This window comes from Rattus norvegicus, chromosome 9 (assembly GCF_021556685.1).
Source record: "Rattus norvegicus strain SHRSP/BbbUtx chromosome 9, alternate assembly SHRSP_T2T, whole genome shotgun sequence".
Classification (NCBI taxonomy): Eukaryota; Metazoa; Chordata; class Mammalia; order Rodentia; family Muridae; genus Rattus; species Rattus norvegicus.
The window spans coordinates 48,120,561-48,192,649 of NC_141542.1; the positions used below are offsets into that span (position 1 = coordinate 48,120,561).

Genomic DNA, 72,089 nt, shown 5'->3' on the forward strand with positions numbered 1-72,089 from the left:
TAGCAGATGGACATCTTGAACTTCATATAGGTCCCCCAACACCTGGATCAGGACCCTGTTGCCTTCCTGCCTGTGAATCCTGTACCGCTAACTGGACTGCACTGCCTGGCATCAGTAGGAGAGGATTGCCTAGTGGAATCTCTCAAAAGAGAAGGAAAAGGTGAAATGGGCAGAGGACATGCATGAGGGGCTGTGAGGAAAGAGAAAGAGCTAACATTGGGTTGTAAAGTGAATAAACAAATTTTTACTTTTTAAGATAAGGCTGGAAATTTAAGTCTGGCATGGGAGCTCATACCCATAATCCCAACACTTACGTGGAGTCCGGAAGAAATGCCATGTTTGTGTATTGAGTTTGAAGCCAACCTCACTTACATGAGACTCTGTCTCCACAAAACAAAACAAAACAAAACAAAACATTAAATTAAAAGAACCAGGGTAAAAATGATGTAGTTGGAGTCACCTGAGGTGCCAAGGTGATGGTGACCAAGTGAGGGTACAGTGTTATGGGACCAGAAGATGATAGAGAAGTGTCCCAGGACATCAAGATGGCAATATATATACACATGGTCAGCTGATTCCTTCTCTAGTAAGCACAAAATTAAGAAGAACAATGGTCACCAAAATCATAGGGGAAAAGTCTGAATATCTTAGAAAAGACATTGAACATGTATAGAATTTTATTCTTTAGGACTTTTTGGCAAGATCCAACATGAAGCTTTGAGGACCTATGTATACTCTCTCATTTCTGCCTGCCATCATGATTCACAAGACCTTTGAACCTGACACTTTGCATTCAGGTAACATAAACAAGGAAAACTGTGTTCTGGGGAGTTCACTGGTTGGCTTAGTATTATGGTGTTTTATGCACCAGAACTTTGGCTGTTGTTGATTGGTTCTAATGCTACTTTCGTTTAATTCAGCTCCCAAAATCCCATGCATTCAAGATGGTGAGGATCCCTGCCCCAGTTAGCTTTGATTGGTAAATAAAGTGGTCAGTAGCCAATAGCTGGACAGAGAGACAGAGGAGGGACTTTTAGGATCCTGGGTAAGGAATGCAGGAGAGGAAGGAAAATTGTTGCTGCTCTTTCAGGGTAAGGAATAAGATGCAGGCTTGAGGACAGCAGAAGAAAGAATACCAGCCATGTAAGAGCTAGCGAAGAGCAGCCCCAGCTCCCAACCCCCAACTGGGTCTAGGGTAGCAAAGACGGGATGTAGATTTAAGTAACAACTCAAAGTATCTATGGGAGGAGAGGCTTAAGCAATGTGGAAGTTAGGGAGTGGCCCAGACATTGTGCTGTCTAAGGCATACTAAAATAGAAGACTGACTGATTGACTGACTGACTGACTGACTGACTGACTGACTGACTGACTGACTGACTGACTTTGTGTGTGTGTGTGTGTGTGTGTGTGTGTGTGTGTGTGTGTGTGTGTGTGTGTGTGTGTGTGCATTGGGGCAGCTAGCTGGAGAGATAGAGCAGATGAATCGAATACCGCAACCTTTGGCTTTTTACAAAACTGTACATTTGGAAGTTGGATATCATATTGTTTCACTGCCACCATCAAAAGGAAGATCAACCTCCATTGGTTACTTCTTTGTCAAACTGGGATGAAAGCAATGGGCATCTCCTCTTCTGTTTCAAACAGCATTTGGAATTTTTCATGTCTGGTACCATTATGTGCAAATCTGTGCCTGAAGATTAGCCAAAGAATCAGCCAAATGGACTCTTTTTTTTTTTTTAATCATAAAGATTCAGGCAATGGTGAAAAGTAACTATGCTCCTTTAGGCTGGTATATGGCAGATAGTCTATAAATATAAATATATTGAAAAGACACAGTTCATGAGTGGTGACTAGCCTCATACTCCTGGGTTTAGATTTTCTTTAGCTCCCTTGTAGCTGTTACCTCAGCACTGCAAATACAGGAGTACAGTGTACAGTAAGGAGAAGACTCCAAAAGTGCTACTACAGCATTGTGCAACCAAAAACTCCCCTTCACCATGACCTGTACACACTGACTGACTGTGTGTGCTTGGGGGTTTCCAAAGTCAGGTTGGTGTACTCCATTACATTTCAGGAAGGGAAACTAGTATTTTTTCCAACTCCAACATTCTCTACGTTTTATATTTTATGATATATCATAAAATAGAATATGGTAGTCTGAGTATCGGCATGTGATTTGTATTTTTTAGAATTAGAAATAACTGTATGGTCTTCTCCACCCTCCCAAGCTAGGACTAGTGTCTGGTAGCTCTCCCCAAGCCTAACTCAGCCCCTTCTTCCCAATGGATGAAATTGAAGGAGGTCTAGTGTGGGATGATAAAACCCTTATTGGATTTCCACTAGCTTTTTTCTACTATAAGGAAAGCGCTAATTTGGGACAAGAGTTCAGAGACAATGTCAAAAAAAGTCCTCTTTGGTTTGCCAACAGTGTGTGTTTCTCCCCTTGTCCTTTTGCTATAATTTATTAGTAAAATATATGTGTATCATGATTAGTGAGTCTGAATTTCCCCCTTTTCCTTAGGTAGAAATTTCTTTCTGATTTTATGTTTGCCCCCAATAAAACTATATGAAAATCTCATTTGAAAAATGAAACTAATTTGAAATCAAATCACGACAGGTAACCTTGGCATTTCATTCTGTATTTTACTTCCATGATTCCAAATTGTGTTCTTGTTCTCCTTTTCAAAAAGAATAACTGATAGTTTTCTCCCTTTTGCTTTTTTCCTTGAATTTGTATTTCATTGAAAAGGAGATCACTTAAAATCATATTGCTCCTTTTTCTCAGCTCAGGCATTTCTCTGGTATCTTTGACTTTGTAATTCTTCCTTCTCAGAAGTACCAGCTGTTTTCTATCAGTAGCTATGGTGATTTTTCCTCTCCATTCTTTGAGGAGCCACAGCCTACATCTTGCTAATTGTTATATTAGTCAGAGACTAGATAGGTTCAAGAAGTGATACAAATGCCTGGCAGTCTCTCCATAACTATCTGCTTGCCAGAGTCTACTATGAAAAACAAAGAAAATGTCCATCCAGGTCTTAGTTCCTGTGACTGGCCAGCTGAATAAAATCAGAATTCATCAAAATATTAATGTTTTCTAGTGGACTTGGATATAATGCTTTAGACTATTTTCTGACTTTTATATATCTCTATTTTGTCATTTATCAGTTTTATTTATTCAAACATTTATCTTCCAAAAATATTTGTATTATGAGATAGATTTAAAAATGGTTGTTATGTAACAGAAATGGGGTACATTTAACGTTCCTCCATGTACAGACAAGGATAGGTTACCTGGAATAATACTACTATGAAATCAACATAGTAATTAAATTAAATGCCACATGAAGTACATTGGGATAAAGATAAAGAACAGACTTGAGAGATCACTGGGAATTTATAAATGGAACCTCCAAGTGAAAATACAGCCATGGTACACTTCTGGAATTGTGCTGACAGTTCTACATTAAATGTGAGGAGGGGGGAAGAAGCTTACATGAAATGTTAAAGAAAATGATATTCTTAGGTAAATCAGTGTCTTTTATATACTGAGGTAAATGCCAAATCTAAAAGTATGGTTTCCATTTCATATTGGGTTTTTCTTCAATTTTGAATCTGGGTCTGTTTGTTTTTGTTTGTTTGTTTTTGTTTTTGTTTTTACTGAGAGGCAGATGAAAAACATTTTGTCTCTGCTATTTATGAATTTCACCAATGCCCAAGGTACGTTTTGACTACTGCTGATGCAGTGTCGTTTTGTATTATGAACAGCACCTTTCCAGTCCATCTATAGTTCTACTATCTACATTAACAGCCTACCCAAAGGAAGATCTTAAGTGAGAGGCTGGAGAGGATTTTTCTAAACAGAGTAAAACGTAACAGCAGCCAAACTCAACAAGAACACTTGAAGAAGATGGCTGGACTCTTCAAAGCAGGTCTTTTTTTTTAAGTTGGATATTTCTTTATTTACATTTCAAATGTTATTCCCTTTCCCAGTCTCCTGTCCATTAGTCCCCTATCCCCTCCCCATCCACCCCCCCCCTTACTGCTCCCTGGACATTCCCTTGCTCTGGGGGTCCAACCTTGGCAGAACCAAGGGCTTCTCCTTCCATTAGAGCCCAACAAGGTCATCCTCTGCTACATATGCAGCTGGAGCCATGGGTCTCTTCATGTGTACTCTTTGGATGGTGGTTTAGTCTCTGACAACCCTGGGTGGTTGGTATTGTTGTTCTTATGAGGTTTCAAACCCCTTCAGCTCCTTCAATCCTTTCTCTAACTCTTGCAATGGGGACCCCGTTCTCAGTTCAATGGTTGGCTGCCAGTATCCGCCTCTTTATTTGTCATGCTCTGGCAGAGCCTCTCAGCAGACAGCTCTATCAGGCTCCTGTCAGCACACACTACTTGACCTCAGCAATAGTGTCTGGGTTTGGTGGCTGTATGTACATGGGCTGGATCCTCAGGTGGGGCAGGCTCTGGCTGGCCTTTCCTTCAACCTCTACTCCAACCTTTGTCTCCATATTTCCTCCTATGAATATTTTTGTTCCCCCTTCTAAGAAGGACTGAAGCATCCACACTTTGGTTGGTCTTCTTGACCTTCATGTGGTCTGTGGATTGTATCTTGGGTAATCTGAGTTTTGGGGCTAATATCCACTTATCACTGAGTGTATACCATGTATGTGGGGTTTTTTTATTTTGGTTTTTTTGTTTTGTTTTGTTTTGTTTTGTATGTGTGTGTGTGATTGGGTTACGTCACACAGGATGGTATTTTCTAGTTCCATCCATTTGCCCATGAATTTCATGAAGTCATTGTTTTTAATAGCTGAGTGGTACTCCATTGTGTAAACATGCCATATTTTCTGTGTCCATTCCTCTCTTGAGGGACATCTTGGTTCTTTCCAGCTTCTGGCTATTATAAACCTATTCTATTTCAGCACATTTTGAACAGGCATGTGTATCTCTAAAGCAAGTGCAAAGTTTGCTAAAACTGCACCCAACAAAGGTGCTATTTTTCTGATGTACACAGTTTCAGGTTCTACCTGAGGGGAATTTTCTTCATTGCTTCTATTGATTTCATAGTACTAAAAGAAAATTATTCCAAATTTTTACCAGGAAATGCTGGTGTTTTTAGGTTCTTGGTGTCTTATTCAAATAATTGAAATCAACATGCATGCAGATTGCAAATTACCAAGGAAATGTTATTTAAAAGCAAAGCATTAATAAAGATGCCATCTGCTTCTGATGTATGTCATAAGGGTCCCTGTTACTTTTATAGGTTTCTGGAGTCTGGAGGAAAGAGAGGCTGGTTCTAAGGGGTGTCATTGTTGTTTAATTTTGTTTTTAATATGTATAGTATTGAAAATACTTTTTTCCTACACTACAGAGAGAAACTTTTGTGCAATGCATGGAAGCATCGCCTGTTAATAAAAAGAACCAGAGCTCCCAGGGACTAACCCACCATCCAAAGACTACACATGGACTGACCATGGCTCCAGCTGCACATGTAACAGAGGATGGCCTTGTTGGGCACCAATGAAAAGAGAAGCCCTTAGTGCTGCCAAGGCTGGACCCCCCAGTGTAGGGTAATGTCAGGGGTGGGAAGGGGGTGGATGGGGAAGGGAACACCCTTATAGAAGAAGGGGAGAAGGATGGGATAGGGGGCTTATGTCCGGGAAACCAGGAAAGGGAATAACATTTGAAATGTAAATAAAAAAATCCAATAAGAGGAAAAAAAGAAAAGAAAACTACAGCTTAACAACATCTACACTTTAAAAAAAAGTGATACCCTATGAGCTGAGGCAGAAAACAGGAAGTAGGAGTTCTGGCAGGAAGAGAGAGACCGTGGGATAGTCAGGCATAGGAAGGAGATTTCACCCCAGCGGATGCTGATAGAGATGAAACTCAGGAGAGATAATCAACCACGTGGCAGGACTTAGAACAGTAGAAATAGGAAGATTAAGTTGCAGGCTAGTGGAAATGAGCCAAAGCTTTAGGTCTAAGCATTTATTCATAAGCAACTCAGTCTCCAAGTCGTTATTTCATGTGCTCGGATGTGGGTAGTAAAGTACATGGTTAGCATACGATATATTCTTTTTTTTTTTTTTTCATACGATATATTCTGATCAGGTTCCTCCCCGATGTTCTCCTGGGAACTTCCCAGCATTGCATCCACCCAACCCCGTACCTTTCTTTCTCTCTCTTTAAAGAACAAGCAGGCAAACCAACCAGAATAAGAAAGAAACAAGGAACAAGCACAAGACAAGTGCCCGAATAAATCCATATGAACCGAAACGTCTACCAGAATACCATAGAGTTCATTATGTGTCAGCCATTAACTGCTGGACATAGGGCCCACCCTTCAGTGTGGCTAATATGCACAATGAGGTTCCATTGAAGGACACTAAATGTTAATTCGCTAATGGATGTCAATCAGAGATAACTACTTGGTTAACCTTGTGTCCACTTCCCTCTCTCAGCACTGGGACTCCATCTGGCTTGAACCTGTATGGGCCCTGTGCACGCTGCCACAGTCTCCGTGAGTTAACGTGTGTGACCATCCTGTTGTGTCTGGAGGACATTGTTTCCTTGATGGCATTCATCCCTTCTGACTCTTTTTTTTTTACTTTATTTTCATTGGTTATTTTATTTACTTATATTTCAAATGTTATCCCTCTTCCCAGTTCCCCTTCTACAAACCCCCATCCCATCCCTCCACCCCCACCTTCTATGACGGTGCTCCCCCACCACCCACCCACGCCCCCTCCTTACCACCATAGTATTCCCCTACACTGGGCCATCAAGCCTCCACAGAACCAAGGACCTCTCCTCCCATTGATGTCCAACAAGGCAATCCTCTGCTACGTATGCAGCTGGAGCCGTGGATCCCTCCATGTGTACTCTTTTGTTGGTTGTTTAGTCCCTGGGAGCTCTGGGGAGTCTGGTTGGTTGATATTGCTGTTCTTCCTATGGGGTTGCAAACCCCTTCAGTTCCTTCAGTCCTTCCCTTTCCCATTTGGGTACCCTGCTCAGTCCATTGGTTGGCTGCAAGCATCAATGTCTGTGTTGGTTAGGCTCTGGCAGAGCCTCTCAGGGGACAGCTATTCCAGGCTCCTGTCAGCAAGTGCTTCTTGGCATTAGAAAAGGTACCTGGGGTTGCTCTCTGCAGATGGATGGATCTCTAGGTGGGGCAGTCTCTGCATGACCTTTCCTTCAGTCTCTGCTCCACTCCTTGTCACTGTATTTCCTCTAGACAGGAACAATTCTGGGTTAATATTTTTGAGATTGGGTGGGTGGTCCCATCCCTCAACCAGGGGCCATTCCTAACCTCTAGATATGTTCTCTACAGATTCTCTCTCCTTTTTGTTGGATATTTCAACTAATGTCATCCCCATCGAGTCCTGGGAGCCTCTTGCTTTCCTAGCATCTGGGACTTGACTCTGACAATCTTTCTGCCTCCTTCACATAGCTTCCTGAGTGTTGCTTAAATAATAAAAAAGGATGAACAATCCCATGCTAGCACCGGCTACCCTATAGGCCCCAGTGGTGTCACTGCCTCCTTGGTTAGCTGTCACAAATCCCTGCAACCTGGTAAAATCAAAATTCTAGAGGCTTGTAATTTATCAGTCAGATTTATATCAGTAATTTCTCAACCCACAAAACACCCAAACAGAGAACTCAGAGGCAATTGATATAAGCTGCCCACTTAGATTGGACACATAGTCCTGTACTAATCCATCCCTTATATGATATTTATAGCTACCTGTGGCTATTTAAAGCCACACAGATCTGCGTCATCCTTCTCTTCCTCCATCTTCCTTCCTTCTCTTTCTCTCCTATCTCTCCCACCTCTCCAAAACTCTCAGCCCACCCTCCTTTTCTACTGTCCAATCACAGGCTCTAGCCTTGTCTTTCACCTGCCCTCACCTGCTTACAGACGTCAATCTACACCTGAGCCCCGAGGGGAGGGGCTTGATGAAGACATCCAGTTTTAGACTCTTAAAGTTCCACACTCTACTCATTGTCCAGTTGTGTATCTTCCTATTAATTATCACTGACTGTAAGTGGAACCTTCTCTGAGGATGGCTAAGTTAGACACTGATCTATGGGTATAAAAGAATGTCATTAGGAGACATTTTATTATCATATTTCTTTAACAAAACAGTAGTATTTAGTTTTCCCCTAGGTCAGTGACCTGCCCCGTCTCAGGTTCTTGGCCATTTGTGCAGTGTCAGGTATGGGTTCCATCTCATGGAGTGGGCTTTAAGTCTACGTAGACAGTGGTTGGTTACACCCACAACATTTGTGTCATTGCTACACCAGTATACCATACAGGTCGGTATAGATCACCGCTATAGATCACAAGGTCTGTAGCTGGACTGGTGTTTACCTTTCTGCTCTGGTAACATGCAGAGTACCTTCCAGCACCATAAATATAAGTCAGTAGGAGTGAAGACCGCTCTAGTGATGCACCAGTTCAATATCATGATAAGGAATATCACTTGAAAGGTTTACTGATTTTATTGACAGGCGAGGATTTTGCGAACTTTTCCCTACTGCGCATATGGCCTTTCACATTACACTTGATTGTAATTATACGTATGCTTGCTTATGCACTGGTCTAGGACGGTCAATAGAGGTTTGTCCCTAAATGCTCACTCAGTTCCCCTTGCTGCTCATTTACAGAATTGCCCCCTTATTGCCATACCTTATTTCCATGTTCTGGAATACATTTGACTACAAACTGTTCATAAAAGGGGAATTATTGGTAGCTGTTAGAGGGGAGACATTCTATTATTCAGAGCGGGATACATATGCAGCTCAGGGCACGCGGGCTACTAGGTTGCTAGCTGCAGAAGATCATGCCATTGCAGTGCAAGTCCCAGGTCATAAAACGAACCTCTATTCTTTCCTGCCTCAAAATTATTGTGGAAGTTGTAAAGCTAAATTGCACATGCATGCGCAATTGGTGACATGATTCTGACTGATGGAAGGAAACATAATGTCACATGCAGGTCCTGCTTTGTCTCAAACTTGAAGTCATTTTAAAACACCCAGGAATCCAAATACAATTAATTGTAAACTCAGGTTAATTTAACTCCGACTATAATTCTAGGGAAACTGTGGATAAAATAAAGTGACTACTAACTACCTCAACTAATCCCGACAGTAACTTTAACACAGAGTCCAGGATTGCATCTGCATGTGTCTTGTGGCCATTTATTGAAAATTACGCATTTATGGTAGGCAATTCCGAGTGCCAACAAACCAAATAATGTCTTATTCCTAGACGAAGGCAAAAGCTGTCCTTATGTCTCATGACTAAATAAAAATTAAAGCATCTTTAATTATAGTGTGCATTTATTGCTTTGGTTTTGGATTTCCCAGTACTTTATATTAACTCTTTACCAACGGATGATCTCTAATATGGTAAATATCTCGAAGTACAGCGTCTGAATATGATCCACATGGTCACTTAACACAAATTTTCTCCCCTTAAGTGTAGACTAGGAAAGTTATATTTCAAGTATTCAAAATACTTGTAAGTTTGTGTGCGTGTGAATTATGTGTATGTGTGGTGTGCACGTGTGTGCGCACGTGTGCACATGCGCATGTCATATCGCAAGCTTGGAGGTCGAAGGACACCTTTGAATGTACACCTTCATGTTCCACCTTGTTCCAGAGAGGGTCTCTCTTCTCATCTTCATTCACCTAAGCCAAGCTAGCTGGTCCCTGGCACTCCCATCTCTCCACAGACACGCTGTGACCACAGTGGCTTGTGCTATGAGTCTGGCTTTACATGAGATCTGAAGATCTCCTGCAGTCAGGCTTGCTCAGTGAGGACTTCACCCACCGATCCATTTCCCCAGCTCTGGTAGCTTCTGTATCTTGATATGGTTGCACAAACTCCAAAAGACCGCACAGTTTTCAGGCGCACAGTTGCCTGCTAGGAAAATTCAAATTACAGCACCGTTTGATTTTTGACAACTCAGGAAAAAGAAGTGAATTCTTCGAGAAGGATAATAATCCAGAAACGTAACGTCTCAAGCAGTGCACCATTAATTAAAAGACAGCAGATGTTCAGGAAGTAAAGAGTTGGTTCAGCTGCAGCACCACTTTTCTGTCTGCTCCAGGGAACCAAGAGCCAAAGAGAAGCGGTACCGCTCTCCGCTTCCGTGTGTTCAAGAGTAATTCGCATAACGGGTCATTTTTACCAAGTAGTACGTTGCGGATATAGTCCCCTCTACGTTTGTTCTTATAGAAGCCACTTCTACAGAAACGGGCTTTGCGATATAGTCCCCTCCAAGTTTGTTCTTGTAGAAGCCTCTTCGAAAGAAACAGACGTTTGTTTGGGTTTTTAAAACTCAAGTTATAATTAGACTTCGGTTAATTCATCCATGAATTTGCAGGTTTCACAGTTTCGCACAGGTGTTCTCACGTCTCCTGTTCCCAAAAGTACAGTAAGTGTTAAATAACACCAAGAGCCATTTGGTAGCTGCAGGGAGGCGCCTTGGGTCCTTTCATTTGCAGGATGGGAAAGGGCGCGCTTCCCTTGCTGGCATAACATGGGTGGAAAGACTTCCGAAGATTTCCCTTCTGCTCTGCTACCGGGATGTAAACAAAATTGAGAAGATTGAAATCCAAAATTCTAAGATGCATTTCTTTTTTAAAGATGTCAGAGGTAAGAAATAATGTAAAGGGATCTTGAAACCACAAACAAAACCTCTTTTCAAACATGCATCTCCCAAACGTTCCAGTTTTGAAGCTTCCGTAGACAATCGCATTTAGAATTCAGTGGCTACAGCTACTTCAGGAAGACTCACCCCCACTGTCCTTAAAGGAAAGCGTCCGTGACGTGCACTTAGGGAACTCACTCAGCAGGACAGCTGTGCGATATTCCTTCTAGGGAGCCTCCTTTGCTGTTGGCTGCCAACGAGGTGTGTGTTAAGCCATCTACCTGGAGAGTGACAGGGATGCACTCCAGCAAGCAGTGGTATCAGCATCAACGACAGCTCTTCTCTCTCCAGAGCATAAAGACTTGGGGCAGACAGAGTTCCATTTTAACAATTTCAAGTTGACTTAATACATACGAATGAAAGAGATGAGATTCAGAAATAACCCTTGGCTACTTTGCAGTGGCAGAGAGAGTTACAAAATGTCAATTTCGAGACTGAATCTTTAGATGCAATATTTAGACTTGCCCTCTGGAAAAGATCAGATGTTCCCTGCCAGGTGTTTAGTCGTGGATGCAAATCAAAACGGGCAGTGAAATGCTGACTTTCAAGGAACGGCTCTAACTTTACAAGCCCCGAACACAGCAGCGATGCTCTTCCACAACTGGGTAGCGAAGATGTAGAGAGTGAATTCATTAGCAGTGATTAATTAATAAATGAAGAATTCCTTTCATTCAGGATTCAGATGTTATCTCTGCCGAGACTTAGGAATATTAATTCCTATGATGTAGTATATGATAACATATAATTATGACATAATTTTATATTATATAATACATGATATAATTGTAATATATTCATATTTATTATATTAATAAATGAGATTTTATAAATAGCTGTTCACTTCTGAAACACTTTTTGAATTTGAACTAAAAGATTTATTTTTTTAGAAAAATTTTTCAAAAATGAATGGAAGCCTGGATCTTAGCACGCCCTCTTGCACTCTGTCCTAATTAGGGTTTTCCTGCTGTGAACAGACACCGTGACCAAGGCAACTCTTATAAGGACAACACTTAATTGTGGCTGAGGTTCAGAGGTTCAGTCCATTATCACCAAGGCAGGAACATGGCAGCATCCAGGCAGGCATGGTGCAGGAGGAGCTGAGAGTTCTACATCTTCATCTGAAGGCTGCAAGCAGAAGACTGACACTTCCAGGCAGCTAGGATGAGGGTCTCAAGCTCACACCCACAGTGACACACCTACTCCAACAAGGACACACCTCCAACTAGAGTCATTCCCTGGGCCTAGCATGTATAAACCATCATGCACGCCATCTATTGAAAATAACCCTTCAGAAACGTAGACTTAGGTTCCAAACTCATTCAGATTCCCCCTGTAAATGAGTTCAAAGGACCTGTGCACCACGTGGCTGTACTAATGGCCCCATTTCTCAGTACTACTTCCCTACATTAGTTACTTCTCTCGCAGGGACCGGTGACCTAAAAGAAAGAAAAAAAAACTTAGGATGAAAGGTTTGTTTTTGCTGGTAGTGCTGATTTTGCTAATAGTTTGAGGGTACATTCCACCATGGAAGGAAAGGTATGTCAGTCAAAAGCAGGAGTTGGTTTAGCCAAATGGCATGCACAGTCAGAAAGCAGACACGTTGAATATTGTTGCTTATCTCACGTTTTCCCTTTTGTTCAGTCCAGGCTCCTGGTTCATGGAATTATCTTACCCACCTCAATTAACCCACACTCCCTCACACATATCTGCAGATCTGTGTTTCCTCCATGATTCTAGAACAGGCCAAGTTATCGATCAACATTAACTATTGCTGCAGCCATTTTAGTTTACTCTGAGAACTTTAAGTGCGTGTAATGCCTCCATTTCCCCTTGAACTCAGTGCTTTCTTGAGCCAGTGTTAACATTTTCCTAATTTATGACATGTAAACCAACTCTAGATATAACTAAAGGCTCCCCTGACAAAGCTCAGAACATCCAATCGGCTTTTTGTTAGATGTTTGCTTCCATGGTTTATTTCTTCTTTCTACTATTTCTTCTGTATAGATTCTTTGTAGTTGGGAAGAACGTGTTTGACAACACACACACACACACACACACACACACTGTGATAAAAAGGATTTTCCCTGCTCCCCCTTTGTGTTTGTGTAGCCTTATCGAGTTGTCCTTCTGTACTAAAAAGATCCTTTTCAAACATACCGTTGAGCTCAGCCAATGCTTCTGCTTGTCCTCAGTGTAGTCTCCTCGCCCTGAAAACTGCTCCTGTCAGTTTCCGTCGCCCAATATCCTCCATGTCTTAGCTCTAAGCAATGGTCAATGTTTCTGTTTCTATAAAAATTGCCTACTTTGAGCATTTAATAGAAGCCAAGTCATATCTGTTAAGTGGTCTCTTTTACATAGCACAATTCTTTTGAAGTTTTTCCATGTTCTGGCATCTGTTAGTATTTCATACATTTCTCATAGAATTATAAGCTGGTGTGAGCAATATAGTGACACCTTGGCCACTCCTTGAAATGTGGGACTATACCATATGATCCACCAATTCAACTCTAAGGTATATAGGCATCAGAAATGAAAATGTTTGCCTACATAAGGATGTGTACATGAATATTCTGGAGAACATGATTCACAGCGGCCCAAAATGAGAAGAGCCCAGATTTACAGTGGCAAAAACCTTTCTGTATCTGCTAAAATGACTGTGCAATTTCCCGTAGTCAGTTCATTTATTAGATGCATACATCTTTATCTGCATATGCAGAAGCACCCCAGCATCTCTCAAATAAAGCCAACATGGTCATAGCAATGTTTTCTATGTGTTGCTGAATTCTAGTTGCAAGTCTTTTGTTGAGAAATTTTATATCGATGTTTGTCTGAAATATTTGCCTACAATTTTCTTTTTATTGCATCTTTGTATTTTGATATCAGAGTAATACTGGTTTCTCAAAAAGGGTTTGGGAGCCTGCCTTCCTTTTTCTATTTTATGAAAATATTTGACAAGGAATACTGTTTACTTCTTCCTTTAAAATCTATAGAATTCTGCAGTGGGTCCGTCTGGGAGGGAAGCGGGAAGAGGAGGAGAAGACAAAGGGTTGGAGAGGGGAGGAGAGAGAAAGAAGTCCTTGTTTGGTGGTCCCCGTGGGCCTCAGCATAGAAGCACAGAGAGAGTTTCCGCTTTTGGCATCTGTCCTGGTTTGAATATGCTTGGCCCAGGGAGTGTCACTATTTGGAGGTGTGGCTTTGTTGGAGGAGGTGTGTCACTGTGGGCATGGGCTTTAAGACCCTCATCCAAGCTGCCTGGAAGTCAGTATTCTTCTAGCAGCCTTCAGATGAAGATGTAGAACTCTCAGCTCCTCCTGCACCATGCCTGCCTAGATGTGGCCATGCCCCTGCCTTGATGATAATGGACTGAACCTCTGAACCTGCAAGCCACCCTCAATTACATGCTGTCCTTATAAGAGTTACCTTAGTCATGGTGTCTGTTCACAGCAGTAACAAGGACAGCATCTCATCACTAACAGTATGTTCAACCTGTGGTCAGTCCAGGTAACTGTCTTTTCAGTACCAACGTAGGACATGGTGATCCTGGTATGCTTACTCCCTTGGAGGACGTCAACCCATCCGGCCCTGTTGTTCCTTAGGAAAAGGATTTCCCTCATTGGTAACTTCACGGATGCATGCTAAGACCATCAAACTATGTTTCTAAAATCCCTCTGCCTTTATCTGAAACATCTGAGCTAGCTAAACCTTGTGTAGCCTCAGAGTGAGGAATTCAAGAAACAGCAGCTGAATGCCAGCCTCCAGCTCTGTGAATCACGGTCACGGTGACCTGACTGGATGCATCCTCTATTTTAACATCTTGTCACACTTTCAAATCTCACTTCAAGACCAAAATTAGAAATGTTTCTTAAAGTTGTGGTCATAAAAATGCTCGGGATAAATTTAATTAAAAAAAAAAGTCCAAGACATCTATGCAAAAAAAAATAAAACCATGGTGATAATAAAATATATGAATGTCTTAAAATAGACTATATTCTTAAATGAAAAAGTACTATAAAATATCATTTTGTCGAAGGTAAAATGGAAACCATTACCTAACAAAATGTTGTCTTTTGAACTTGATATATAACAAATATATATATATATGCATGCACATATATGTATCATAGCAGCACATGATATCTCATGAAAGCATAATAACAAAACTTGCCGTGCAGAGGTCAGAGAGCTCTGGCCACCATCATGTGACCAGCACAGTACTGGTGTCTATGACATAAGAGAGAACTGAACAAATGATCCACTTTCTCTGAGATCCCAACGGACCATGTTAAACTTGGTGCTTTATTCTGTTCTGAATGTTTGACATATTAAATAAAGATGGCACAATTGATCATCCAACTGGCAGAATGAAGTTGTGCTGCTCTTAGAAACAACAACAAAAACATCCAGAATTATTAAATACAAATATAACATACAGTGACTACTTCAGAACCAAGTCTTTGATGCCACACATAGAACCTAGAGGTGAGAGCAAAGTTTTTTCTTTTTCTTTTTTTAATTTTGCATTGGTTATTTTGTTTATTTACATTTCAAATGTTATCTCCTTTCCCAGTTTCCCCTTTGAACATTTCCCATTTCACTCCCCTCCCCCTTCCTCCACGAGGCTGCTCACCCACCCACCTACCCACTCCTGCCCCACCGTCCTAGCATTCTCCTACGCTGGGGCAACAAGCCTTCACAGGACCCAAACTTATATCCAAGACATGGCACCAAGACCCAGAAGAGTGCTCTCAGAGAGGAGCCTCTTAGAAACAAAGACCTTTGAACTCCGCCCAACCTTGGGGAACCAAAGTTTCTACTTCAACAAGTGCCTCAGACGACTTATATTTTACTTAGAGGTGGAGGCAAGGTTTTTTTTTTTTTCAAAAGAAAAATTCTAGAGCTATAAAAGGAAATGTTCAGATAACATTTTTCCTCGTTTGACTTGAAAGAGGGGTATCATAGTAGAAAAAGCACAGACTTGAAGAAAATATTTGTGATGCAATGGATAAAAGAGTAATATGACAGGCAGAGAGATCTTGAGAACTGACAAAATAAAATAAACTTGGAAGAAACGCAGATAAAAGATAAGCAGAAAGGTCACAGGTAGCCAGTGTATGAAGGGCAAAAGGCTCGAGCTCACTGAGCTCACCAATTCTCTCTCTCTCTCTCTCTCTCTCTCTCTCTCTCTCTCTCTCTCTCTCTCTCTGACATGACAGAAATGTGGAAGTTTAGCAGGGTTAAAGTGTGATCTGGATAGACCATCTCTGGTCAGGCAAGGTCTCCTGTCTCCTGTGGACTGTCCATCCACGTGTGATCTCAGAAGTGCTGCTTCTAGGGGTACATTTCCCAATAACAAACAACCTAGATTCTGACTTGGTCCCTGAGCTTAAAGGGCAGCAATCATCAGACACTATCGTTGGGTTGACGACAGAGCAACAGTGACCAGAATTTGTGCCTATTATAATTATTTACTAATAAACTGGTTCTTCTAACATTTCTAGTAACAGACATCGTTGATGGAATATAAAATATTATGGTATCACCGGGAAAGGGAACAACACTCGAAATGTATATAAGAAATACTCAAGTTAATAAAAAAAAAATTATGGTATCTGGCACAGTGTTACTTCTAACCCAACAGAAGTAACAACTTCCTAGCACAATAAATGAGGAAGGACAAATAGTTGTCCTATGAAACCATCCCTCAAAAGTTCCTGTTTTCTTTCCTGGTGCTATAAAAGAAATGTTGAAGGGTTTGCGAGATGGCTCAGCAGTTAGGAGCACTTGCGGCTCTTCCAGAGGACCAGGTTCAGGTCCCAACACCCACAAGGCGATTTACCTGTCCAATTCTATGGAATCTGGCGCCCTCTTCTGGCGTCTGTTGGTATCAGGCATTCACACAGTGCGCATGCATACACTCAGGCAAAATATTCTTCTTGCACATAAAATAAAAATGAACAGATCTTTTTGAAAATGTAGACCTTGTAACAAAGCAAAATGTCTATTACAGACTGTGACAGAACAACCTGGACCACCATTTAGGGTCATGGCACTGTCCTTCAAAACAACTTACAAACTAAAACCACACCACAGGTTCTGCACCACTAGGAACCAAGGGCAGACATTTTTATGACAATCCCTAAAGATGACTTGCACCCCACCCCCTTTCAGGACCCAGAGATTTAGAGACTGAAAATCTCTCAAGACGCCTGCAACAGCCCTACTGAATTGTAATCTACAGTCACCTGGGTCAGGTTTTTGTGTAACCACACAAACGGGGTTAAAAATATTACCCAGAGTGACAATAGCAGGAGGATCCAGAAGGAGAGCAAGATGGAGGGAGAGCATGTTTCTACCCCAGACACTGTTCTAAGCACTTAAGACTCGGCAGAGAACAAGAACGTCAAAGTCTGCTCTAACGAACCTTTCCTGTCAGTGTTTGCAGAGAGAGAAGAGTGAATGCAGAGAAGACAGAATGTGCAAAAGAAACTAAGGAAAGCAAGAGAAGGGATTAAGGTTGTTTCATTGTTGCTGCTGCTGCCACAGCTCTTCATTTGTTTGTTTTAGTGGAAGAAAGGAGTGTTTTCCACCGGAGCTCACCTAGACACAAAGCAGAATTCTGTTACAGTTTCAAGTGAAAGAAGACAAGCACTTGAGACTGCAGATGAAGCTGAACCTAGAGAGGATGTAGCTATGGCAAGACCTGTGGGGTTATGTCAGTGCCGAAGGCTTCTGCTGGTCAGCTAATCTAAATAATTTCAAACAGTCTTGGGTGCTGAGGGTCTATACCCAACTGGATGTCATCGGCACTGGTGTGTGGTATAGTCTTACAGTCAGGTGAGCCACTGGTGACCTGTGAATGCAGATAGCCTATAGCAGAATTAAACCCTCCAACATAAATGGGAGGGTAGGTAGAAAGAAAAAGGAAGACGGAAGAGAAAAAAAGAAAAGGCACCACAGTGTTATCAATAGCTGTGATTTTGTTACCAAGGAAAGTAAGATCTCATTATGATTGCTATAAACTGCATTAAAATATTTTGTGTCTCTTCACAGTTTGAAATTGCTATAATTATCACACCTGCTGCTAGACTGTATTTAAATGCATTATTAAAGAAGCATACATTTTCTTTTATGACAAAATTTGTGTTATGTTTAATTATATTTCAAATAAGTAGATTCATCTTATAATCTTACAATTTAACTTCAAGAATTTAAAAATATTTTTCTTCCTAAGGAGCATTCCCTGATACTTCGTGAGATTGCTAAAAATCTAAAACAAAATGGCCTATTATACTGATGTGTGCACATCTATGCGCGCACGCGCGCGCGCGCACACACACACACACACACACACACACACACATGCACACACACACACATGCACACACACGCAAACACAATGTGAAGGTGAGAACCCCGGCCATGGGTAATGACCGCGCATACCCGTCGGAAAGATGAGAAGAGCTAACGTAGGCACATGAAGTCCCATATGGCAGACCCACCACAGACAAATCTCACCGGAATAAAGACTTTCCTCATTACATCAGTCATGGATCCCGCCCCCTCCCCACAAAGGACAGGGCATGGAAGGAAGAATTTACTGTTGTTTCTCCTGTAACAAAAGGAAAGAACATCTAGGCAGAAAGGAGTAATAGAGTGGCCTTCTCAACACTTCTGGATAAGACCACAGCAGTGGGACTCCCCCCAACTCCACCCCTAATAACAGATAGTATCAGGTTTCCCTTGCTTGCTCTGCGATCCATTGCTCAACCTGTGCAAAAAATGTCCAGAGACACAAGAGCGGGGAAAAAAGAGAAGCTAGGGCTTGCCCTAGCTAGGAGGGTTTGCCCTCCTCTACAGCTGCGGCAGCAGCATCTACTAACCGGTTCCGGGATCCCTGGTGCTCACCCTGAACAACCCCAGTGAGAAGAAGGCGCATCCCCACGGAGGTCCTGACTCTTTTGTCCTCTAGGCTCCTCTGTTTAGGTGTCACACTTCTTCTTTGCTGCTCCTTAGCTTCTTGTGTTAAATGTCTTCCCTTTTTGTATAAGTGGGAAATTGAGATAGAATTAGCTGGCCATATCAGAGACGGTTTAGTGATTAAGAACACTGATTACCGGCTGGAGAGATGGCTCAGTGGTTAAGAGCACTGACCGCTCTTCCAGAGGTCCTGAGTTCAATTCCCAGCAACCACATGGTGGCTCACAGTCATCTGTAATGGGATCCGATGTACTATTCTGGTGTGTCTGAAGACAGCTACAGTGTAGTCATATACATAAAAATAAATAAATAATATTTTTTTAAAATGAATAAATCTTTTTTTTAAAAAAAAAAGAGCACTGATTACTCTTCCAAAGGACCTGGGTTCAATTCCTACCACTCACATAAGGACTCAAAATTTGTAACTCCAATCACAGAGGATCAGCCCTCTTCTGGCTTCTAAGGGAATCAAACACACAGAGGGTATACAGACATACATGCAGGCAAAACATCTGTGCATATAAAAATTATTAATTAAAATTTAAAGTATACAGTGTTAAAGAGTAACTTTGGTTTTATCACAAGACAAAAATAATAAGAATTCCATACTATTTTACAGTATTGTCACATACTCTAGGGGTTCTGTGGGAATTTAGATTTATTATCAAAATTTTGTCCATATCAGAACAGTAACACAAGATAAATGGGGTGATAAATGGCCATCATGCAGAGAGCCTGTATATAGGAGGAGGGAGTGATACAAAAGTCCTTAAGGAATGTTCATATAGGAACAGAGAGTAGCACTGTGTGGGTAAGAGGTAGGATTAGATTAGATAAATGTTTTGTATTATATATTACAGTATAGTATATAGTATATATCATATGTTATATGTCATGTCATATATTGTATAGTGTATACAGTTTATCTTACATCATATATTATATTATATGGCATGCCCCATTGTCCTAAGCTCCACCATGACAAAACTGCAACCCTCTGAAACCATGAGCTGAAATAAACCTTTCCTTCAAAATCTCAAGAAATGTATGTATAAAAACATCTTGCAGAGTTCCATGAGAAAAAAATGTCACCTGGATGGAGCACCCATCAACAACAACAGTATTATAATTGTGATTGTCATTTCTTTGAAGTGGATTAACTGACATTTCAATACTAATCTTTTAACTCATAGTTTAAAACACTAAAAGAAGCATGTCCCTAACCTAAAAGTTTTACCATATATATTTATTATATATTATACATTGTATATTGCATATTATATGCTTTATGTTAAATGATGTATTGTGTTATGTGTTATATGTTATATCATATGTTATGATATATTGTTATGTTGTGTGTTGTATGTTATATGCTATATGTTATGTGTTACATATCATATATTATTATATGTATATTAACATATATGTATATTATATGTATATTAACTGAAACCTCATTACCACACAAATATAGAGAATGAGAAGATTGTTCAAAATACACCAATTCTACACTATTTTTATGTGTAGAGTAGGATTTTATAACAGGAATCTATATAGCACCGGCATTTGACCTAGTGTACATCCACACAGGTCATGTAACATGAACTGTGGGCAAATATGAGAAGTAAGCTGCAGGAGTGTTTTTCTTTGCTGACCCATTAGAAGCAATTTAGAATGAAAGCACCTACCTAGAACAGCCAGCAGATGGCAGTAGCTTCTAAGGATTGTGCCTCTGAAAAAGCGCACAGGGCTTCAGACTGCTCTGTGCCTTGCCTCCTTGGCTGGCAGTAATGATAACCTCCCTTGTTGCCATCCGTTTTCCTAGCTTACAGTAAGAGTCTGTCTAATCTTAACTTTTCTCTGGGAATTAGAGAGATAAAGCTAGTGAGAATTAAATATCTACGTAGAATGTTTGAGTGACTCGCCGCCAGCGAGAACTGACAACAGACTCTTCATATTTTACTGGTGGATAAACGAAATGTTGCATAGCTATTTGAATAGTTCACGCATGGAGTGCCTTTATCCTGGTTCTGATGGGGAAAGCATATATATATATATATATATATGCATATATTTTTTTTTTTCCTGTGCAAGCCAATAGTACCTGTAACTGTTAGCTATCTCTCAGGAAATGCTTATTTTATCACTTTTAAAGGAAAACTGCACTTCTTTTACCTCTAAATGATGAAGTTGAACAGCGTGGAGTCATACTCCAAGAAGATTGTTTAACGATTCAAAATGAAACAATAAAAACGGCTATTATGTGGTCCTCTAATTTGATGGCATTGAGCAGGCAGGAGTGTGGTGAGAAGAAATTACTTCTGTATTACTAAGAAGAAGCGAAGAACAACGAGAGATTCTAGATGTTTACACTCGAATCTACAGACGAGAGCTGGAGACACCAGCAGTGGCTGTGTATTTTTACAAACGTACCCATCTGCTGCAGGGTAGATTAACTTTCCTGGCAAAGTTTAATGTATATTTTAAGACGTGGAATGCTACTCAACAACCATGCCCAGAAAACTAACATTCTGGAATCTTTCAAAACCAGTCGTTTCCAAGGGGAGAAAAATCTATCTACCATCTGCTTGCTTCTTTAAAACACATAATAGGGGAGAAGAACCAAATTGGATTTTCACTGGCTCGATGCTCCCTGGTGTCCACTCCACTACAATTACTGTATACAGCAGCCTCCATAGAAAACAGATCCCAAGGACACACTGTATTTTCACCTCTCACATCTGTATACAAATACAGCAATAAACTTTACTTCAAAAACACATTTAGGTAGGATAAACCACCCTGAAAATGCTTAATATATTTTTAATATTCTTCCATCAACTACAGAAGCAGTTTTCAAATGCATCCTGTGACTCCTAGAATTGAGAAACAACAGTTTGTCATGTGACAAGTCAACATGTCTTTCACAAACCGTCAAAAAGAAATCATTAGTGTTTAAGAAATCATTAGTGTTTAGGAGACAAAGACATAGAAACTTTACTGTCAAATACTAAATGGAAATTATTGTCTAAAAACTACAGTTCACAAAATCATGGTCATATTTGTACAAGTTCATTATGAAAAGTGCCTGGTGTGAGGAGGTCATGGCCTCCTGTTTGGCTTTCAGCACTGATATGTGATAATTGGTATGATTTGAATGCTTTCCTACACTTGAAAAATGATGATTCTAACATGGCAGAAATATAGCAATATTCTTGACCATTGGGGACACATAACTGCAACAATATTTTTGGTAAAATCACCCTGGCTCTGATGATTATGTAGAGATCCCATTTCAATCCCTTCTCCAGTTAATCACATGGCAAGATGCAGCCACATAACTAAGACAAGCCCCTAAGTTGCATAGGAATAGAATTCATTCAAACGGTATAGCACGGCATAAACAATAGTGTGCACTGCTGTGCCAGCCCCAGTGGAGCCTGTCTGACATGAAACAATCGTGGTCAGCAGGCCAGAGATATGTGTTCCTCGGAACTTGGTCTCCTGGAGACACTTGGCCACTTCCTCCTCGACTTTCTGCCTAGCTGATTCGAATGGGTACAATGGGGAATTACATCCTGGTTCTTTTGTTTCTTTTTCTACTAACAGGAACATGGAGACCCGATTTGGTCTTTATGGACCTTGCTTCTTTTGAAAGCACTAGCAAAAATTAAGTAGAATCAGAATGAAATTCTAAGAGTCGTGATCAATAACTTACAATAGGAAGAATTAACTATGGAAAATCCAAACCTCCTAGATAGTGAAAGAATTAAGGTGCTAGCTATTAGAGGGGAAAGTCCCGTCAATTATAAAAATATCCATACAGTCAGAAATTCCTATCAAGTAGTTACATGGAAGAAAATATTATTTAATTAGAGGAAGGTTGCAGGCCCCTCCTTTAGGTAAAAACAGCATGAGTAGATACAGGACCACTGCAGAGCCATTGCCCTACACAGGGACACATGATGAAGAAGGTGATAGATGTGTTAATATTGATGGAAAGAGAGTATTATATTATTCTTTAAATTTTATAGAACACTTGGCCAGATCACATCCCTGTGCTTACGTATTATCAAAAGGAACTATCCTATCTTTAAAAAGACAATTACATAAATTTTGGCTGAGAGAGTAAAAGACAAAAGATTCCTTACAGCTAGTGGTCCTGTTGTGATCCGAGAGATGATATTTAGAGATTGAGGTAAATGAGTTTTATGACCACCGGCTGGCACCAGTCGGATTCTCAGGAAAATTTATTTCCTGTCTTGCTTTCTGTTCTGAACTTCATGTAAACTGTTAAACTTTTTTTTGGTTATTGCTTGAGTGTACCCTAGCAAAGGACCAAAAACTTAGCTCCTGTTCAAGCATTGTATATAACCACAAAGCAGATTTCAGTAAAATCGCAGCAGATTCAAACCACCCTGAGTGTGTTGTGTCTGTCGGTCATTGCGCCGAACCTGTGCCTTCCTGAGTACCAGAGCCCTGCTTCTCCCACGGTGTCCTCCATATGAGTGGTCCGTGGCAGTGCACTACATGTTATGTTAAACCTGTTGCATATATTCATCCAAATGCTTGATAAATACTGTATCCCACACCCACTTACCCCAAGCATCGGTCCCTGCCCTGTGGTTCCCGAAGGCCATCCGAACTCTCAGCCATAATATAGTCTGCAATCTAAAGGGGGGGGAGGGGGGATGAAAAACTTAAAAGTTAAAGAACTAATAAATAACAGGTGAAAAGTTAAGCCATTATAAATCAAGCCTACTCCACAACTAGGGAGCTACAGAAGTGAAGGTAATTGGTTGTTTAACATGGTCGTCATAAGAAGCCTCTAAAGTGGACACGAGCAGTCTTGAAGGGAGTGATGGAGAAACCATGTGACTTTGGGAGGAAATGCTCTAGGAGCGTGAAGAACAGGATCGGAAGCCCTGGACCAGGGCACCCTGTTCATTTGAGACACATGAAGAAACTGGAGCTATTTGACCGATGCGAGCAAGATAACCCCATGCAAATGACTGGAGGACGGAGGCTGCCGGCTATGATTGGGCATTTGGACTCCGTATAAGCGAGAGAGAGAAGACAAGTGGCCCTTTAAAGTGCAATCTATACTTTTTAAGTGCTCTGGGTGCTGAAGAGATGGATTAGCAGTTAAGGACACTGGCTGCTTTTCCGGGGGACCTGGTAGTTCTCAGCAACTACATTGGGTAGCTAAGAGGTGGTTACCTGAGACACTAACTCTAGGAGATGTAATGCCCTCTGCATCTGACTTCTTCAGACACCCGACACATGGGCACGCGCGCACACACACACAAACACACACACACACACACACACACACACACACTACTTTAAATTTTTTAACTTAATTAAAAATTAATTACATCATATCTTTTCTTCCCTTTCCTCCCTCCAATCCCTCCCATGTCATCCCTCAAACATTTTCTGAAATTGCCTCTTTTTTATTGTTACACACATATGTATATATGCATATGTACATATAGACACATACATGTGTGTGAATATACCTTTACGCACATATATCCTACTTGGTCTCTAAAGTTTTCTCTGGGATGTTGTAAAATCAAAACTTCATTAAATGAGTTATTTTACACAATATGAACATCAATATGATTACAATTGTTAAAGAATTTTTATAACAAGAATAGACTGATTTTTAAGATTTCCCCATCAGAGTCAACTGTACATTTACACAGAACTGTCTTTGCATGAAGCCCAAAGGGAACAGCGCAAAGATGAGTGTTTCTGTAGCCCCTTTCCTTTTTTGCTGATCAACAGTTTGCTTTAAAAAGCAGCTGCGGGTTTGATACTAATGTCTGAGGCAGTAGAAGAGTCAAGGGTGTCATGAATTCACCTGTAAACAGCTTTATGCCTGGACATCAGCCAATTCTGGAGGAAGGGGAGTCTTACGGTGCTTGCTCTCAAAGTGCTGCTTGAAGGTCTTGGGGTCTGGCATTTATGTCCTACAGACTGTGCAGGTATAGACTAAGGCAGCTTTGGCAGCAGCCTTTTGGTCATGTCCTTGTTTCTTCTTTGCCCAGCCTGCTTTTTGGCATTTTTCTGCTGAGAGTGAATCTTCTGCTGTCCGTGAGCCATATCTTGCTGCGCCAGTCAGTAAAGTTTTGCTTGTGTGCAGATTACTTCAAGGCTGACCACTTGATAGGGGATACCCATTTAGAAGGGACTTCTCTGAGGAAGATTCTTCTCAGGTTCCTTGGTCACTTGTAGTTCTTCGTCTACAGGTCAGGTCTCATGAGATATCCCTGACCCATGTTCACTGAAGCTGTCCCACGCTCAGTTTTTTGTTTAGGCAGCCATATTGGGGAGGTATCATCCGCTTGTCTCCCCTGTCATTTCTAGGGCACACAATCTCCCAGCCAACTTCCTAGTCTCCCAATTTTTTTTTATTAACTTGAGTATTTCTTACATACATTTCGAGTGTTATTCCCTTTCCTGGTTTCCGGGCAAACACCCCCCTCCCCCTTCCCTTTCCTTATGGGTGTTCCCCTCCCAACCCTCCCCCCATTGCCGCCCTCCCCCCATAGTCTAGTTCACTGGGGGTTCAGTCTTAGCAGGACCCAGGGCTTCCCCTTACACTGGTGCTCTTACTAGGATATTCATTGCTACCTATGAGGTCAGAGTCCAGGGTCAGTCCATGTATAGTCTTTAGGTAGTGGCTTAGTCCCTGAAAGCTCTGGTTGCTTGGCATTATTGTATATATGGGGTCTCGAGCCCCTTCAAGCTCTTCCAGTTCTTTCTCTGATTCCTTCAACGGGGGTCCTATTCTCAGTTCAGTGGTTTGCTGCTGGCATTCGCCTCTGTATTTGCTGTATTCTGGCTGTATCTCTCAGGAGCGATCTACATCCGGCTCCTGTCGGTCTGCACTTCTTTGCTTCATCCATCTTGTCTAATTGGGTGGCTGTATATGTATGGGCCACATGTGGGGCAGGCTCTGAATGGGTGTTCCTTCAGTCTCTGTTTTAATCTTTGCCTCTCTATTCCCTGCCAAGGGTATTCTTGTTCCCCTTTTAAAGAAGGAGTGAAGCATTCACATTTTGATCATCCGTCTTGAGTTTCATTTGTTCTAGGCATCTAGGGTAATTCAAGCATTTTGTCTAATAGCCACTTATCAATGAGTGCATACCATGTATGTCTTTCTGTGATTGGGTTAGCTGTCTCCCAATTCTTATGATTGTTCCGTGGATTCTTATACTGTCTCCCGTTCTTAGGTGCCAAAGTTACTTTGTAAACGTATCCACTGGGACTGTGTTCCCCCCAATCAGAGGCTTTCTACCATTTGGACAGTCACGGTTTTCTGAAAAGGCCTCCAACTGCTATGAAGAGAAGCTTCTTTGAAGAGAGGTACGAGTTACTCTTCTCTGTGGATATAAGGCTAAGTATTTAAAATGCAACTAGGAATTAGGCTGCTCTACTAAACATAGGTAGTAGGATCCATAATCTCAGACCTGGGTAGTTGGCTGGGTTTATAGTAGCAGGAATGATTTTCTTCGTGCTGAGTGAGCTCCAAGCCCAATTTGACAGATATTGGTTACTGTACACGTTAAGGGGCATCTTGCTATGCTGGACATTGCTGTGATCCCCATGCATCGAAGCTGAGTAAATACTGTTGTATTGATTCCCTACCCCTTGGCAACTTACTTAGTACCTTATGCTTCTATAGAAACTAGTCTTCAGCAAGGAGGCTTTCAAGTCAGATCCAGCTTGGATCCTCCAAGTCCTATGTCTAAAGTGCATGGTGTCTTCAGTAATGGGTACTTAACCTTCGACCCCCGGAGGGTAACCAAGAACAACAACTATAGCCTATACTGGTTTTGGAGACTCTTTGATGCCATTGACCAACAACTCCAAGAGGGTTTTTCATGCCTGGTACTTTTTTTGTTTTTTGTTTTTTGTTTTTTGTTTTTTCGATAGTCTTTGGTTCTTGTGGGAGCATTGTCAACCCAAGTGTATAGCTTCACTTCAGATAGATGATAGATAGATAGATAGATAGATAGATAGATAGATAGATAGATAGATAGAATGTTATATAGATACTCAGAAACACAGATGAAAGATAGATTATAGATATGTAGATACATAGATGATAAAGAGATAGATACATAGAGAGGTTCATAGAATCATAGATACATAGATAGATGTAGATTTTATATATATAGATAGATTTTACACACACACATATAATATAATATAATATAATAATATAATATAAATGCAATTTTAACTAACTATGACTCCTTAAAGCAACCTTAGTATTATTTATTCTATTTACACTACAGAATAGAGACTACAAAGTTATAACAGTGGCAACAGACAGAATAGTTAGTAAAGGTCTAAAGCCAGGTGTGGTGGTACATGCCTTTAATCCCAGCACTTTGGAAGAAGAGACACACGTTGTTGTTCATTAAAGAGTTTAAAGAATAGGAAAGTGTGAAATGCCTGTGGGTCATTCTTCCTTACCTGGAATATTCAGTGCGTATTCCTGTATGATCTACCATAATGCTGTGAAGGAATTCAGAGGCATCCTTCTGGTGAGCTGTAGCACCTTCGGTCCATCCTACTGGCCCTGGTGTCCCCATACAAGCCATGCTACATTTGTGGGCTCAAAGTTACCAAAGGAGAAAGGTCTCCAACTTCAGGGGTGTGTGTGTGTGTGTGTGTGTGTGTGTGTGTGTGTGTCTGTGTCTGTGTCTGTGTGTCTGTGTGTGTGTGTGTGTGTGTGTGTGTGTGTGTGTGTGTGTGTGTGTGTGTGTGTTTTAAAGACAGGCTCTCTCTAGATAGCCCTGGCCATCCAGAAAATCACTATGGAGTTTAGGCTAGCCTTGAACTCAGAGAACTACCTGTCTCTGCCTCCAGACTGCTGGAATTAAAGGAATATTCACCAAGTCTGGCGAAGGTGTATTTATTTTTGATAATTCACAATTGTGTCTGGATTTAATTCCCAACTGTGCATGACAGCAGTTACTTCATTCCTATTTGCTCACAGAGACCAGCATGCTGTTTCCTTTCCACGAGTTGCCCACAATTTTTCTTACACTTACTGTCCTTTTTAAGCTTAATTCACTGTTAGTTTCTTGATAGGATTAAATCCTTCATTTCTATTCTTGCTCAAAGGTTGAATCTCCACCCAAGTCCCACTCATCAGCCAAGTGATTTTTCCAAAGAGGAAGGATTATGAAGCAAATATCTAGTTCCTCATCGCTTGGCCTGTGTCCTATTTTAAAAAATAGTGTTCTCGTTTTTGAGATTATAAACATAATTATATTCCCTTCCCTTTTCCTCCTCCAAATTCCCCCATGTACTACCCACCCTTACTGTGAAATTCAAGCATTTCTTTAATTGCGATCATATATATTAGTATGTTTACTATATGTGTGTGTATTCATATTCATAAATGCATAAAACACAACCTATTCCATTCACAAAATGTTGCTTGTATGTTTTTAGGGCTGAACATTCTGTGTGTGTGTGTGTGTGTGTGTGTGTGTGTGTGTGTGTGTGTGTGTGTGTGAGGGTGTGGGAGGGTGTTCATAAATACATAAATGTAACCTATTCCATCCACATAATGTTGCTTGTATGGTTTTAGGGCTGAACATTTGCTATTGGGTAACCAGTTGGTGTGCCCTTCTCTGGAGAAGACTACTTCTCTTCACCTCAGCATTCCTTAGTTTCCCATAGTTCTTTGTGTAGGATTGAGTCCTCATGAGCTTTTCGTCTTCCACATTCATATGTCTATGGGTCCTTGTCCTTGCTCAGGTTATGTTTAGGCAACCAAGTTGGTGAGACTTCACAGACGTAATTCTGGCATTTCTAAGTGGCGCACACAGTCTCACAGCAAACTCCCTGTTTCTGAGGCTCATAAAATCCTTCTACCCACTTCTTCTTCAATGACACCTGACCTGAGCCTTAAGTGCCGGAGTTGTACTGTAGCTGTGTTAAAGACTGAATCTTAACAATAGCTCTGCCCTATTCCTTCAACCTTCACTTTGTAGATCGGAACATTAACTTGACCTATTGCTTCTTGCTCTGACAAAAACAAGTTGCTTTGTTGTGGAGCCACCTCATGGACGTTGGAGATCCTCCAGTCTCCTTGCCTCTAGACCCAACTTACCAGCTTAAAGGACACACAGCTCTTCTCCATATATATATATATATATATATATATATATATATATATATATATATATATATATATGTTGCAAATGTTGTAAATGTTGCAAATACGCCTGTTGGTTGTTTTTCCCATATCAAAACTGGTTCTGGAGGACTGCCTGGGGTTCAGAATGTTAGATCTCAACTCCGGGCTACATCCTGATTAGTCAGTCTTAGAGTGTGCATTCAATAAGCCATCAACGCCTGACTAAGATTGGTCTCTGAATGGTTTGGGTGGCTAACAGATGTATCAGTTGGGACTGGGCCCCCTAACTGTTAATTTTGACTGTGTGTTTCTGTAATGGTCTCCATCTGTTCCAAAAAGAAGTCTCCTTGGTGATGTAAGAACTTATCTATGAGAATAAGGACAAAAATTTAGGATGTAGCACAGATTATACTACTGTCCCAGTTGACATCACTATTGCCATGATGAAACTTTATGTACAAAAGCAAGTTGAGGAGAAAGAGATTTATTTGACTTGCACTTCCATATCATAGTCCACCAAGAAAGTCAGAGCAAGAACTCCAACAGGGCAGGAACCTGGAGGCAGGAACTGATGCAGAGGCCATGGAGTAGTGCTGCTTGCTCCCCATGGTCTACACAGTCTGCTTTCTTATAGAACCCAAGACAACCAGCCAGGACTGGTTCCACTCATAATGGGCTGGACCCTACCCCATCAGTCACCAGTTAAGAACATGCCCTACAGGCCTGCCTACAGCCAGATCTTACAGAGCTAGTTTCTAAACTGATGCTCCCCCTCTCTAATGACTTAGTGTCAAGTTGACAGATTTCATGACTTCCTTGAGTATCTGCCGTTTCGCTCTTGACACTTTAGAACAAGCAATTTCTCCTCCCTAAAACAATCTTTCCCCTCCACTTAGCTGGGTGACCTTTTGCTCAGCAGCTCAACTGAAGCTAATAAATAAATGTCCTCCTCATACTAAAACAGACTTTCTTATCTTGCGGTCTCCAGTCAGATCTAGCAGAGACTCTAACTGGAAAACACTAGGCGATGTCAACCTCACCTGAGTGGAATCAAACCCTTATGTATGTCCTGGACATCATAACAGGAAGAAATGTTAGAAGAAAATAAAAAAAATTAACAACCAAAAATAAAGTCAGTTCTTTATTTTATCAAATTTAGTATAAAATTTTAATTAAATCTGTTTCCACTGTCTTGGGGTGGAGGTTGTTTTCTTTGTTGTGATGATTATTGTTGGACATTTGGTTTTTTACAGTACTAGTGATTAAAACCTTTTGCGTGCATAGAAGACAAGCTGTCTACCACTGAGCTATAACCCAAATCTGATTTAGGGTTTTTTGTTTTGCTTTGTTTTGTTTTTATTGGTGGTGGTGGTGGTGGTGGTAAGTTTTGGCTTTTGGAGGCCAGGATCTACTACATTAACCAAGTTGACCATTAAGATCCCCACCCCCCACTTCAGCCTCCTGAGTAGCTAGGATTATAGGACTAAGACTCTGACCCTAATTTATTTTCACTGCTTCCAGTACCAAGCGTGGAAAAACTGTCAGTGTTTGTATTCTGTTTTAATTCCAGAAGGTCTCATTTCCCTCAAAAACCAACAGCACTATGGAGTGTGGAGTACCTATCAGAAGGAGTATTTCTCCAGTTAGGACACAAGCTAAAAGTCCTTTCATTATATTAAAAAGTAACAGAACTGTAAGTATGCCTCACGGTCACTTCCTCACATTCTGACAGGTTTCAAAAACATTCCATCATCTTATGCCATGCATACAGAGTAAACTATGATTTTTAGTAAAAGACCAGTTGAAGTATTCAGCTTATTCTAGACAAATGTCAAGGCATAATGGGCATGGGAAACAAAGAGGAATACAGCCTCTGATTGGAAAGACATATTCCCAGGATAGCTGTTATTGCGGCAGATCCTTTAATAGCCAGGCATAAAAAGCTCTTTGGCTCTAAGCATTTCTTAAGGCTTTTCTTAAGGCTTTAAAGCATCCCAGAAGATCCAGCATCTCTTGAGAAGGAAGTAACAGGTAATCAAGATGCCTCTGCCTTCTATAGTCAATAAAAGCAGACCCTAGGTGTGAGTATTTCTTCTTCTAGGCTCTGCCAACAGTTACCTAGCAACACTAGGTTCCGCCCAACAGTTACCAAGCAACAGCCAGGTACAAGCTTGGCTTGCTATAAAAAGACTATTCTCATTCTCTCTCTGCTCTGCCCCCCACCACCACCACCCCACACACACCCATGTGTTCTGGACCAAGCCAGTCTCTTCTCTTCTTTTTCTCTCCTCTCTCTCTCTCACTTTCTTTCTCTCTCCCACCTCTTTCTCTGCCTCTACTCCCTTCACACACCCCTTATCTTGTCCCAAATAAACTTTATTTCATGCTCATCCCAGCATATGGAGAGGGGAGGTGCCTCAGCATGGGCTGGCTAAGGCACCCTCTCCCACCACATTATGCCACCGCACTACAAAATATATCACTAGGAGCATGCTTTTTTTTCTTGAATATTTATGTGTTTACATTTCAAATGTTATCCCTCTTTCCCCCATCCCATATCCTCTCCCCCTGCTTCTATGAGGACACTCCCACTCCCACTCACCCACTCCAACCTCAACACCCTGGCATTACCCTACATTGGGGAAACAACCCTTCACAGGACCAAGGGCTTTTCCTCCTATTGATGCCAGACAATGCCATCCTTTGCTATATATGCAGTTGGAGCCATGGGTCCCTTCATGTGTACTCATTGGTGGCTTAGTCCCTGGGAGCTCTGATGGGGTCTCTTTGGCTGCTATTGTTGTCCTACTAGGAGCATTCTTTAACCTGGAAAAATTGTCTCTAACAGGCAGGGGGTAGTTCAACATCCCCTTTCCTGTTTCCTGTGAGCCTTTAGGGTAAACAAATAAAAGTTAATTCAGCCTTTAAAATATACACACACATACATACATACATACATACATACATACATACATACATATAAAATACAAAGGAAAAGGGGTATAAGATTTAAAGCAGGATGAAAAGAGAAAAAAAAAAGAGGATACAGCACTCTTCAGTTAGACTCGTTTTGAAAACACTACTCCTCAGATCTCTCTTTCACCCTTTCCAGTGTACAGGGATCTCCCTGCTATTTCAGGTCTTCCAGATCCGTGCTTGCTTTCAGTGGCAGGCATCCTGACCCAATAAGTGATGTGTTTATGAAAAGAAAAAGAGAGGCTATGTCCCAGGTTTTGGCATCTATGTTGTGTTGATAAAAGGATAAAGAGGGGGAGATGTTCTATGGGGATCTGAGAAAAGGGGGTGGCTCAGCAGGCCAATGCTGAAACATCCCTTCCCCTGAGGGACCAGCCACATGACATAGTATAGAATAGAGTTTATTCAGGGTGTGGGGAAGGGAGTTAAGAGAGTAGTAGGGCAGAGAAAAGAGAGAGAGAAGTAAAGAAATAGAAGAAATGGCGGTGAGCACGTGGAGAGAAGGGGGAGGGGAATGGGGAGAGAAGGGACAAAGGGGGAAGAGGGTGAGAGCAGGAGAGAGCTAGAGGGAGCAGGAGAGTGAGAAGGGGGCAAGCAGCCCCTTTCATAGTGTGGGGCACACCCGGCTGTGGGGAACTGAGGGTGGAGCTTAGACAGAATGCTAACAGTAAGAGTAGGCACTTCTTTTAGATAATTCTTTTAGCTTCGAGTGCTGACGGATTTCCTCTGCCTTTCTTAAAAGTCCTAGCCCCTGCCTGTGGCTTTGGCTCACGGAAGTCTTCAGAGAGCAGCACAGTATGTTCCAAATGTGTGCGCAAGGACGTCATAACTGGCTCCTGTTTACAAAACTCGGGAAGCAAATCCTTTGACTGCCAGCGATTTAAAAAAAAAAAAAAACTCTTTATTTAAAACTACGTCTGGAAATTCAAGGGTTTGCTTTTAAAGTATTTATTATGTTAAAAAAAAAAGGGGGGAGTATGTAAGTAAAAAGATTACACAATGGCCCTCAAATCACCACACTTCCTTTGTTCCCCCCTCTTTGCCATTCTCTATTGAGTCACTTCAAGTTGCTCAACCTGAAGGCCACTTAAGTCTAATTACCGTGAGGTAAACAGTCTCCCCAGATGCTGTGGCAACAAGAGTCCTCTTTTCACGTAACACACACGGGTTTGTTCTGTTTGCTCTGTATTTTTCCACAGCTATTAACATTACTCATCCGGGTTCAGCCGTGTGGATGCCCTTGGATGGGCTGCAGTCCTGGCCTATTTGTGAATTCCAGACATCGGCTCTGGTTATTAATTCCACTTGAAGTTTCAGCTGGCAACCACACATGCTCAGCACTGCAAAATAATTTGGTATTTTAAACAGGAGAGCAGGGGCTGAAGTAAGATTAGCTGGGCCTCCAGCTTCTGCAACAGTGCCTGACTTCTTTAAGGAATCCTTGAAAGATTCTTCAGGGATACTCTAATTGGCTGTGCATTTTAAAAGGCTCACATCTCCTTACAGCACCTCCTGATTTCGGCCTCCAACAGACCTTGTGGTCCGAGGCAGGCAGCAGTGCCTTGACTCTTTCTCAGTCCTAAGCTCACACTGCAGCTAACTTGCAATCAACAGCAAGAATCCCTACAGGCGAACATGAGGACCAAGAGGTGACCTGGTGATGGGGAAGTGAATTTGCTAACATTTTCTGTTTCCATATTCAAGAAGAAAGGGAGACATTCTCTGGAAGAGCATCATCTTCAGCAGTATTTGGAAGTGAAGATGTTTTGAACATCTTTATAGAAAAACATTACGAATGAAAGGAACAAGAAACGAACTCCCCTGGCAATGGGCTGGTGGTGTTGGTCTTTTGTCAGTCATGGGTAGAGCAGGTGTCAGTTTGATGCCTGGCTTGGTGGCCAAAACTGTCTTATGCCTAAAACTTATAAAAGTTAAGTCAAATCAAATCCAGGCAGTAGAGCACAAAAGAAAGAAGACAGACAGAAACCTACTGAGGGCCATGTCATCCACAGACCTGCCCTTGCCTCAAATACTTACATGAGCCATATATGCCACAGGCAACCCATAGACACCAGCTTGCCACTGTGCCACACAACATGGCTAGATCTCACCCAAGACACAGATCTGTCCTCTGCCCCACAGCACAAGCAGGCCATAGACACACAGAACCCTGCCTAACACCACACAGAGCAGCACAAGAAAAGGAAAACAGACCCACACCTCTTGATCACCATGCCAGACCTATACAGGAAGGCCATAGATACCTCATTGCCAGAGGCTGTCATCCAGTGGCCTTCCAGCCTAGTGGCCGGCCTGCAACGGAGTCACCACAATGTGCAAGTTATGTGGTGAAAAGGTGAGAAAAAGAGAAGGGGGGTGGCTTGAACATTATGAAGAGAGGTAAAACTGGAGACTCAAGGGTAGGGAGGAGAAGACTGTTGTGAGTAGCTAGCCCTGCCCCCCTTGGGGGGGGCATGGTGAAGTCCCCACCTGAGCTGCCATGAAGGCCATGTCTGAGTCTGAGTCCAAGATTTCCCAGCAGCAACAGGGATTAGTGTTAATGTTCATGGCTCATCTTATCACTAGAGAACATGGGAATGTCTCTGGTCGGGACACCTGCCAGGGACCACATGAGTGTCCAGCAGCTATGTGTAACTGGGCCCACCCCCTCACTGGATGCAACCCTCTAGAGATCTGGCCCCAGTGGCAGCACTCAGGAGATCTTTCCCTGCACTCCACCCAGGCAGCACAGTGAAGGCAGAGGTGTGGGTGAGCTAGCCCTGAGGTTGTGGGTGTAGGAAACATGACACTCATCTGCTATGGGGTGGCTCGGTACAAAGATGATGACCCCTCCTCCACCCCTTATTACATCCAATTGCTGGCAAAACTGTTCGCAAGTTCATGAGCTTGTGAGAGCTAGCTCTGCCCCTCACCAGCTGCAGCACTCATGAAAACAGGCCCTGTATCTCACCTGGGCAACATAGTAGAGCTGACCCCCGGTTGAGAGGGCACAAGTGAGCCAGACCCAAGGGAGAAAGAGCACAGAAGAGCTGGCCCTGCCACTCAATTGCCATGAGGTAGCATGGGTACCTGGGATGATGCCCTCCCCTCATCACCGGTGGCAGACTGGAGAACCGGCCCTTCAGTCATGAGAGTTGGGGGAGCCAGTCCTTCACAGACTGCAGTACTTAGGAGAGTGAACCCACACCTTGACCAGGCAGGCCCGGAAGGCATGGGTACTGTTGAGCCTGCCCTGAGAGCAGGAGAGAAGGAGAACTGGCCCTGCCTCCTGCTAATGGCGGCATTGGGTGGCCTAGGTGGAGCAGTGTTAAAGAGCTTGCCGAGGTGGTTTGGATAAGGGAGAGTCGGCCTTCTGAGCAACTTAGCTACCACCCAGGCCCAGAGCTCTAAATTGGCCTACCCCAAATTCAATATCATCTGTAAAAGGTAGAGATACATGAAAAGGCCAGTGTGGCTGTTCCAAGGCTCCAAGATCGCCACGACACAGGACAACAGAATAACCGGAATAGTCCTGGTGAGAACCCAATATTGATAGTGTCACAGATGCCAGAGGCCTCAAACCAGACCAATAATTAGTTGAAATAAATATTTGCAAGTAGTGATATTTGGGCAGATGATTGCACTGTGACACACTACAGTTGCCACAATGAGATGTTCTCTTTGCTTCATGTCTGTTGTTTGTTTGTTCATTTGTTTGTGTATGTTTTATTGTGGTGATGTTGCAAGGGTGAGGGGTGGATATGAAGGGATGAAGAAATGAGCAGGACTGAGGTAGAAAGATGAAACTTACAAAGAAACAAAATATGCTTTAAAAAATTAAGAAAACACTCAATTCGATGAGAAATTGACTTAACTGTAATATTTGGCTTTCCTAAGTAAATGTCAGGTTTGGATGTGTTGGGTCATGGATGGAAAGATGCCTCTGTGTCTATAACATAGCTAGTAGCTTACCATCCATCCCTGAACGCTGTGCCCTCATCTGAGATGATTATACCAGAAAACTGTCAACTACCCAACAGCTGCTTTGTTTTCCTGGGGAAGTAAGGTTTTCAGTTGTTTGGTTTTGGTCCTAATTTACTCAATAACTATCTCCTATATGATCTCTACACCAAAATCTGTTTCCCCTCCTAACTGGCCTCAATGCTGACTCTCCTGCTTATGACACACGCTCCACACTGCAATAAGAGTTACCTTTTTCTTTCTTCAAGTTTGAGGGCAAGTCTGATTCTTGTCAGAAATGCACCTCTGGTTTCACACTGCTCTTAGAATGAAACTCAAGCCTACAATAGTACCAAAAGCAGTCAGGACCAAACCTGACTCTAGCTCTGAATGCAGTCAGCTGACCATCTGTCTCTGGGACTGTCCTTTACAGCAGTGCACTTGAGTCTATGTTAGACTCACTGCTTTCCTCACTAGAGGCTCAACTGCACCCTTCTACACTTCTACCTTGACACTAAATGATTGTCAGCATTTTCAAGAAAGGATACAGCACATCCTGCTCTGTAGACCTGAGTCTAGTCTCCACCACTTAGAAATTTCATATCTGGTACCTTGGTGGCTCTGGCTCTCCCTTAATCATGGGATATGGCTCTGAACCCGTCCCATTGAATGAGTCCAAGAAATATACATTTACTAGTAGAATTCATACTGTTAAATATATATTCTTCTCAGCACCTCATGGAACCTTCTCCAAAGTTGACCATATAATTGAGCACAAAGCTAGCCTCAACAGATACTAGGAAATAACCCCTTGCACCTTATCAGATCACCATAGACTAAGGATGAACCCAACAACAGAAACAGCAGAAAGCACACAAACTCATGGAAACTGAACAACCCTACTCAATAATAGCTTGGTCAATGAAGAAATTAAAGTCTTTCTAGAATTCAATGAAAATAAAGTCACAACATACCCAAATTTATGGAATACAGTGAAAGCAGCACTAAGAGGAAAATTCATAGTACTAAGTACCTCCATAAAAATAAAATTCTCAAAAACTGAATCAAAGAACACATCAGAAACACCATTCACTCTGATCAAGTAGGCTTCATCCCAGAGATGCAGGGATGGTTCAATATATGAAAACCCATCAATGTATCCACTATATAAACAAGCTGAAAGAAAAAATCACATGTTCAACTCATTATATGATAAAAATCCTTCCACCAAATCCAACACTCTTTCTTCTTAAAAGTCTTAGAGAGATCAAGGATTCAAAGCACGTACCTGAACAAGAGCAATGGACAAGAAGCCAATAGTCAACATCAAATTAAATGGAAAGAAATTTAAAGCAATCCCACTAGAATCAGGTTGCTCACTCTCCCCCTATCTATTCAATATGGTATTGAAGATGTACCTAGAGCAATAAAACAACAAAGGGGAATTGTTGGGAGTGGCTAAAGATGGCACTGACATCTAATGGTCCTTTGTGGTATACAACCATTATAGCCATGTCCCTGGCCTTCTGGCATTTACAAGGCCAGAGGTGATAAGCATGTTAATAAGGTATCTCTCACTCCACCAATCCCCAGAGGACAAGTTTACAGCCACTGTCTGTTTTGCACTTAAGGCGAGTGCCTTTGTTCCCCGGTCCCCAATCAACAATGAGGTGTTCCTGCAATAAAGGCTGTTAAGAAGAATCCAGTGGTGTTGCATCTTCCTTGCTTGTCGAGGTGGGCACTTCAGGGAATCAAGGGGATACAAATTGGAAAAGAAGATGTCAAGGTATCACTATTCATGGGTGATATGATAGTATACATAAGTAATCCCCAAATTCTGTCAGAGATTTCCTCAAGCTGATAAACAACTTCAGCAAAGTGGCTGGATACAAAATTAACTCAAAGAAATCAGTAGTCATCCTTTATATAAATGATAAACAAACCAAAAAAGAAGGTAGGGAAATGAAAACCTTTAAAATAGCCACAAACAATATAAAATAATCTTGTTTAACTCTAAGCAAGCACATGAAAGATCTATGTGACAAGAACTTCAAGACCTTGAAGAAAAAAATGAAGATATCAGAAGATTGAAAGATCTCCCATGCTCACAGATCAGTAGGATTAACATACTAAAAATGGCCACCTTACCAAAAACAATCTATAGATTCAATGCAATCCCCATCAAAATTTCAACACACTTTTGCATACCTTGAAAGAGCAATTTTCAACTTATATATTGAAAAGAAAAAAAAACAGGATAGCTAAAACAATCCTGAACAATAAAAGCACTTCTGTAGGAGTCATCGTCCCTGAAGTAAAACTGAACTACAGAGCAATAGAGATTAAAAACCGCAAAGTATTGTTGGGAAATGGCCTTGAACACATTGATACAGGGAGATGCAAATCAAAATGATTCTGAGATTCTACCTTACACCAATCATAATGGCTAAGACAAAAAAAAAAAAAAACTCAATTGACTGCACATGTTGTTGAGGATGTGGAGTAAGGGGAACATTGCTCCATTGCTGGTGGGATTGCAAACTTGTACAACATCCCTGGAAATCAATCTGATAGTTTCCCAGAAAAATGGAAGTAGTTCTACCTGAAGACCCAGCTATACCACTTCTGGTAATATACCCAAAAAATGCTCTACTATACCACAAGGACACATGCTCCACTATGTTTATAGCAGCTTTATTCATAATAACCAGAAACTAGAAACAACCCAGATGTCCCTCAACCAAAAAAATGGATACAGAAAACGAGGTTCGTTTACACAAGAGAATACTATTCAGCTATTAAAAATAGGGACATCCTGAATTGTGAAGGCAAATGGAATGAACTAGAAAATATCATCCTGAGTAAGTTCATCCAGATCCAAAAAGACAAGTGTGGTATGTTCCCACCAATAAGTGAATATTAACCAAATACAGGATACACATGCTATACTCCAAGACCCAAATAAGCTGAATAAGAGGCAAGGCCCGAGTAAGCATGCTTGAATCTCACTTATAAGGGGAATAAAATAGTCACAGGAGGCAGAGGGAGGAAGAAAACTGGGTAAGAGTGAGGAGAGTGAAGGAAATGGGGGTATCAGTATCAGGTGTGAGAAGAGACAGGACAGAGGGTCAGAAGACCAAGAGAATGACTAGAAATCTGTAGCTGCCAGTGGTGGGGTGGTAAGGGGAATCTCTAGGAAGTTCTGGAGACCTGGGATGGAGGATGCTCCCAGGAGTCAATGCAGGTAACTTTAGTTGAGATGCCTAACAGTAGGGATATGGAACCTAAAGAGGTCACCTCCTATATCCAGGCAGGATGCCCAGTAGATAAGAACACCAACCCACCTACATAACTTTTGACCCAAAGTTTGTCCTGTCTAATAGAAATGCAGAGACGAAGACGGAGCTGAGACTAAAGGAATGGCCAACCAATAAACTGTCGAACTTGAGACCCCATTCCATGAGCAGGCACCAATCCCTGACACTGTTAGTGATACTCTCTTATGCTTGCACATGGGAGCTTGGCATAACTGCCCTCTGAAATGTTCTACCCAGCAGTTGACTGCAGGAGCTGCAGATACCCACAGCCAAACATTGGATGAATGTCAGGGACTCTATTGGAAGAGTTAGGGGGAGGATTGAGGGCCCTAAAGGGGATAGGAACTCCACAGAAAAACCAACAGAGTCAACTCACCTAAACCCCTGGGAGTTCCCAGAGACTGAGCCACCAACCAAAGAGCATACATGGGCTGTCCTAGGCCTGCCTGTATATATGTAGCAGATATGCAGTTCAGTCTCTATGTGAATCCCCCAACAACTGGAGAGGAGTGTAGGGCATGTGGGAACTTGTTACCAGACAGCCATAAGAACTGATAAGGTTGTGTGAGTTTAGACCCCAGGAATCTCAGAGACTTGAGATCGACAGAAGTCAAGCCACTCCCTATCTACTGCTGTACCTGCTCACATAACTATGACACCCTACTAAGAGGACCATGACAATCGGTCACATAAGGAAAACACCTGTAGTCCTTCCCCATGCAAAGAGAGAATTACTAACATTCCAACTGAGCCAATAGGAAATACCTACCCCTGAATGCCACCCCACTCCTCGATGTTTATAAGGTCTCTGTCCACGTGGAATGAAGTGTACAAGTTATTTCCCCAAGGATCATCTGAGAATGGCTGTTTTTACTGTGCTGTAACACATGAAGAGGTGTTTTCTCTCTGGAAGCATTCATTGGTGGACCTTGGACCTGCCTGACTCGCCAGCCATAGTCTGTCCCTTTCCACTGGTGTTGTTACTGCCCCAGTAGCAGGACCACTTCTACCTATCTGCCCTGCATATGCAGCCCAAATCTCCCTCTTCTCTTCTGAGAGCTGTAACACTACTGGCACTCCTGGCCAGACCCAAACCCCACAGAACCTATGGGTCCATGGGTTCTGCTTCACCTTTGGGTGGATATCAACAATGGGTGTGGACTCTCTATAAAGCTGTAGCCTGACTGTGGAAACTATTCCCCAACAGAGTTCCCTGTTCTGGCCACAGTGGAAGAGAATAGGCTTAATCCTGCAGAGATTTGATGCCACAGTGGAGAGATATCCAGGATGGGCCCTACCTTCTCAGGATACCTAGGGGGGATGGACTCTGTGAGGGGGGGAGAGGAGGGAGCAGCTTTGGGATGTAAATAAATAAATAATTCAGAATCGAGACTGTTGGCAGAATTAGTACATGAAGAATACATAAAATGGACTCCAGCATACATGTAACTTGAATCAACAACAAAGGTGGGGGCTCTCTCTAAGTCTGTACCCTGACTGTGGAACCTATTACCCAATAGCCTTGTCTAACCACACTGGGAGAGAGCCTAATCCTGCAGAAACCTGATGCCACACTACTACAATATGTCTTATCCCACCCCTTTGAACTCAGCCAATACCTCAACTGCTTTTTTCTCTTCTTCATTGCCGTCAACTCGATTTATAATTCCTTTGGTGATTTTTATATTGATTTCTCTTATGTGTTCACCATTTAGATGGGAGTCCAATACATACAGAAACCTAATCAGTCCTTTTCAACATGGTGTCCCCACCTTAGTACAGCCCCTGCAGCGTAATGAATACTGCAGGGATAAATAAAACATCCACAATAAGAATAAATGATCGTGTAATGTGTGAGTCAGCAGCATAGTTGCAGAAAAGTTCACAAAATGGCCATTCTCAAGAGCCTCCAGGCCTAGTGCTGTGTCTGCCATTAGGTTCCTAGGCTGGGAAGGAAGGAATTCTGTACCACACATGTTTCCTTACTATGTCCTTCTCAATACCTAACTAAACTATCCAATAAAAAAATCCAAACAGCATTTCAGCCTCTGAGTCTGTATTGTTTTTAAAAGACATCTTACAGATTCTTAAAGATTTGTAGTAGGGGCCAGGGATACCACGAAAATGCTTCAACCGAATGACTCCTTAAGACCTTAACCTTCTCGAAACAAACAAACAAAATCTGCACTCTGATTTGTAGGTTTATAATGTGGCTAAGTCATAGCCAGACCATGGGCAAACACCGTGAAACACCACTTTCCAATCATTGAAAATGAGAACTCCAAGTCACTCAGTTCCACACGGCACCACCTGAGGGGGCAAGAACACCAGCTAAGAGAAACATCTACATTGAAAAGCTTTGAAGTCTTTACTCCAGGTGACTCCTCTTCACACCCACATCAGAATTGGGTGACAGAGCTTGACAAAACACTAATTCCAAGGCCTTTCTGAATAAAGAAAGACTGGGATCATATCAAACTCCTCCAGAGCTTCTTATGAAACCAATGTTTGAAATCCTCCAGGGATCACTCCTGGGAATCTACTGAGGAGTATAGACACAATCTATCCTCTCTGATCTAGAGATGATTCATCAGCTTATGCAACATAAATCTACTAATTAGAAAATCCCATTGCTTTAAGACATACTGAGACTAACATTAACAGTGCAGCTTTGAGGCTGTTAATTCCAAATCAGAGAGACTAGAGCAAGTCTGCGTCTTACAGAGCTATGAGTCTCCATGCTAAGATGCTCTCTGATGGGCAGGGCAACTGTTGGCTCACCCACATATTGTTCCTGATGAAACCATGGTTACACAGTCAGCATTTGCCTCTTCCATGTGCTGAGATGCACAAAGCCACAATCTGTATAATAGCTCAAACTATAATAAGCTGATAGTTTCTGATTAAAAAGTAAAAGCACTTGTGCTCATGATGTTCTCTCCTAGGTTCCCCGGGAACTGATTTTTGTCCTACTTTATTCTCACTAGCTCTAGATGCAACTGAAAAAGGTCTGCCTCAACTTCCATGTTAACCTAGGCAACTCTTATCAGGACAGCATTTAACTGGGGCTGGCTTACAGGTTCAGAGGTTCAGTCGTCATCATTAAGGTGGAAACATGGCAGCATCCAGGCAGGCATGGTGCAGGAGGAGCTAAGAGTTCTACATCTTCATCTGAAGGCTTTGAGTAGAACACTGACTTCCAGGCAGATAGGATGAGGGTCTTAAAGCCCACACCCTCAGTGATACATCTACTCCAACAGGGTCACACCTCCTAATAGTGCCACTCCCTGAGCTGAGCATATTCAAACCATCACACCTAGCATATACACTCTTATATTCTAGGCTCTTTTAGTCTTAGTTAGGGTTTTTTGTTTGTTTGTTTTTTAAGATTTATTTTTTATTGTGTACAGTGGTCTGCCTGCATACATGCCTGTACACCAGAAGAGGGCAGCAAGAACCCACTACAGATGGTTATGAGCCACCATGTGCTGGCTCAGAATTGAACTCAGGATCTCTGGAAGAGCAGTCAGTGCTCTTAACCACTGAGCCTTCTCTCCAACCCTTCGTTGGGGTTTCTATGGCTTCAATGTAACACCTGGACCACAAAGCAAGGTTCCAGGGAAAAGGGGTTATTTGGATTACACTCCATTACTGGAAGAAGTCAGGACATGAACTCAAAACTACAACATGTAGCCAGGAACTGATGCAGAGACCATGGATGGTGCTGCTTACTGCCTTGTTTCACATGGCTTGCTCAGCCTACTTTCTTACATGGTTGTGAGCCTAGCCTTTAACGGCTGAGCCATCTCTCCAGCCCACTCAGCCTACTTTCTTATAAAACTCAGGACTACTAGCCAAGGGATGGCACCACCCACCATGGGCTGTACCTCACCCATCAATCACTAACAGAGAAAATGCCTTACAGCTGGCTCTCATGGAGGCATTTCCTCAACCGGGATTCTTTTCTCTAGCTTGTGTCAAGTTGAGACACAAAACCAGCCGGTACAATGTGTTTTAGTGTGTTTCACAGGTGAACACACTATTGTCCACTTCTGTTGTTGATTGACATGTTGTTTCAGCCAGGTACCAAGAAGTTACCTGGAAGCTCCATCTTGATCATTCTGACAGATATCCAATGAGCTAAGCAGAACTGTGAACAGGACGAAGGAATCACTGTCCACTCTCTGTCCCCACACCCCTACCTTCTTCTATCACATGCTACAGATAATGGGTTTAACACCAAGGCCAATCACATCTTACAACATGAATCACCACAACGGATCACGTAATCAACTTTGCATGTTGCACAAAGACCTTTGTCCAGTCCCTGTTTGTCTGCAGTGTCACTTTCTTTTGCTTGCCATACCTTGCCAAACAATGACAGCTGTGTACACAGTATGTCACTGTGCCCCATGGCTATGCTCTTGGAAAGGTTGCTCCAGTCCCCTAAACCTCACATACTTCACTAAAATGCTGCAAGACACTTCTATCCTTTCAGCCTCAGCTCAATGTACCATCCTGTTTTGAAATCCTTAGTACCTCAAAAAAAATTATCAATTAATTTCAGTGTGATTTATTGGTAAAGTAAAATTACCATGTTTTTTTTTAATTTAGAGAATACTTTATTAGTTTTTGTAATCAAACCCACGTATATAAGACCTTACATATTTAATACAGTGTGTTACCCCTGTACAAATGGAAAAAACTTAAGTTCAACATTTCTAGACCAATATGGCTGTTAATTTCTGTACAGTGCCAACTCAACACAGTAAACGGGGATACTTTTTTCCAAAGTTGACAGCACAGCTACAGTTTCAAAAAATTCAAATTATATATCTGTATATATATATATTTATATTTATATAAAAAGACCAATAATAGCAGTGTGTTATGCATCAACAGCAGCAACAGCTTTTCCAGGTTCTGCAGTCATCTGGACAAAACTGTAGAGACATCCAGCACACTCCATTAAAAAAAAAAAAGTAAAAAAACAAAACCCGAGAAAACAGCACAGTTCTGTTACTCTTGTGGTACCTGACATCATTTTTTTTAAATTAGCTTCTCAATCATCATCTGGAAAGAAAACATTCTGAGCAACATCATTAAAAACAGCTCTGATAAAGCACGGTCACTACTACGTATCATAAAGCAGGTACAAGCTATTTTACATCCACAGAGGTATGATACAGTACTGTCCTACATCTATAATACTAGAGGATACAATTTAAAAGGCATTAATTGAGACTTGATTCTACTTTTCCAGCAGAGGGCCCAAAGGATGGTGTGACACAGCTTTGTAAAGAAACATACTCTAGACAGGATTTCCTTTCACTAGTGGCACACTTCTAAGGATTCATTCTCTCCATGAATGTCAGCTAAAACCGTTATTAAAAAAATGAAATATCCCTAGAACAAAACCGTATAACCACCGGATTCACATGAAGATGACCTAGTGGAGACAAGCTGGACCTCACCTTACCAACAAGCTATCAAATCTGTTATGTTTAAACAGTGAGACCTCCAAGGAAGGAGATGCCAAGTAGTGCTTCAAAGCTTCGGACCACAATCAAACACAGCATCCTTTTCAACAGAAGCAGAAGCTCATCTGAATATGCTCATGGATGCTGACATCAACATTTAATCATCTCCTCACTCATCCAGGAAGAGGGGGAGATCAGTTACTACTGTACTTTATTGTGTTCAACCAAATCACCATGTTACAAAAATAGCAAGCTGCCATAATAAAAAATAAGGCTCCTCTATCCAGCACCAGATAGCATCATTTTACTTTCAAGCCTAGAAATTGCACACTTGTATATAAACCAATCGAAGATGAGGATTGAGAGTTCATCTTGGTGGATTTTTCCTTTGATGAATATGAAGTTTCCTTCCTTATCTTTTTTGATGACTTTTAATTGAAAATTGATTTTATTTGATATTAAAATGGCTACTCCAGCTTGCTTCTTCTGACCATTTGCTTGGAAAGTTGTTTTCCAGCCTTTCACTCTGAGGTAGTGTCTGTCTTTGTCTCTGAGGTATGTTTCCTGTAGGCAGCAGAATGCAGGGTCCTCATTGCGTATCCAGTTTGTTAATCTATGTCCTTTTATTGGGGAGTTGAGGCCATTGATGTTGAGAGATATTAAGGAATAGTGATTATTGCTTCCTGTTATATTCATATTTGGATGTGAGGTTATGTTTGTGTGCTTTCATTCTCTTTGTTTTGTTGCCAAGACGATTAGTTTCTTGCTTCTTCTAGGGTATAGCTTGCCTCCTTATGTTGGGCTTTACCCTTTATTATCCTTTGTAGTGCTGGATTTGTAGAAAGATATTGTGTAAATTTGGTTTTGTCATGGAATATCTTGGTTTCTCCATCTATGTTAATTGAGAGTTTTGCAGGATACAGTAACCTGGGCTGGCATTTGTGTTCTCTTAGGGTCTGTATGACATCTGTCCAGGATCTTCTGGCCTTCATAGTTTCTGGCGAAAAGTCTGGTGTGATTCTGATAGGTCTGCCTTTATATGTTACTTGACCTTTTTCCCTTACTGCTTTTAATATTCTTTCTTTATTTTGTGCGTTTGGTGTTTTGACAATTATGTGACGGGAGGTGTTTCTTTTCTGGTCCAATCTATTTGGAGTTCTGTAGGCTTCTTGTATGCCTATGGGTATCTCTTTTTTTAGGTTAGGGAAGTTTTCTTCTATGATTTTGTTGAAGATATTTACTGGTCCTTTGAGCTGGGAGTCTTCACTCTCTTCTATACCTATTATCCTTAGGTTTGATCTTCTCATTGAGTCCTGGATTTCCTGTATGTTTTGGACCAGTAGCTTTTTCCGCTTTACATTATCTTTGACAGTTGAGTCAATGATTTCTATGGAATCTTCTGCTCCCGAGATTCTCTCTTCCATCTCTTGTATTCTGCTGGTGAAGCTTGTATCTACAGCTCCTTGTCTTTTCTTTTGATTTTCTATGTCCAGGGTTGTTTCCATGTGTTCTTTCTTGATTGCTTCTATTTCCATTTTTAATTCCTTCAACTGTTTGATTGTGTTTTCCTGGAATTCTTTCAGGGATTTTTGCGATTCCTCTCTGTAGGCTTCTACTTGTTCTCTAAGGGAGTTCTTTATGTCTTTCTTGAAGTCCTCCAGCATCATGATCAAATATGATTTTGAAACTAGATCTTGCTTTTCTGGTGTGTTTGGATATTCCGTGTTTGCTTTGGTGGGAGAATTGGGCTCCGATGATGCCATGTAGTCTTGGTTTCTGTTGCTTGGGTTCCTGCGCTTGCTTCTCGCCATCAGATTATCTCTAGTGTTACTTTGTTCTGCTATTTCTGACCGTGGCTAGACTGTCCTATAAGCCTGTGTGTCAGGAGTGCTGTAGACCTGTTTTCCTGTTTTCTTTCAGCCAGTTATGGGGACAGAGTGTTCTGCTTTCGGGTGTGTAGTTTTTCCTCTCTACAGGTCTTCAGCTATTCCTGTGGGCCTGTGTCTTGAGTTCACCAGGCAGGTTTCTTGCAGGGGAAAAGTTGGTCCTACCTGCGGTTCCAAGGCTCAAGTTTGCTCGTGGGGTACTGCCTAAGTCCTCTCCGCGGCGGCAGCAACCGGGAAGATCTGCGCCGCTCTTTCCGGGAGCCTCCGTGCACCAGGGTTCCAGATGGCGTTTGGTGTTTTCCTCTGGCGTCCAGATGTGCACAGAGTGCAGTCTCTTCTCACCATGTTTTACTATTACTATTTGAATCCCTTTGAGAACAAAAAATCATTGTCTTTTATTTTGATGTCAGTAGCAACTGTCTATTCAACGATTTTAAAAATAATGAACACAAAACTGTGTAGTCCTTGTTATAGTAAAACTTTTGTCATACATTTAGGAAGAAGAAATATATGTTTTCAATATCATGTTACCTAACGACATGAAGCCAGAGTTCAGGAACAATGTCCTGTGTGTGCAGTAAGTGGCACATATCAGAAACATGTGTATCACTAAATTAAAATAAATGCACAATTGATAGAAAATCTGGAATGCATAAAGCATAAATCTCATGCAATTACTCAGTCAGAGAAATGTCCCCTTTCCATTCTACATTCTCTCTCACCTCAGACTTAGCTCATCCTCAGCCTAATTGTGTCTGTAAACAATCAATGTGGTGCTTTCTGAGACTTAGCCCACTTTTACAGCTTTCTCTTGCCTGCAATGCCTGCTCTGGACCTCTTCTCCCAACACAGCACCATACAACACTGTGAATTCAGCCTCTCTTCATACACTGCACATCCATAAAGCCTGTATGCCAATTGCAGTTTTACACTATAATTTGAGATCATTCACAATCACTGCTTTGAATCATAGAAAGAAAGTTTCCGCTGGAGTAATAATTTCATGATCTTGTCCCTCAGAAAGATTAATTTTAACTTGCATTAAGACAAACCATGTTTCAATCTCATTCATATTCCTATCTGCACCATTCAGATACTATATATTGTAAGGGAAATCAATATTACATGTTTATTGATTCCTTCACAATTGGAAGGCTCTCTGTGCAGAGGCAACCCTGGTTAGCTAATAAGACTCTGAGGGCATAGATTGATCTGGATCATAGTGAAGTTAGACAGAATGGAAGCAGCTATTCCTGTTTACCTCCTGGGAAAGTAAGTTAAAAACTTCACCAAATAATCTGCATTTAATTCAGTACTCTAATGGAATTTTCAGACAAAAAAAAGCACAACTTTCTAAAAATTTGATCTATGTACATCGTGGTTTATGTGTATAGCTTTTCATCAGTCACCAGCATGTAGATCTTCCATGCTTCAGTAATTATGATAGGTTGCCTCATATTTCATACTGCATAAGCTCTTATTTGCTACAATCCTTCAGTTGTTAACTGTAATAGAAATAAGAGTAGATAAATACATCTTGATGTTTTTCTGTGAGGAAAAAAATGAAATAAATGTCATCTACAGGGCAAAATAATAATAAAAGGAAAGAAAAATGAATGAAATGGAAGGTATCACAAAAAGCAATCAGCCAAGACTGTCACATCAAGAGCTCCTCTACAAAGTGGTCAGAAAGAAGCTTCCTGGTAGATAAGCCATCAGATGGTAGCCATGACTACAATGCAATATGCCTCTCAAATGGTAGCTATGACTAGGATGCAATGCATTTCTCAACTCCACATTTTATAAATGTTAACTAACAGCTCATAGCCATATTCCAATTTTCCCACAGATAAATGTCCACTATTTCTTTTATAACCATAGCAGGATGTCTAGAAATCATGAGGATTTTCCCGCTAATGATCTCAAGTTATCAGAGCTTGGTTTTCTTGGAATTAAACAACCTGGACTATAAATTATCTAAGTTACAACTGTTTTAAAATAATTTAAGCTAACTCACCTTACCAATAAATAGACAAACCTAACATCTGTCACATTTAACCAGTGTTCAGAGTTAGAAATGACAAATATATACATGTTTATGTTTGTGCATGATATACATGTGCACGGTGTGTGTGTGTGTGTGTGTGTGTGTGTGTGTGTGTGTGTGTGTGTGCGCGCGCGCGTGTGTGTCCCCTTGCAGTCCTCCTTCCTGTTTTTCATATCTATACAATAAATGCATAGGAAATCATACCTTGGGGCTGAACTCCATCTGCTATGGACTGACTTGAGGCTAAAAGGAAAGGTGGAGAAGAAGTCCTGTAAGCACACACTTATTGAGTTAGTGCTATACTGCCAGTAAGACCTATGCAATTTCAAGTGTGTCCACAAACAGGTGTTTTCAACCCTTAATTTCATGACCTCTTTTCTGACTACAAGAAAAAAATCCAGATTTGCCTGTTGCCCAAAAGGTATAAAATTATGAGCCACATGTAGCCATAGGAAAGGCATTCTACCCCATGCTCAGGTGCTCTGAGCTCAGCACTGCATTTACTGTTACTGTCAACCTTGCCACACCTTCAATTCCTTAGTGTAACTATAAATCAGATCAGCATCTTGATTTCACCATAGCAACAGCCAGTTTTCATTGCATACATTTTAAGACTTTCATTTGGTAAGGTGAACATTCTACGGTATCCCTTGCATGCAAATACAAATGGAGGAATGTCCTGACTAAGGCTGAGTCTAATGCTTTCCAAACTTTTCAACATTCAGAACTTAATGACGAAATCACAAAACAGACAGTTGTATCAGAATCTAGACAAACCTTAAGATAAACAAACATTGTTCCTTAAGGATTTATCTCAAATTTCTTGGCATCTTATTTGAGTTCAGCATCCTATAACATATAAGCACTGAATATGTAATAAAAGCAGTGGATATTTCTGTAATCATACACTACTCAATTCATATCATTCTGATATATAACACTGCCATATTTTAGGATATGTAAAACGACCATCCATTGGGATCTTGTTCACCAACCTGCAAGACCTTTGCTTTGATTCCAATTCCATAAATTTCTCCTGTCACTTTCCCAAAATTCACACTTAACTAACTTTTCATTCATAGCTCCCTCAGTTTTCTTCCTCAGATCTTATCATATCCTGTCCCTGCCAGTAGAATGGTCAACACACTTATCTCAGTCATCATGGTGTGCCTGTTCTGTGTCTTTGTATTGTAATAACAGGAAAATTGGTTGGAAATCTACTATTGTTCTTTCAAAAACATAAAAGCTTTACAAGCATCTGTTCTGTATCACGTATGGCCACAAAGGGTTTGTGTGCTAGCAATAAGTGATCCCTCAATTATGAAGCTCCCATGGCAGCATTAGTATCTCCTCCCCTTCAGCCTACATCAGGAAAGGAGGAAGGGGATGATGTGGAATATTTGTCACTTATGATCTAGGTCTATTTGGCAAGATCTTTTTAAATTCTTTGGGATACTACATCTGATAATAAGTTCTTGTCACTGTCATTTTTTAAGAAGAGGACTAAAAAAAACAAGCCAGAATATCAAATTAGCAAAGAAGTAGAGATCAACTATGACCATCCTTGTGCTACATGAAGTTTTACTAAACTCAGAAAAGACATCACCATATATTTAGAGGGACAATAAATTCAATTTGACACAGGAACATGTTTGATCCCTGTCAGGAGCCATAATAGTTTAAGCTGAATATCAGAAGGTGATCTTCCTGAGATGGTCTTCTTCAGATTATTATATAATCTGTGACAGATTTGTTCTTATTTGGCAAGGGCATAAGAGAACTCATTTTAGGAAATATTCCTGCTATTAATATGCTTTTCCTGTCATTATTAAACATATATAACAATCACTAGGTAATAGTTCACCCCTTTGGGACAGATCTCTGCAGATCTATAAAGATGTGCTGTCTTGCAGTGATGCTATAGAGTCAAAAAGATGACTTCTTCTTAAGTCTTAATGATGACCCTATAAGAATTCCTAAAATTATATCAGTGATTATTAAGTTCTTTTATAGTGGTACTGCTATTAGGTCCTTTTCTATTAGTCAAAATTGCAATGAGAACTCTGCCAGTCTCCCATGTGTCACCTGTTAATTGCTCTTATAGTAACCAGACTTTCTCTTACTCAGAGCACATTCCAAAAGGTTGTAAAACAATTAACCAAAGGTTATAAAAAGGGAACTAATGATTTATTATAGGTGCTAGGACAGGAGATAAAATATTGACTGGTCTTATCTATACAAAACTTCACTAGTAACATAGTTATGGTTTTTAACTTACAATGAACCTATGGAACTGTGACAGGTGATGGATGTTTAGCCAGATAATTAATCCTAAGATAGATAGATAGAAAGATGATAGATAGATAGATAGATAGATAGATAGATAGATAGATATAGAGATATTGACATGCATGTAAACATTCTGTGTTGTAAACTTCTATTTCAATTTATGATTTGATTTTGTATGTAAACTTTTTAACATGTGATCATGTATTCTGAAAGATGTTTAAGTGCTGATGTCAAAGAGGAAATTTAGAACTGAGCTGAGAGGAACTGAGCTGAGAAGACTTGAGCTGTGAGAGGGTACCGACTGAGAAGTTTTTAGACAGAAGAGAACTCAAAAAGAACTTACAAGGATAAGTATAGCATTAGGAGAAAAGGCATTAAGAGTAAGAACATTATTGTGACATCTGACATCAGGAATAGAGAGCAAGATTAGAAGAAGAATGCAAAGTGGAATAACTTAGAAACTATAGGCAACATGAAATACTAAAAGCAATGTTCAGAATACAGAGGAAAAGAGAAAAAAAAGAAACTGCAGAGAGCAGAAGGAGCAGGCAGGCTTCTCCTTACCATGGGACAGAACAGGTCTTTTTTAAATAACAAGGCAAGCTTAGTTCTATTAAAAGGAAGAAAGCCTTTTTCTTACAAACTTGAGTTTAATTCATTTAGCATTAAAAGGGTAGAAGCTTTTTCTTTCTCCATGCAATAAATATTGGAGCTCATTTTTCATCAAGAATGAGTGAGTTCTTTCTGCACCAGTACTTGGTCTTTTGCTCCACATGCATATGTAAGTATGGATGTATGTGTAAGTATGTAAATGTGAGAATGCATGCAAGATTGACCCAACTGGTCTGAGTAGAAATGTATAAATGCACATGTGTGAATTCTGAATCTGTATATGAACTTATATAAGTTTATGCATACTTGCTTATGTAAAAGTTTTTCCTTCTGCTAGTGTTATTCTCTTCTGGTTCAATAGAAGTTTATTGCTTAAAATTTCTCCCTAGTCCAACAAGCAAGAGGCATCTAGACAAAAGGGAAAAGGCTCCAACAAACCCTTTACTTAATCTCCTACTGTTTTAGGATGAGGTGCTAAGTGCCAGAAATTGCAGTTTCTGGCCTCAGAGAACACGGAAGGCAGGTCAGCTACAGTAGCATACTAATTTAGACTTAGATAAGTGAACTTTTATTATTATACAGCAACCCTAATTATCTCATAAGACCAAGTCTTACCCTACACTGCCTCAAGAAGAACCAACAAGAAAGAAAACCCCCTCCAGGGCTGGCCCCTGACAGACCCCATCAGCAACATAAGTTGAGAACAACTGAGCAACTCACATCCATTCTTTCTCTATATCGTTGTGTTTGTTTGGTGACTGTGTGTTTGTTTGTTTGTTTGTTTGTTTGTTTTTGAGCTAGCATCTCACTCTCTAGCTCAGGATATCCTGAAACTTACTATATAATCCAAACTTGGCCTTGCACTACCAGAAATCTTTTTGCTTTATACTCCCACATGCTGGGAGAATAATCATGAGTCCCAATACCTAAATAAATACTTGTTTGATTGGTATTTTGTTGGTGGTGGTAGTTTTTGGTTGGGGGTGTTGGGGGATTTGGCTAGTTGGATGTTGTTTTGAAATATGGTCTTGCATAGCCTAGGTTAGTTTCAATCTAAATGTGTGTCCAAGAATGACCTTACATTCCTGATTATCCTGCCTCTTCTGCCTCTCAAAAATTGTTGGTACATACATGCACTGTAAGGGTCCATGATCTGTGACAGAATGATACCTCAGACTCAAATAATATATTAAGGCAAAGAATGTTTTATTCTGCAGAAGTCTACCTTGCAGGCCTGATTTAAAGCACATTAGGGGATTCTTGGGTAGGTGGCCTCTATGTTATGTTAATCTGTTGGGTTCATCTCTACTGACATTCCATTACTGTGGTATGGGTGCTGGAAACTTGCTGGAGGAGGTCTGAAAACTACTCCTGACCCATTGTCCTTGCCTCAGGCTGGGTGGCAGGGCAGCTTCTGAGGCCTAGACTTGCCTGGAATTCCCCAGTTCTTAGAAAGGGAGATTTAGACCTAGTCCCCTTAACTGCAAGTTTGAAGACTGTCATGGAGTCAGCCTAGCCTTCTTAACACCCAGTTCTGCTTTCTTTCAAAATTAAATCCTTCAGAAATTTTTGTTGTAATTGAAAGACTGCTAATCAGCTGAATGAAACTTACCTGTCTGTGGTTTTAAAAATCATAACATTAACCTTTGGATGAATGGAGTGAGTTGAAATACACATGGACTCCACAACATATTCCTAGTGCTGGTATGACCCTCAGAACCATCCAAGGAATAGTCTCAAGTTTTTTGATCCCTTATGGGAGCACATAAGAGTCAGTGTATGCCCTTTTGCTGAACAGCTCTGATTTCTGGAGGAAGCAGATATCCTAGATAAAGGCTTCTTTTCATTCATAAATCTGCTCTCTGCTCATTACAATGGTAGAAGACCAGAGTATCCCAACTTCTTTCCCCAAAGGCTTTGCTCAAACAATTCTATTAGAAACCACTGTATTAACACTAATTGAACACACTTTACCACAGAACACACACTTGCAAGTCTCTTGTACAAGTATCTATGGAATTGAGTTATGATTTCTTCCCAGACTCACTTCTTTCCCTGCTCATTCTAAATGGAATTAGTAACCACCTAGATCTTGCTACTCTTAATTCACATAGAGTCATCCCCCTGTTGTTTCCTCTTCCCCTTCTGCCACTTACACACCATAATCTCTCTAAAGTCTTCCTTCTTAACTCTAACTCAGAGGTAATGACTAACAAGGATCTTGTCTTACCTGAAAAATCCTCCTAAGCCTGGTTTCATTAAGATTCACTGTGAATTTGTGTTCTGCATCCCTAATGAGCTTAGTTCCAAGTCTTTTCATGAAAAAGCTCTTGTCATGGAAATCCCCAAACATCTCTCTAAAGCAGTAAAGATGTGGAATATCACTTCTTGCTTTGTGAATTGACAAATGTGAAAACAAGAAACTCCACGGATTCCCCAAAGTTGCAAATAGAACAATTAAAAGACATTAGAGGTTGTTTCAGTGGCATTGCTTATGATGTGTGTTAAAGAAATTCCCATTATAGAAAATGCCAGATGGTTGCTGGGGGTGGAGGTAGGGGGCATGTTCTTCTCATTGACAGTAGCTACTGGAATGTTATGTTGCCCAGAGAAACAGATTTCACAGGTGTGGGAGGAGGATTAAAGAAGGCAGTAGGTGGGGGAGTTTGAAAATGACCAATCCTCATTATATGCATATATGAAATTGTCAAAAGAGTTTAAGTAAAAATAGAAAATATCTTTTCAAAAATAAAAAATGCCACAAAAGTGACATAAAACAGACACCAACAGGCCACATTGGCAAGGCACATATGTGGTCAATCTTTAATTTGGATCAAAGTAAAGTCTTCTATCTATAATGTTGTTTGATTTGGGTCTGACTTAATTTTGGTGCTGGTGATCAAAGCAGAGGGCTCAAACATGTTCACCCCACAGCTTAAATGGAGCTTTAACATAGGGGTTAGGAGAAGGAAATGGAACACACTAAGCTCAGGCCAGGCCATAGCTGACAAAAGAAGAAAGCATCTATTGAGTACCTACTATGTGCCAGGACTGCATAACTATGCTATTCATATGTCATCTCGGTTAACCCTTAGAAAAACCTTAAGAGACATTTCTCTCCTTGATCCTCAGAAATAAATGTTCAGAAGCAGATGAGAAAAAAGGCATGAGCGTCCTCTTAACTGTTTCATTTTTAATCAATACTCCTCTTCTTGGCTTAGAGAGCATTTCATTTATGAGTATGTGTTCTCCATTTGATATAGGGCTACATGACCATAATATCTCACTATCTTCCCAGGTTGGCTTTTTTCAAACAATCACTTCTCTCTTCAAATGCAGATTCTCCTACCTACAGCCATGGAGCTTTCAGAGGCCAATGTGCACTCCAGCACTACCTGTAAACCATAGGCTGAGTGTAAATCATAGGCATATGCCCCTTCCCTACATGTTTCTGTGTTACTTCTCACTCTCCCACAGACTCCCATTAGCTTCAGGGGCTTAGGTCAAACTAATTGTCTTTTGATGTTTTATGTTTCGACTTCTTAAGGCACCAATAGGTTCCCTTCAGTTCCAGTTCCATAATATTTACGACCCATTAGAAAATAAGCATATTAAAACTATCCTCAACAATAAAAGGACTTCAGGGGGAATCACTATCCCTGAACTCAAGCAGTATTACAGAGCAATAGTGATAAAAACTGCATGGTATTGGTACAGAGACAGACAGATAGACCAATGGAACAGAATTGAAGACCAAGAAATGAACCCACACACCTATGGTCACTTGATTTTTGACAAAGGAGCCAAAACCATCCAATGGAAAAAAGATAGCATTTTCAGCAAATGGTGCTGGTTCAACTGGAGGTCAACATGTAGAAGAATGCAGATTGATCCATGCTTATCACCCTGTACAAAGCTTAAGTCCAAGTGGATCAAGGACCTCCACATCAAACCAGATACTCTCAAACTAATAGAAGAAAAAGTGGGGAAAAATCTCAAACACATGGGCACTGGAAAAAATTTCCTGAACAAAACACCAATGGCTTATGCTCTAAGATCAACAATCGACAAATGGGATCTCATAAAACTGCAAAGCTTCTGTAAGGCAATGGACACTGTGGTTAGGACAAAACAGCAAACAACCAACAGATTGGGAAAAGATCTTTATCAATCCTACAACAGATAGAGGCCTTATATCCAAAATATACAAAGAACTCAAGAAGTTAGACCACAGGGAGACAAATAACCCTATTAAAAATGGGGTTCAGAGCTAAACAAAGAATTCACAGCTGAGGAATGCCGAATGGCTGAGAAACACCTAAAGAAATGTTCAACATCTTTAGTCATAAGGGAAATGCAAATCAAAACAACCCTGAGATTTCACCTCACACCAGTGAGAATGGCTAAGATCAAAAACTCAGGTGACAGCAGATGCTGGCGAGGATGTGGAGAAAGAGGAACACTCCTCCATTGTTGGTGGGATTGCAGACTGGTACAACCATTCTGGAAATCAGTCTGGAGGTTCCTCAGAAAATTGGACATTGAACTGCCTGAGGATCCAGCTATAACTCTCTTGGTCATATACCCAAAAGATGCCCCAACATATAAAAAAAGACACGTGCTCCACTATGTTCATTGCAGCCTTATTTATAATAGCCAGAAGCTGGAAAGAACCCAGATGCCCTTCAACAGAGGAATGGATACAGAAAATGTGGTACATCTACACAATGGAATATTACTCAGCTATCAAAAACAATGACTTTATGAAATTCGTAGGCAAATGTTTGGAACTGGAAAATATCATCCTGAGTGAGGTAACCCAATCACAGAAAAACACACATGGTATGCACTCATTGATAAGTGGCTATTAGCCCAAATGCTTGAATTACCCTAGATGCCTAGAACAAATGAAACTCAAGACGGATGATCAAAATGTGAATGCTTCACTCCTTCTTTAAAAGGGGAATAAGAATACCCGTGGCAGGGAATAGAGAGGCAAAGATTAAAACAGACACAGAAGGAACACCCATTCAGAGCCTGCCCCACATGTGGCCCACACATATACAGCCATCCAATTAGACAAGATAGATGAAGCAAAGAAGTGCAGGCCGACAGGAGCCGGATGTAGATCGCTCCTGAGAGACACAGCCAGAATACAGCAATACAGAGGCGAATGCCAGCAGCAAACCACTGAACTGAGAATAGGACCCCCGTTGAAGGAATCAGAGAAAGAACTGGAAGAGCTTAAAGGGGCTCGAGACCCCATATGTACAACAATGCCAAGCAACCAGAGCTTCCAGGGACTAAGCCACTACCTAAAAACTATACATGGACTGACCCTGGACTCTGACCTCATAGGTAACAATGAATATCCTAGTAAGAGCACCAGTGGAAGGGGAAGCCCTGGGTCCTGCTAAGACTGAACCCCCAGTGAACTAGACTGTTGGGGGGAGGGCGGCAATGGGGGGAGGATGGGGAGGGGAACACCCATAAAGAAGGGGAGGGGAGAGGGGGATGTTTGCCCAGAAACCGGGAAAGGGAATGACACTCGAAATGTATATAAGAAATACTCAAGTTAATAATAAAAAAAAAAAATAAGCATATGAGCTCTTTTTTTCAAAATCTGGGGATGCCAGGCCACTAAAGGCATAAAACTCCACTTTCCTTTCTTCAGTAGTCCCTCCACATTTTTGTTTGTGTATATCACCGTCAATTAAGAAAAGTTAAAATGTTAAGTTAGCAATGTGAACCCCATCAGTCATTTATACTGTGCAATGCCAGTTTAAAGGCAAGAACAAAACAAAAATGCAGGGTTACAAATTTCACACAATTGGTACTACAGACTACACACACCTTCATTTCCTACCTATCTGAAAAAGCATGGCAGAAAATTCAGCAAACTTTCTTTCACGTCTTGTCCTATGCACAGTCTGTCAATCATCTCGGCCTGTTTAGCCAATGGTTAAGAAAAGTATTGGGAGAAAAATATTTCCCAACTCTTTTTTTCCCATTTGACATCATTTGACTATGAGTAATTATAAGGGCAGTTTTTGATGCTACAGTCCTGTTCCCCGATTGGTTTTTGATTTGTCAGTAAAGAAAGTCATGGGCCAATTACTAGGCAGAAGGTACAGGCAGGACTTCCGGGTCCCTGGAGAAAAAGGAAGACTGAAAGGAAGGAGAAGAATTTTGACATGCTTTGGAAGGAAAAGAACCCAGCAGGCATGAGAGGTCACAAGAGGAGCTGGGGCCTTTGGCCACTACTACAGACTGTTGGTCAGGGATGTTTGGCAGGGACTAGATAGGACTAGTGATTGAAGTTTAAGACAGGTGGGAGATAAGGAGCAAAGAGTATTGATAAAGGCATGCTTTTATAGTTGGGAGATAGTAGCACCTAACAATTGTGCCAAGAAGGCAAGTTGAAAATGAACAATTGTGTGTGTGTCCTTTTATCCTTGGATTCAAGGGAAGCTCAGTTGGGGCTGGTAGTGCAGCCACTTCCCATAGCAAATGTGAGGTAGTGCTAAAGCTACACACAACAAGTAAATAGATGATACAGGGTGCCAGGAGTAAGAAAGAAATGAATCAAGGCTCCTTCCTTGATCATGCAGGTTTTCTAAACCACCACTACTTTCAGAGAGAAGCATTGGCTTCTTATAGCTACTAATATTAATCATTTAAAAGAAATATCTAAACATACTGGTATACTCTGGTCATTCCAACACTTGTGCTGGGGAACCTCAGCTGTATACAAATTTAACAGCTGAGAATTACAGTAAGAACCTCCATACCCAATGAGGTTCTGCACATCTTGTACCAAGACTTAGCCAGGTAGGTCCTCTTGATCATCCTGTCCATGTACCACCCTCAACCTCCAGATTTAGTCTAAGTCCCATGATCCAGTGCTATAGCCTAATCTGGCCAGCCCTGTTCACACTACCCCAATCTGCAATTTGGACTAAGAAGCACTGCTATGGACCAACATAGACCCTATTCCCACTACCTCCCTTTACCCCTGCCACACCACATTCAACTTCCAGGCTCAGTCTGGGCCTGCACATCTTGAGCTGAGATTCAGTTCATTTTAGTGAGTCTATGAGATATTCCCTTTCTGCAGATTCAACCCAACCGAGAGATCCTGGATCCTGCATCCAAGTACCAAGTCTAGTCTGGTCAGCTCTAGACATACCACATACAGCCCCAGGCTTTGGAAAGGTGACACATCTGGCATACCAGTCCAGCCCCCATATCCATATAAACCCCATGGGACAGAATTTAAAGAACAATTATAAAACACATCAAATGATTGAAGGAGTTTAAAGAAGAGGCATAACTCAATGTGAAGAGAATAGACACCTAAGTGATGCCCAAGAAACACAAACGTAAATCTGATAGAAATGATAAGGACAATCAATATTTACAAACAGAATTTAACAAAGCAATAGAAACACTGAAAAGGACCCAAGACTCTAAGATAGAGCAGAAGAATTAGACCTCACAAGCAAAGACTATGAAAAGAAAATTAAAAGCACAGAAAAAGGAGTCCTCAGGAACTGTGGGACAATAGCCAAATGGGAAGACCAAATCCTCTAATGATAGACATAAGTGAGGGAGAATTCTAAGTCAATGACACAGACCAGATCTTCAACAAGATAATGAAGAAAACTTCCCTACTATAAGGGAAGACACACCCATACAGATATAAACTGTATCTGAGAAAAGCAAGTAGACAAGGCCAGAAAAGAAACTCCTCAATTTGTACTACATTAAATCACTAAGTATATACAAAACGAAGACCAAAATATTGAAAACTGGAAGAGAAAACACACAAGTCACATGCCAAGGAAAACACCAAATGCCAGAAGAACCTAGCGCAGGGAATGTCTTCTTTTATCCTACCCAACAACTCTTTCTAAAAACAGTATAACCTATTTAGTTACGCAGTCCCTGCCACCCAACATCAACTGACATGCAAGAACTTTCTGATCCCAGGTCTAGTATAACTGATTCTGTTCTCATGGCTTCTTCCCCGGGTACATACTCAACTCACTGTCCTATACAAGCAGCTCTGAACAATTGAGGTGAAGTAGGGGAAAGGGACTTCAGAATGAATTGATCCTTAACTACTCTGGGGGTATGGCCAAGAGTGTCTCTACAGAATCCTGACAAAATGCTCAGAGAAAAGAGGAGTAAATTGTCCTTCCTATTCTCCGTAATTCATAAAGACAACTTCAACCCAAAAGCTCGGTTATCTCCACTGATACCAGAATTCTACACCACTGTAAATTTTTCTCCTTGTAAAGTGCCCCTGCCAGCGGGGACCCAGTTATTCGTGGGGGTCGCGGGGGACCCATATCTGCGGGAGAACAGGTGAGAAAGAGGAGTGAGACCAAGCAGTGTCCTTGTCAAGGTCTGTTTATTGAGAGGAATTTTAAGCATTTAAAGCTCTGAAGCAGGAATTGAAGCTTAGGGCAGGGGGAGTACTGGGAAGTGCCCAAGGACATAAGGTGAATCATTAAGCTGCAAGATATCCTCCTTAGACAAAGAGGCAACAGTCTTCCAGGGACATGATCTTTCTTTGAAAAGGTCAAGCCCTTCTCAGGAATCTACTCAAGGCAGGGCACTAGCTTTGCTTACCGGTCCCAACAGTAAAGTGCACACTGAGTTCATCAGTCAAAATGAAAGTTTTAATCTTAACCAACTCCTTAGGTATTGATCATTTCCTGACTTAACTAGAAACCTCCAGGCTTCAAATAAATGAACCATGAATGCTCTGTTTCTGGTATACAGCTAATAATATCCAATTGCGTAGATACATGATGAGAAACTGTGTTATGAATTTTCATGCTGGTCTATGACTCAGAACCAGACAGGAAAACAGAGCCAGCTGGACTCCTGGATTTCCTCTCGGTGAGTGTTCCCTTCATCTTATTTCTGGGCTGAATGGTGATGACTTCCTGGTGGTGGACCTTAACAGCAGTGCAGTCTATAATTATAGCCTTGGATCTGGCAAAGCAAGTATCAAGAACAGATCTCAACCACAGAGAGTCCACAGTGCCCTAGGGAGGGTCTTGCAAATGCGTTGACTGAAAGTAAAGAGGCATCGCATCCACCCTGTGCAGAGTTCTCATGACTTTATCCTGGAACCTGACTAGAGCAATGAGAGAAGAAAGGAAGGACAGACACATAAACACATGTAGAGAGATGTGTCACTAGGTGGGTCATGCTCACTTTTGATGCAATGTCACATCTGCACAACACCACCACTTCAGCTATGTGTTATGAGCAGCATAAGAAGGAGGTTAGCTCAGCTCAGTCCAAGGCCTCTGTAGGGATGCAGCTTTGGGTTGTAGCCTTAGAGAGGAAGAAACTGTATTAGACAGTTCTTGCAAACTCTGGCCAATCGCTCCATAAATTCAGGTTAAAGGAAGGCTTTGCCATATCTCAGACCCTCTGAGAAAGGCTTTGCAAATTCCAGTGGGTCTGAGACAACGGTATTTGCCAACAATACATATCAGGACTTCACCCACACCTCATGTATCCACTGAGAGCTTCCTCGGCTCCTACAAGTTTGCTGAGCATGAGTCCACTGTTGGACCTATGTTAATGTACAAAAGCCATGATATTTTATGGAGAGCAGAGCGAGAGATAATCATAGCTAAGTAGTGTGAGAACCAATGGGAGGAATTGCTAGTGTGGATAAGGGAGATGATGCAAGCCAGAAAAGGAGCTGCTTAACACGGGACCCTAAACAAACAAATAGGAAGAACAGTTGCAGTAACACTTGTGGGCTGAAGAACTGCAAATCGGGGCTAGAGACAGAAGACAGAAGAGAACAGAGACAGAAGAGCACCTGTTGATCTCTTCCAGGGGACCCAAGTTCAGTTCCCAACAACCTACCACTCCAACTCCAAGGATGTACTACTGTCTGCTTTTGGCCTCCCCAGGCACATACACACACACACACACACACACACACACACACACACACACACACACACACATTATAAATATTTGTGTCTTTTTAGGTGGGCAATTTCGGAACAAGAGTTATGGATAAAGGTGGGTGCCATTTATAATACCAAATCATTTGGGTCCTGTACTAGAGAGTCTCTGTTTTTATCTGAAGCTGAGGGAGATGCTTTCGTTTGGTTACATGGTTGATTTCTATTTTTGGACACATGACTACTTGGATGTATCAGGAGTGAATGTGAAGTAAACAAGGCTACAACACGATGCTACCTCCTAATCTTTGAAGAATTGTGATTTTGATTCCAACGTGAAATTGTAAGTGTAATGTTAACGTGTCTGTGTTCACGGGCACCAGCAAAGAAGCAGAGAATAGCGTGACGTTATTTTTATGTCTTTAAACTTCAAGTCTGGGTAATGTTTCCCTGCCAAGCTAATGGGAAACAACAAAAGAGCAGCTCACCCTTGGAAATTAACTTACCCTCAGGAATTAATGGCTTCTTAAATAGGTTTGAGGGGTGTCTTCATCAGGGTTTCTCTGTAGTCTTTTTTTTTTTCTTTTCCGGAGCTGGGGACCGAACCCAGGGCCTTGCGCTCACTAGGCAAGCGCTCTACCGCTGAGCTAAATCCCCAACCCCTTCATCAGGGTTTCTATTCCTGCCCAAACATCATGACCAAGAAGAAAGTTGTGGAGGAAAGAGTTTTTCAGCTCACACTTCCACATTGCTGTTCACCACCAAAGGAAGTCAGGACTGGAACTCAAGAAGGTCAGGAAGCAGGAGCTGACACAGAGGCCATGGAGGGATATTTTTCTCTTGAAGCATTCATTGCTGGACCTTGGACCTGCCTGACTGGCCAGGCTCATGCCAGAGCCACAGCTGCCACCACCACCACCACGACCACCACGACCACCATCACCACCACCACCACCACCACCACCACCACAGCTGCTACCACAACCCCTGCCACTGGAGCTGGCTCTGCTGCAATAGCTGACAAGACTTGGGACCTTGGCTACCTGCCCTACACAGGCCATTCAAATCTCTTTACTTTTCTTCTAAGAGCTGTGACACTTTCAGCACTTTTGGTGGGACCCAAACCCCATGAAACCCATGTATCCTGGGTCTGCCTTGCCCTCTGCACAGATAGCAGACAACACCAAGCTGAACAACCACAGCATGTGTTCAGAGGACCTAGCACAGACTCGTGCAGGCTCCATGATTTCCTCTTCAGTTTCTGTGAGGCCTGCTTAGTTGATTTTCTGGGCTGTTTTCCTGTTCAACCCCTCTGGCTCCTATAATCCTTCCTCCCCATCTGCAGGGTTCCCTGAGCTCTGCTTACTGTCTGGTTACTGTCTGCCTCTATTCCCATCCCCTGCTGGAGGATGCCTCTCTGATGATGACAATTAGGCTAAGCACAGATATATGCATATAGCGGAATATCAGTATGAATTACCTAATTGACTTTTTTGTCTTTGTTGTTGGTGGTGGTGGTGTGTGTGTGTGGTGGTGGTGGTGGTGGTGGTGTGTGTGTGTATGTGTGTGTGCGTGTGTGTGTGTGTGTGTGTGTGTGTGCCCTGTCCAGTTGTGTTTGTTTCTACCCTAAGTCTCTGAACCATCAACCTTCCAGTTCCTGGCCATCCAGGCGATATCAAGCATGGGCTCCCTCTCCTGGTGTGTGCCTAAAGTTAGACCAGTCATTGGTTGTCCACTCCCACAATCTCTGAGCCTCCTCTGCCCCAGAACACCTTGCAGACAGGACAGTTTGTTGGTGGGCTAAAAAGCATGAGTCCAGTTGTGAAACATATCACATGGCTACTTTCCAATCTAACCTAAACTTTCATTTTAGCCCAAAACACTTGTTCACTGTTTATCTGCCACTCCCTAGATGTCTACTGGGTATTTAATGTTTTTAATGAACATTACAAAGATTCCTGCAGTTGTGAGTTTACAATCTGTTGGGATAGAAGCAAAAACAGGTGAAAGTTACTAATTAAGAACTAAGTTACTATAGAGTAGTATACTGATATAAACCCTATAATAAAAGGGACTTGTAGAACATGATAAGAGGAAGTATGAGTAATTTTTTTTACATAGGATGCTTATTTAATATAAGGTAAATGTGGTAGATCTTAGGGAGTTGCTGTAAATACTGAAACTCCAACTTTGGGGTATATTTAATATACAAAGTAAGAGACAAACTCAATTTGTCATATCTATACCACCAAGATAGCTACACCACCAAGATGGCTACACCACCAAGATGGCTACACCACCAAGATGGCTACACCACCAAGATGGCTACACCACCAGGATGGCACACAGAGGCACTTCAAGCTACCAAGATTAAAGGGGATATTGAAAGGCTGGTGTGCCAGCCAAGAAGGCTAAAAGCCCAACACCAAGCCCGTCCCCTGCCAGGAATTCTGATCAAGAAGGAGGTGGAAAGAAAAAGAAGAAGAAGAAGGACAAGAAACACAAGAAGGATAAGAAACACAAGAAGCACAAAAAACACAAGAAGGAGAAGGCTGTGGCCGTAGCCACCCCAGCTCCTGCTGCCCCTGCAGCTGTCTCTGCTGCCGCCACTCCATCAGCCCAGGAAGAGCCTGCGGCAGCACCAGAGCCCAGGAAGGAGACTGAGAGTGAAGCTGAAGATGACAACCTTGATGACTTAGAGAGGCACCTTCGGGAGAAGGCCCTTCGATCCATGCGGAAGGCCCAAGTGTCCCCACAGTCCTAGGCAGACATGTTTGTTACGTTGTAAATTTTATTTGGCTTGTACTCAATTCAATTTCAAAATTGCTAAAATGTGTTTGAGCTTTAGACTATAACATTTGTTGTAATAATTGCTAGGTTGAAGTTCACCATGTTAAAAAAGGGGGGCATGGATTTACATTACAAAGGTGTCCACGGTGTATTAGTGACAATTCTTCCATTGACATTTAGAGTGAAATATTTTAAGCCCCCAAAAAAATCTCTTTTTTAAAAAAGGGGGTTTGAATATTGTTGGCATTTTTGTGGTTCCTTTAAATGCCCTCGCCTCTCCCAAAAGGTTGGGGTCTTTTCTTTTCTTTTTCTCCCTATTCTCTTGAATCTTAGCACCCATGTAAATTATGCTTCCAACCTTGTATAGGTTTGTAAGCTTGCCCAGAAGTGAGAGCACTGTTGAAGTACCACAGAGGTTTGGGCGAGTGAGTGTTGACTCTGTTGCCCATGGAGTCTGCTGTCCTGGCAGCATCCCAGCTCTAGAGCGCCGCACTCCTGGGCTACAGGGCTGCCCCATGGAACAGTTCCTAAACTGACTAGGAACTCTGGGTTTTCTCCTTCCGGTTGTGTTGTTTTGTTTCCTTCTCCCCTTTTCTTCCTCTTTTGTAAAGGCGATTCACTAGACCCAGGAAGGACCCTTCAGTTACATAAATTTGTTTTATGAAAAAAAAAAAAAAGAAAGAAAAAGAAAGGCTGGTGTGGCCATTCACACCCAGTCCAAGCACTTTGGAGGCTATGGCAGAAAGATTACTGTGAGTTTCAGGGCAACCTTGGCTACACCGTAAGTTTCAAGATAATGCAGATTACAGTGTGAGAGTTAATAGAAAAGGAAAAGACCCAACACTATGTTTGGATTAAAAACTACATTGGTATGGTCTACTTACTGAGTTAAAAAAGAAACAGGCTTAGACCTTGATTATAAAAGTTATGAAATAACTGCTACAATATTAGTCCCTGAATATTTGATCACCGGTTTGCTCCTATGGTATCCTCAGGCCCTTAGCCAGGGCCGGGCAGCACTCTTCCACACTCTCACTGACTTCTGCAAAGCAAATCCTCACAATTCAGGGAAGTAACATGGCTAATCCTGCAGAACACAGGGCAGGTTCCAATAAAATCTCTTCACTCTGCCAACAAATCTCTAATAAACATTTCTTTGAAGTCCCAATTCTCAGAAGAGTGCCTTAAAGGTGGCTTTAAAGCATAGTGTGGCTTTGTGTGAAACGTAATAAAGAGATCAACAGTATGTTCATAGCAAGAGATAATCACAAAAGGATTATAGGGCCATAATAAAGCAATAGGCACTGAGTAGTATATTCAAGGAGATAGGTAAGCTTTTATATAAATGTTGAAAATGTATCTTCCACTCGGTGAAGGAGAAATCCTGAAAAAGGTCAATCGAAACTTGTCAATAGCTGGGGGATTGAGGTCAGTTTAGAGACCTGGCAGGCATGTATTAGGCTCTAGTTCAAGTACTTAGGAAACACACACACACACACACACACACACACACACACACACACACACATACAGCACAAACCCACCTTGTCATTTATTTATGGATACAGACTCTATTTAAGCAGTACAAGTTGGCTGAGTCCTCTGTGTCAGAGGCTGGAAAAGCATTGGGGATCCGAGTGTGACCTCTGGAACACAAATACCTCGGCTCTTCATCCTCCAAGCATCAGGACCTTTCCTTGTTGCCTAACTTCTTCTACTTCGCTGTGCCTCACTTCAGAAAAGGTAACACACTTCCCTCGCATGACATGCTAAGCTGAGAGTGAGCCGATAGCCACACCCATGTGCACGCTAGCAGATGAGGCACTGCTCCTGAAATAGGATTGCTGTTTTCTTGACTACAAACAGTGTAAAGGCACAAGCTCCGGAATCAGGCAGGCTGTGCTCTGCCACCTGGAAGTTACACAAAACACTGTGCACACTAGGGAAGGACAGCAGGCTCCATGGCACCTACTGAAGAGGGGAACCTCCTTGACAATTTCTGCTTAACCCAGAGACTTGAAGGTGGTCTTTGGAAACCCCAGGCTTTCTTTTTTCATCCTTTTGAATTTTTGCTTCAGTCTGTGCTCCCTTGTATACTAGCATTTAATATTTGCTGCAAAGCATTGACAACTATTGACAACTTTCCACAACGACCAAACCCCATCTGCCCCAGCAATCCAAGGTTCCCAAAAGCTCATCCATCTAGGCTCTAAAAAACTGAAATAGTCCAGCTTCTTAAGAACAGATGTCTGAGCCCACCCTCGAAGTGTTTAATTGAAATCTCTACGGTTACATCTTTCTTTCAAAAGTGTTACTTAACAAGACTCCCCACGGTTAGAAGTAACTATAATTACCCATAGCAAAGTAGACAGAAGAACCCAGCGGAAGAATTTAACTTTTGGGGTAAGGTTATAGAATTCATCTTTAGCAATGCAGTCAAAACATGCTGTGAGAGATCATCTGATTTAGTCTTTCACATTTCTATAAAGACTCTCAAAATATAACACCAACCCAAATGTTTGTAGTGTAGCATACACATCCTTACTACAAATAAAGTATGTTTGGTTTTGTTCTGTGATGCATTTTGTTCTGCGGACATATGGTTCTACTGACCTAATGAGTCCTTCCTGCTTCCAGGAGCTCATCTGTTACAAAGCTGCAGCATGGCCAGGTTGAGGCTTATGGATAGTGGTCTTAGACTGATCGAGCAAAAAGGAAGGAAAGATCAGAGAAAAATACAGGAGGCAGAAAAGGAAGAAAAAAATAAAAAGATTAGGTCATCAGCAAGAATCAGCCAATGAGGCTGGAGAGACGGCTGAGTGGTTAAGAGCACTGATTGCTCTTCCAGAGGTCCTGTGTTCAATTCCCAGCAGCCTCATGATGGCTCACAACCATCTATAACAGGATTGGATGGCTTCTTCTGATGTGTCTGAAGACAGCTACAGTGTACTCATATACATAAAATAAATAAATAAAATCTTCTTTTAAAAAAAGATTCAGTCAATGCCTTTCAAAAGACTCTCTACTCTCTATAGAAAATCTAGCCTGGAGGCTAGTGTGCAAACAGAACTGACAGCAAATGTCTTTGTCACTACCAGGGTCTTTTCCCAACACAGTTGTTTCCTTTCTTCTTTTCCTTGTGTTACCACAGTTTGCCAGTAATTGGCAGAAGCTTTTGTGTCATAACCCTTAAAATGTGGACCCTAGGCCAACATTAGTAAGCAGTTATAAATATTCTCTTTTATAAAATTAAATTTATTTGTTTACTTATGTATGGGGGGGGCATGTATGAACAGAGTCATTCTGACCTAACCTTACCAGTGAGAGCAAACTGCCTTCTTCAAATTACCAATTCAAATGTTAAGCTCATCGAGAAACACACACACACACACACACACACACACACACACACACACACCTACCCCTCTTGATCCAGTCAACTTGACCCATAAAATGAATGATCCCAGTATCTACTCATTGTTCTGTTTATCATATCTGTGTTCTCTATCTCTTCAAATTCTACTTGCTAACTCAAACTCCATATATATATATATATATAATTTATTATTTACATCTGTATATTTATATAATATTTATATCCCTAAGTGCTTATATATTATATTCATATAAAATCTTTATATTTATTATTATTTATATATATAAATTCAGTAAGCTTATGGGGGCAGAGCTATGGTTCTGAGTTATAAAGATCTCCATAGCAACTGGAATGTACATTCACATTACACATGCTTACACACAAGCTACTGCAGTTAGACTATTCTCCAGGTTCCCTGGCAACTACACATGGCAACAGAATTCTAGCAAGTGCCATGTCACCAACTGTGATGTTAACTGTTTCATGCTGTGCTGTGGACGTTACATGGCAAAAATCGAGTGTTACAAAAAGTAGTGCCTCTTGGCACAGCAGCTACTGGATACTCAGTATCAACTAAACAGAATGAACAGGGGACAAATTAGATTGACTATCAACAGGTGAAGCTGTTTTTCAAAACTCATGTTCTTAACAACTATCAGTACGGTTTCAGGTTTCAGCACAGCACAGTTTCAAACAAGAAATAAATTAGCTGAACACAATGACTTAAAACTATTGCTGTCAAATAATAAAAATAGAAAAAGCTGTCAGTTCTGTGGTGCCCAGGCAGTGTCTCTTCCCACCGCTCACATGCTCACAGCTCCAAAAGCTTCTATTTTCTTACCAGTCAGAGAAAATGGGGAACGGCCTTGAACTCATGGGCATAGGAAAGGACTTTCTGAACAGAACACCATTAGCCCACACATTAGATCAACAGTTAATAAACAGAACTTCGTGAAACTGGAAATCTTCTGTATGCCAAAGGACACCGTCATTCAGACAAAATGGAAGCCTGCAGAACTGGAAAAGGTTTTTACCACCCACATCTAATAGAGGACTAATAGTCACAATATAAAGAACTCAAAAAACTAGATATCTAAGAAACAAATTAGCACGGTAAAAAATGGGTAAAAAATGGGGTACAGACCCCAGAGACCTGGAATGCGGGAAGCTTCCAGGACGTGATGTGGGTAATCTTAGCTGAAATGCCCAACAGTGGGGACATGGGACCTGAGGAGACCACCCGCAGTAGTTAGACAGGATGCCCAGTGGAGGGATGGGGACACCAACCGACCTTTAAATTCTTTTGACCCAGAGTTGTTCCTGTCTGAAAGGAATGAAGGGACAAATGTGGAGCAGAGACTGAATGAATGTCTGACCAGTGGTCAACCCAACTTGGGATCCATCCATGGGTGGGCACCATGCCCTCACACTATCACTGATACTGTGTTGTGATTTCAGACAGGAGACTAGCATGGGTCTCCTTTGAGAGGCTCTGCCAGCCGCTGGCTGAGACAGCATAGGACATGGGTTGGAGACCCTATGGAAGAATTAGAGAGAGGATTGAAGGAACTGAAAGGGATGGCAACCCCACAGAAAGACCAACAGTGTCAACTAACCTGGACCCCTGGGGGCTCCCAGAGTCTGAGTCGCCAACCAAAGAGCACACACAGGCTGATCAGAGGTCCCCAGCATGTATGTAGCAGAGGACTGCCTTGTCTGGCCTCAGTGGGAGAGAATGTGCCTGGTCCTGTGAAGACTTGTGCCCTGGGGAGAGGGGATGCTGAGGGGAGTGTGTCATCCTCTCAGGGTAAAGGGGAGGAAGCATGGGGGAAGAGTTCTGTGAGAAGGGACTGTGGGGGGGAGGGCAAAATTTGGGAAGTAGGTGACTAGAATGGTTAATTAATAAAAAAAAAAACAAAAGATGAGGTTCTAGGAATTCTCAAAAAAGGCAACTCAAATGGCCAAGAAACACTTAAAGAGATGTTGGAAATTCTTGGCCATTAGGGAAATGTAAGATTAATAAAACAAGACAGTTCATGCTGGTAAGGACTGGAATAAGGCAAACAGATCCATTGCTAGTGGGAGCACAAATTCAAACAGCCACTCTGTAAAATCAATGTGACAGTTCCTCAGGAAGATGGGAATCAATATTCCCCAAGATCCAGCTATGACTACTCTTGAGCAAATACCCAAAAGATGTTTCATCCTACTAGAGACACTTGCTCAACCATGATAATTGCTGCTCTATTCATAATAATCAGAAACTGGAAACAATCTGTCAACAGATGAACCAAATCAAAAACTGTAGTACATTTACATGATGAAATATTACTCTGCCATGAAAAATGAAATCATGAAACTCACTGGTAAATGGGTGGAACTAGAAAAACAATCATGTTGAGTGAGATAACAGAGTCCAGAAAGACAAACATAGAATGTATTTGCTTATTTATGAATGTGAGCTGTTAAGTCAGTGATAACCAAGCTAAAAGCCACAGAATCACAGGGGACGGGAATATAGTAAGGGACTGGAGGCTGGGTGGGGAAACAGTTAGATCTCCCTATGAAGAGGAATAGAATGGATAGTTAAAGATGAGTGGGGGTGGGGACTAGAACTGAAGGATCAAGTGGGGATGGAGAAAGTAGAGAACAAGAGGAAATACAGGGAGAGACAGCTAAAACTTTGGGGGATCATATGGAAACCCAATAAAGTAGTAGTTTTCTAAAATATATACATAAATGAAGATAATCTAAATGAATCACCCAACACTGTGAACAGAACCCCAACTGGATATCTCTCATAAAATGGAGCTTCCAATACTGGCATTGGGCTACATCCACTTGAGCTGTAGAGAGCCCAAAGGGATCCCATGAGAACCATCAAACTACCCAGGCTGTTGCCAAGACCTTAGAGCTGCCCTTCACATAATAATGACAAAGCTGCGTTGCTGAAGATAACACCATCACAACTCATTGAACACAGAGAAATCAAGGTGGAGCCTTCATCCATATGGGGTAGTGTTGTTGGTACTAGGTGATACTGTGCACACTAGCAAAAGAGAATCATAAATGTTGACTTGACTACAAATGCTGCAATCCACAATGCTGTCCTGCCTGCAAGAAAAGCTAGCAAAATGGTGGGACAAAGCTGAGGGGAGGTATCCAACCAACTTCCAATTTGACCTAAGGCCCACTCCATGAGATGGAACTCTTACCTGACACCGAGAAAATGAGAATAGGTAGCCCAGGGGCCTAGGGTAAAACCAAATACTACTGTTCTAAAACAAACAAAAGAATAGCAATAAAATGACTCTGAACAGCCTTCTGGTATATTCATAGATCAGTATCTTGCTCAGCCATCATCATCACAGAAGCTTCCTCCTGCAATAGATGGGAACAAGACCCACAGCCAGACATCATGCAGAGAATTAGAGATCTTGGAACAGTCAGCTCCAAGTAGAATATCTCGATCAAGTCCCTCCCCTCAGGGTTCAGGGAGCCCCGACAGAAGAGGAGAAGGCAGAGAAAATGTAAGAGCCTGAAGGTAGAAGACACCAAGGAAATGAGGCCCTATCAATTCATAGGGAAGTAACATATATTGACTTTCAGAGACAGGGACTACATGGTCTTCACCAGATGGGCTCCTAAATGTCCCCATGCCTAACTCAGAAGTGGTCTCCAACTGATAACCGCTTTCAAATGATGATTAAGTTCTCCAAGTGAGTCTCCAAGTATAAGTCAGAGTTCTCTAAAGAGACAACTTAAATAAAGAATCTCATGAATCTCTTCTCTCTCTCTCTCTCTCTCTCTCTCTCTCACACACACACACACACACACACACACACACTCATACACACACACACACACACACACACACACACACACACACATTTTGTGGCCCAGCTAGTCCAACAATGGTTATCTGCCAATGAAAGGGCCAAGAATCCAATCTACAAAGCTGGGTGTCTCAGCTGGCCTTCAGTATGCAGCAGTATCCTGATGCCAGTGAAGGAATAGACTTGCCCTCAAGAGTGACAGCAAACAGGTAAAGGGAGCAAGCTTCCTCCCTCCATGCCTTCTTCGTAGGCTTCCAGCAGAAAGTGTGGCCCAGATTAAAGGTGACTCTTCCCACCTTAAAAGATCCCAATTAGATGTGGATTTTTTTCCACTTTGAATTATTTAATTAAGAAAATATTCCTCACAGGGACATCTACCCACCCTCTTGGGGTTTGGTTAACTCCAGATGTAGATGACAGTCACTGCTTTACAGACGGTGGAACCTGGGAGAGTGGAGTCAATAAATAAGGCAGACTAGTGTCCTGCGATAGCCAACTTTATTCAGAGCAGCAGACAGCTTATACATGGAGGGTTAAGAATGTTCATATGAGTAAAGTTCTCATGAGTTCAAGCTGCCTAAAATAACAAAGACAGTCTGAGAATGACAAGGAATATTTTTCCACAGAAGCACACAAGGACAGTTTAAACATTCAACTGATCATCAATAACTAATGATAATTAATAGTTGATCTAAAATTAGTCC

At 41.5% G+C, this 72,089-nt stretch overlaps 1 pseudogene; it reads right to left on the minus strand.

The window, feature by feature from the left end:
• Positions 1-24,560: 24,560 nt before the first annotated feature.
• On the minus strand, positions 24,561-24,812 carry Zfp706-ps1 (zinc finger protein 706, pseudogene 1; annotated as a pseudogene).
• Positions 24,813-72,089: the final 47,277 nt, after the last annotated feature.